The sequence below is a fragment of the Sorex fumeus genome, unplaced genomic scaffold, assembly GCF_029834395.1.
Source record: "Sorex fumeus unplaced genomic scaffold, SorFum_2.1 ptg000157l, whole genome shotgun sequence".
NCBI classification, from domain to species: domain Eukaryota; kingdom Metazoa; phylum Chordata; class Mammalia; order Eulipotyphla; family Soricidae; genus Sorex; species Sorex fumeus.
This window is the reverse complement of record NW_026606214.1, coordinates 3,571,129-3,643,217: the sequence shown is the minus strand read 5'-3', so window position 1 is coordinate 3,643,217 and position 72,089 is coordinate 3,571,129. Positions and strand designations below refer to the sequence as shown.

The window sequence follows — 72,089 nt, the reverse complement described above, 5'->3', positions numbered from 1 at the left end:
CTGTCCCTCACCTGCTCAGTCTCTGGATTCTCAATAACCAGCTATAGTGTGAGCTGTATCTGCCAGGCCCCTGGAAAGGAGCTGGATTGGATTGGTTATATATGGGGTGATGGAAGCACTAACTATAGCCCAAAGCTTAAGTCCCGAGTCAGCATCTCCAAGGACATTTCCAAGAACCAAGTTTACCTAAAACTGGGCAAGTCAGCTACCGAGGATACAGCTGTGTATCATTGTGCAGGAGACAAACTTTGAGCAAGTCCCTGTGATCCCAGAAACAAACCTGCTGAGGGAGACAGGGGAGGTACAGGATGCGTGTGACCACTAGGGGGCGCTCTGCTGCGGGGAATTCAGGATTGTGACCAGAGGCAGGGGTAGAGGCACTGTAAGGGGTTCGCTTTCTTTTCTCTCTTATTCACTTTAAAAAAATAAATAAACTTCTTTTCCCCCAGACTTTTGTGGATCATTTTCTTTTGCCATTAAGTAAGTAAAGTAAGTAAAGTAAAGGCCCTCCCATTGATTATAGATTTGCTCGAGCGGGCCCAGTAACGTCTCCATTGGAAACTTTGTTGTTACTGTGTTTGGCATATAGAATACGACACGGGGAGCTTGCCAGGCCCTGCCGTGCGGGCAAGTTACTCTCGGTAGCTTGCCGGGCTCTCCGAGAGGGGCGGAGGAATCGAACTCGGGTCGACCATGTTGGCTGCGTGAAGGCAAACGCCCTACCGCTGTGTTCCAGCCCCCCGCTCATGGGGGGCCCAAGTCTTTTGCCATTAGAATATGTAAATTGAATTCAGTAGACCAGGCCTATGTCTGAGCATTGAATGGGGGTGTGGGGATAAACTCAGCGCTGGAATTGGTGCTTATGATGATTCACGTTCTTCACAATTCCAATTCTGAGAATTCACTGACAATCTAGAAGTGTTTGCACCCAGTACAGAAGGTAAGTTTAGTTTTGTGAGTGTGGTCAGCATGGGACAAGCATTGTAGATGTCCAACAACACATACTCCAAGTCTAGAAAGACACATGATTCACTGATTGCTCTCGGCCCCAGGCCTGCATGCTGGTCCTCCTGACATGCATTTCCTACATGTAGACAGAAGCTTCAGGTCTGTAGGGAAAGTTCAACTAGTTACCTGTTTCCGACCCGAGGATGCCCGTCGGTTCCATTTCTCCTTTGATGAACGTGACCACTGATCTCTGACTCCTCTCCCTCCCGAGGGGGCCCACAGGCCCCCTCAGCACAGAACAGCAGTGGATCCTCTCGGGGTTCTGACGTGGTTGGTGCCAACACTCTTCCCAGGAGCACTGGCACCCGAGCTCAGGCTCTGCAGCTCTGGGGCAGAGTGGAGAGGAACAAGGTCAGCATCACCCTAGGGGCTTCTCTGCCTTCCATCTCACCTTAAAATACCAGGGGATATCACGCCAACTCTGTGGACCCCTGGGGACGGGGGGCAGGAGGAGGGTCGGCCCTGTCAAGCACATGCCCCCAAACAATTTCCCCTTCCCAACACCAGGGTCTCACACCCCCATCTGCTTGAGGTGACAGCAATCTGGAGAGACATTTGCAACAGACCTAACCCAGGAAGGCCCAACTGCCCCCGAGTCAAGATCTCTTGAACCTGGGCTGGAGATGGACAGTTCATGTCCCTGCCCTGCCCAAGGCCCAGAGCTTGGCCAACCTACATCTGTCTCTCATTATTGCCAGAAAATGGTTCGTCTTCAGAATTGATCTAAGAGAAGTTAGAGAATCACCTGCATTTGCGAGTACCAGCTCAAAGACTGAGGCCTTCTGCCACCTATGCAGCTGTGCAACAACCCCAAACTTCACAGGGTTGTCAGCCCAAGATCAACGTGGAAATTAGATGGGAACATTTAGTGGAAGCCCACTGGGCTCATGAGTGAAACTCTAACACAGAAGGCTTAAGCACATCTAATAGTTTAGAAAATACTCAGGTTGGGATTGTAGCAACACCATTAGGAGATAGATGTTGTAACAAAGTATTGCAAAGTCAATTAATTAGTGTCTGATGGAGCAATAGAACTGACCGTGGCACTGGTGGAGGTTGACAAGGATGGGAACAGCAGGACCCCAGAGCAGGGACATCCAAGCTATGATAGAGATGAAATATGCACAGACAGAAATAGAGTGACTTCAGTGGAAATATTTAGACATGGCAGTTGTAGATTTATTTTCAAAAGTTAGAAAAACTACAGGTTCCATGAAAAACTTAAAGGAAGCATATGGAACAGTTTAACATAGACTATAACAAATATCTGCCCCATGAGAATGCACAGCAGACCCCAACTCCAAAATGCAAAAATCAGAGAGCCAGAGTGATAGTACAATTCATAGGTTGCTCCCATTGCCTTCACCAAAGGCGGTCATCCCCAGGCTACCATATGGTTCCCCTGAGCACTGACAGGAGTGACTCTTTTTTAAAATTTTATTTTAATTTTATAAAATTGTTCACAATATTTGATTACATTTAATATTCGAACATCAATCTCACCACCATTATACATTCTTGCTACCATATTTCCATCCCGAATCCCAAACCCTGCCCCCAAAGCAGAACCAGAAAAATTTATTTTGTATTACTTGTTATGAGTAATCCACTAAAAATGACATAAAAAGATTCTTAGAGGAAAGTGTTTGAAGATCATTGTATTTTACCCACGGGCTATTAAAACCTTCTATAATACATTAGTAACATGTTGTCAACGGTTGAGCCTCCTTGTATGCTTATATATATACATTTATATAAATCTATTTCCCACTGAGATGGTTGCCTTCTAATTTAGACCTTATCAAATGTAGTGTGCTACTCTTGGTATATTGGTGGTGTAAATTGTGCAACGTCTGGGGATAGATTCACTCCTGGGTGAGGCCCATCCAAGCATGTGGAGAGTGGCCTTGTGCATGGGAGCTGTTGAATTCTAGAGGTTTTCAGCTGCTGTGGCTGGCTCCGTTGGGACCTCACCCGCCCCACTCTGGGTTGTCCTGAATGAAACAGCCTTTGCCAGGAGTAATTCTTGAGTGCAAAGCTAGGAGTTACCACCAAGCATCACTGAATGTGGCCCTAAAAGAAAAATACAAAAATAAAACTCAAACAGGAATTTTCGAATTAACTATGTACTTTATGTGCATTCAAGCCCAATACATCAGGATCCTCCGTGAGCTGTATTCCAGATTCACTACCAGGATATCACCATTCTACAAAGAAGTGATCGTTGACGTCAAGAGAGGGGTGTGGCAGGGTGATACCATTTCACCGAAACTCTTCAGTGCCACCCTCGAGAACATCATGAGACGACTGGAATGGGAAGGAATGGGAGTGAAGCTAGATGGTCGGCAACTACACCACCTCCGCTTTGCTGATGACATTGTTTTAATAACACCAAACATCAGCCAAGCGGCACAAAGGCTGGCCGACTTTGACCGTGAGTGTGGAAAGGTAGGACTACAGCTGAATCTTACGAAGACAATGTTTATGAGAAACAGCCTCGTTCCTGGTGCCCCATTCGCTCTCAACGGAACAACCATCTCCGAATGCAACAGCTATGTGTACCTAGGTTGAGAGGTCAACATGACAAATGACCTGGCACCTGAGCTGCGCAGGAGGAAGAGAGCGGCTTGGAACGCCTTCAAGAACGTCGAAGAAATAGCTAAGAGGACGAAGAACCTCCGGCTCCGGGCACATCTCTTTTATTCCACTGTTCTTCCTGCATTATCATATGCCTCAGAGACCTGGGCCCTACGCAAACAAGATGAGAACGCTATTCAGGTCTCCCAAAGAAGAATAGAAAGAGCTATGCTTGGAATATCACGTTTCACTCAAATGAGAGAAAGAATCCAGAGTTCTGACATCTGTCAACGATCAAGAATCAGGGACGCTGTCTCATTTGCCAAGGTGTCGAAAATCAGATGGGCTGGTCACGTAATGAGATTTAAAGACTACCGCTGGACTAGAGCTGTTACCGACTGGATTCCACGGAATGTCAAAAGACCGCGTGGTCGCCCACCTACCAGATGGTCAGACTTCTTCGTCAAGATCATTAATGATCGGTTTGAGGCCCTTCATGTTCCCAGAGCGAAGAGATGTCATTGGGCAACACTAGCACGCGACAGGGACAAATGGAGATGTTACTGGCGCCCGCTCGAGCAAATCGATGACTAACGGGAAGTTAACTGATTAAGTGATGTACTTTATAAACAGTTATCAAATGCAACCATATAATAATTTCTTTTTTTTATGTAGGAGTATTTTATTTATTCAGGCACTGTTTAGGCTGATTGAATTGGGCATGAACTCCACCTTACTTTTTTTATTCCTTTTTATAAATTTACTTATTGAATCACCGTGAGAGCAGTTACAAAGCTTTCGGTTTAAGTTTCGGTCATACAATGATGAAACACCCGTCCCTTCACCAGTGCCCATTTTCCACCAACAAAAACCCCAGTATACACCCAATCCCACACCCTCCCCCTACCTGTGGGTCAGATGATTTCCACATAACTCTCTCTGTACTTTGATCACATTCAATATTTTTACACCAGACCCACCATTATTATTTGCGATTTTACCCCAACACTCAGATCTGCCGAAAAAGCAACATTAGACAATTTGTTTTCTATTGCTGATTATGAAATATATATCACACAGCCACAGTAGTGGCTGTGCGATTTTAGAATTCTGAAATTTTAACAATTAAATCTGGAGGGGTTTATTCCAAAACCAGCTGGGTTCTGAGATTTTTTTCCTGAGTCTCTGGGAACAGGGACATTAAGCAACTCGACCAGGAGCCAGAGAGGCCGCTCGTGGGCAGCAAACTGGGATCTCATAGGTGCAGGGATAAAGGGCCGGTTCCACCCCTATCCTGTGAGGCTCCACGTCTTGTCACTGCGGGCCCAAACCTGACTGTACAATGGCCTCTGGAAGACGGTGGCCACTGAGACGCCAAGGGGGAACAAGCAGTGGGACAGCACCCTTTTCCACCGGGGGTGGCCTGGCACTGGTAACCTACTGCAGGAACTGGACACATCTCTGCTAACGGTCGCTGGGTTCTGAGATTTGTCTGTGAGTCTCTGGGATCATGGCTGTTAAGCAGTTTGATCAGGAACCAGAGAGTCTTTGCCTCTAATTATATAACTGAGCCAGAGGTGGTTTCTGGGTGTGTCTCACACATACCTAACTTTTGGCTGTTTACTTTCTTGGTAAACTTAGCCCAAGGTTGTTGAGGTCTGGCCAAAGGCACAGCAGAAATTTTGGGGTATCTGGAAGTCCGAAGGTGCCATCAGGCTGCTTATTCACTCGCCTTACACGTACAGATTGACCTACTTGTGGCACCATACCCCACTATATCATAATTTCTTTATGGAAAGTAATGAGTACTGGGAAGGGAAGGTTTTGTTTGGTATTATTTTATAGAGACAGATATGAAACACAGTTAGGTATGAATATGATTATAAATATTCTAAATGGTGGTTATATTAAAAAGATTTTTGAAACATAAATTCATTCATTTCATTCATTCATTCATCATCCTGTTAATCGTCGATTGCCTCGAGCAGGCCCCGGTAACGTCTCTTTCAACCTAGCCCAGAGATTATATTCAAGGCTTTTTAGGAGAATGAGACCCATCATTGTTACTGGTATTTGGCATATTTGGTGCTCCACGGGGAGTTTGCCAGACTCTGCCCTGTGGGCAGGCTATATTCGATAGCCTGCAAGTTTGTCCAGAGTAGGAATGAGATAATGAGATATCATAAAAAGATGTTCTGAAGAGATGTTGCGCGGCCGCGAATGCGGCCGCGCGGTTCCGGGAGCTACATTTTGTAGTCTCTGAGTCTTGGCCATTGATGGGATTACACGGCGCCAGGGGGCCAGGTGGTGGGTGTGACCCCCGCCTACTGGAATTTGGAGGATCTGGGTGGAGGACGCTCGACTCCAATTCGAGTAGGCTTGGAGATCTCGGCCCCGGAACCCGCGTGGCTTTGTCCCTCTGCCAGTACCTTCATGTGTGCGGAGAGTGGTCTCAGCATGGTGGTGGCTGGTCCTGGAGGTCTTCGGAAGCCGGAGCCCTGGTTGGGGTGGGGACGAAAGCTCAACCCGCTCCCCTCCAAGGGACCCCGGCGAGAAACAGCCAGGCGCAGGGGCAGGAGACTGGCTGCACTGGTCTCGTCCGGGAGCTGCATTTTGTAGTCTCTGACCAGTGCAGTCAGTCTCCTGCCCCTGCGCCTGGCTGTTCCTCGCCGGGGTCCCATGGAGGGGAGCGGGTTGAGCTTTCCTCCCCACCCCAACCAGGGCTCCGGCTGCCGAAGACTTCCAGGACCAGCCACCACCATGCTGAGCCCACTCTCCGCACACATGAAGGTACTGGCAGAGGGACAAAGCCACGCGGGTTTCGGGCCCGAGATCTCCAAGCATACTCGAATTGGAGTCGAGCATCCTCCACCCAGATCCTCCAAATTCCAGTAGGCGGGGGTCACACCCACCACCTGGCCCCCTGGCGCCGTGTAATCCCATCAGCGGCCAAGATTCAGAGACTACAAAATGCAGCTCCCGGACGAGACCAGTGCAGTCAGTCTCCTGCCCCTGCGCCTGGCTGTTCCTCGCCGGGGTCCCATTGAGGGGAGCGGGTTGAGCTTTCCTCCCCACCCCGACCAGGGCTCCGGCTGCCGAAGACCTCCAGGACCAGCCACCACCATGCTGAGACCACTCTCCGCACACATGAAGGTACTGGCAGAGGGACAGAGCCACACGGGTTCCGGGCCCGAGATCTCCAAGCCTACTCGAATTGGAGTCGAGCATCCTCCACTCAGATCCTCCAAATTCCAGTAGGCGGGGGTCACACCCACCACCTGGCCCCCTGGCGCCGTGTAATCCCATCAGCGGCCAAGACTCAGAGACTGAAACATAAATAATGCAAACAATTTTCTTTGGAACTTGAAATTGAAATAATTGTGATAATTTTAAGTCGTCTAAGACAGATTATTAAAATAAGTGAGGAACCTCCTATGACCTGTTTTAATGTGCTTCATTACCAACTCCTCAATCCACAAGACAGGTTGTGTGAATTCAGTGCCCCAATGGGACAAGGAGGTCCAAGGTAAGAAAGTTTTTCCTTGTAACAGGCTGGGTCATCTCATGCAAATCCCTCTCAGGCTCTGGGGTCAAATGCTCTCTGGGCTGTGGAGCTCACAGCTGTCTCCTCACTCAGGGCTGAGTCTCTGGGGAAGGCAGAGCCATGGTCAAGAAGAAGATGATTCTGTGGGGTCTTCTCTTCTGCCTGGTGACAGCCCCCCTGGGTGAGTCCCCCAGATGTGACAGGGTCTAGGGGAGGGAGTAACTGCAGGGACTGACAGTGACTGATTCCACTTGTCCCCAGGTGCTGTGTCTGCTCTGACCCTGCAGGAGTCAGGCCCGGACCTGGTGACCCCCTCCCAGACCCTCTCCCTTACCTGCTCTGTGTCCAGATTCTCCATCTCCTCTGGTGACTGCTGGAACTGGACCCACCAACCCCCAGGGAAGGGCCTGCTCTGGTTGGGGCGTATATGTTGGAATGGAGTCACCAACTATAGCCCATCCTTCAAGAGCTGTGTCTCCATCACCAGAGACATGAACAAGTACCAGTTCTCCCTGAAGCTGAGCTCTGTGACCCCTCAGGACACAGCCGTGTATCACTGTGCGAGCGGCACAGTGAGTGGAAGTCAGGGTGAGCCCAGACACAAACCTTCCTGCTGGGAGAGTGTGGACTGCAAGAGGCCATGAACAGCAGGGGGGCTCTATGGCCCATACCTAGAGGAAACATCTCAGAGGAGCAGGAGCTGATGGGTGCCTGGTTTCCTGACTCTCATTGAAGGTCTCTCCAGGGAACGTTCCTAGGTTCCTGACTCTGCATCTTCCACTGATGTCTCCAAATTTGATAAGGCACGTTTACTTGACATGACTGTATCAAAGAAAGCTTGTAATTTAGGGATCACAAGATAATTATGTTTGTTGAGTCACGATCACGATCATCCTGTTGTTCGTCGATTGCCTCAAACAGGCACCAGTAACATCTCCTCCGTCCTAGCCCTGAGGTTTTAAAAGAGCCATATTCAATGCTCTTTCAGGGCTAGGAGAATGAGACCTATCATTGTTACTGGTATTTGGCATATCGAGTATGACATGGGAAGTTGCCAGACTCTGCCATATGGGCAGGATACTTTCGACAGCCTTCCAGGTTCTCCAAAGTAAAAACGAGATAATAAGATGTTGTGCGGCCACATTTGCTTCTGGGATCTGGGTTTTATAGTTTCTGGGTCTTGGCCATTGATGGGACCACCTGGCACCAGCAGCATCTGGTGGGTGTAATGCCTACCTACTGGAAGATGGGGGATCTGGGTGGAGAAGGCACAGTCCTGATCTGAGCAGGTTTGGAGATCTCAGCCACTGGACCCGCATGCTTGGGTTCCTCTGCCGGTTCCTCCAGGAATGAGGCTTATCTGGACGTGTGGAGAGTGGTCTCAGCATGACTGTGGCTGGTTCTGGAGGTTTTTGGCTGCCGTGGCTCTGCTCGGGTTGGATAGGCAAACTCAAACCGCCCCCCTCCAAGGGGCCCCAGTGAAGACAGTCAAGCATGGGGGCAGGAGATTATGTTTGTTAAGTATCTTTTTTTATTCCTTGTTTTTTTGCTTCCCTGAATGGGTTCTCTCTATATCACATATGCTTACAAGTTTATCCCTTCATTGAGCCATAAGTCAGTCTCCTGGGATCCAGAGGACAAGATAGATTAAGACATGATGTCTGCAGGGTGCTCAGGGCACCTGTTCTTCATGCTGAGAAATGAAACTTATGATGGTCCAAGCATCAGGACATCTTTATCTACCTCCTTCTCTTCATCACTTCAGCACTGTGTACCCACCACAGGATTTCTCTGCAGCCTCTTTTTGTCTGCAATATTTTCTACCAGAAATCACAGAAGAGGTCACTTCTGTGGTTAGAGTCCACATCACAACAGTTGATGATCCCATGGTCCATCCTACAGATAGGCCAGGTGGGTGATGCCCAGTCATGGGATATGCATGGCAATAGTATCCAATGAATGCACAGTTTGTGAGAGAGACGTTCCATTAGAGTGTGGAACCAGTTATCAATCTTCAATGAAGATGGGTTTTCCCACTGACACTCTCTTCTGCACACAAGCTACCCACAGGGGCATCCTTGCACAGGGAGCAGTCTCTCCCTGAGGAAGAGTATCAAACCCAGTTAGGTCACAACTGGTCACAGGTAATAGTCCTTGTCCTGAATTTCAGATGAACATGGTTTATCCTTGATAAGGGGCCCCTGGAGTTCCTCAGCTCCCTCCTCAGTCCTGGGCCTGAGATTTCACATAAGAAAAGGGTCCCCAGATTCCCTGGGGAGCAGGACCTGAACTTGCTGTTTTTGGGTGGGGACCAGGCATTGCCCGCGCCAATGTTGATGGAGCGTTTCAGCTTCCTACTGTTGTGCTAGCGGACCCCAGATACATGCTGGGAATAGCAGCATCTCAATTCCTACATGTTTGTGTGTGAACATGTGTTCATGCAGGGAAATGAAGGATCACCATAAAAGTGCATACCTTCGCAGGCTTGAAGAAAGACCAGCATTAAACAGAAAATAACAGTACTAGGTAGCAAGTTAAAATATCCACCATTTGATGTGAATGGATAGCTAACGGGACTCCACGCCAGCCTGTTTTCACTCGGTGCTCCCCAGAGAGGGCCAGGGAGGACCTCCTCGCACCAGGGGACTCAGCCCTGGCAATCGACCTCCACTACCCAACCACTCTTCAAGCCGCTTTCCGGCTGCTTTTATAATACACTTCCTGCCCATTTTCCATAATTACTACACCATGTTTGATGGGGTTTAGACAGTAGGCCACTAATCATATATATATATATATATATATATATATATATATATATTCCCACCCACAGGGCAAAGCCTGGCAAGCTCCCCATGGCATATTCAATATGTCCAAACCAGTAACTATAGCAGGTCTTATTCCCCTGACCCTGAAAAAGACTGCAATAGTTGAGAAGGATGAGTAAGGAAGGCTGCCAAAATCTCAGGGCTGGGAAGAATAGAGATGTTACTGGTGCCCGCTTGAGTAAAGTGACAAACAACGGGATGACAGTGAAACAGTGAATAGCTCATATGTTAATAGAGTCATTCCCACAGTGACCACTAAACATAGCAGCAAGGTTCCCATGAACCACAATTTCTCACCTCATTTTCCTCTACTCCCATGACTCATTCTGAGATCTACTAATCCCCTGGTGTTCCACAGTCTCACGTCTAATACACATACACTCTCTGTCTTCATGTGTTACCTATTGACACACAGCAGAGGTCAACCCGTCTGTCTCACTCTCACCCCTCACCTATAATCAGCCAATCCCTCAGTGTGACTCTGCCTCTCTCCCTCCGTCTCTTTTTCAACTCCTCCATGGTCTCTGCTCTGTGTCTTCCAAACCCATATGTCATTAATATCACCAGCATGTCTTTGGCGTTCTTCAGAATTGCTGTCACTCACAAATCTCAATCCGTTCAGTTTCATCTCAGATTTCTCTACTTTAAACAGATCAGTCAACAAACACCCATCCTAGATATTAAAAAAAACTTCTAGGGATATAATAAAAATTGAAAATTCTATAAACTGAGAGCTATTATTAGTGTAGCAATATTGGTAAACAAGGCAGTGATCTAAGTTACACAGGGGAAAGGATATTATTAGTGAAATAATGATTTTCCTGATTGTGTTGGTGGGGAACACTCGGGATATACAGGCCACATTTGTGGCTTTGTGACACCTACCTCATACTCTACAGCACTGATGTACCAAGAGTAGCACACTACACTGGATGGAGTACAAAGAGAAGGTAGTCTTTCTTGTAAAGAAAAAGTATATACACATATACATAAGTACACAAGTCTCATTCTTAAACAACATGTTAGGAATCTCTTATATCTCTTCTATAAGGGCATAATGGCACAGGACAAAATACAACCATCTTTACACATGTTCTCTATGAAAACTTATTTGGATCACTTTCAGTGGACTATTCATAACAAGCAATACAAAATAAATGATTTAAGACCTGCTTTAGGGGCAGGTTTTGGGAGTCAGCATGGAAACATTCAAAATATGGTGGTAGGAAGGTGTAATGGTGGTGGGAATGGAGTTGGAATATTAAATGTAATAAATTATTATAAAAATATAAAAATTTAATTTAAAAATAAATACAAAAATAATTTAAAATATAATTAAAATTTTTTTGGTTGTGCAGGTTGGGGTCAGGAGGTTCCACCATTGTTTCTGAGTTAATCATGGGTGTTAACCAGGTTAATATTTTGGGCTACCCCAGGTCCAATTAATTATAAGGACAGTTGGGACCTATCAGGGAGCTGAACGCATAACAAAGAAATAGATCCAACACTTCTGAAATTCATATGGAACAATACACCCCCATGACTAATTACAGCAACTCTTGAGGAATGTGAGGCATCACCTTCCCCAGCTTCACACTGTAATACAAAATGGTAGGAATAAAAAGAGCATGATATTGAAAAAAGGCAAACCTCAGATCCATGATATAGATGAATATCAGAACAGAGACCCTGACATATGTGATCATTTAACCTTTGAGTAAGGAGTAAGAAATATGAACTGGAACAAGGAAAGTCACTTCAAGAAGTGGTGATGGGTAAACTGGGCATCTATATGTAAAAAGAAAAAAAGAACTCAGACCGTTTTCTAACATCGTGCACAAAAGTCAGGTCAAAGTGAATAAAAGACCTTAACTTCAGACTTGAATTCATAAGTCACATAGAAGAAAACATAGGCAAAATCCTTCATGACCTTGAAGCTAAAGGCACCTTCAAACATAAAACACCACAGACTAAGCAAGTGGAAGCAGAGATAAATAAATGGGACTTCATTAAACTAAGAAGTTTCCACACATGAAAAGAAATTATGCCCAAGATACAGACAGACCACAGAATTAGAAAAGTATTTAGGTTTTACCCATCTGAAAACGGGTTAATATCAAAGACATATAATGCACTGTGCTGGAGCAATAGCACAGCGAGTAGGGCATTTGCCTTGCACGTGGCTGACCCGGGTTCAATTCCTCCATCCCTCTCGGAGAGCCCAAGAAGCTACCGAGACTATCCCGCCTGCATAGCAGAGCCTGGCAAGCTCCCCGTGGCATATTCGATATGCCAAAAACAGTAACAACAAGTCTCACAATGGAGTCGTTACTGGTGCCTTCTCAAGCAAATCGATGAATGGGAAGACAGTGCTACAGTGCTACAGTAAATATATACTGTAGAGCACTGTAGAGCACCACAAGAAAAGACATCCAACCTGACTAAAAATGGGGAGGAAAAATATGAGCAGAAAACTGTCTCCAAGAAGAAACTCAAATGGCCAAATGGCACATGAAATAGCAGTCTACGCAACTAATCATCAGGGAGATGCAAATCAAGCAACAATGAGATATAATCTCAAACCACAGAGTCTGGCACACACCCAAAAGAACAAGAGCAACCAGTGATGGGTCATATGTGGGGAGAGGGGAGAAAAGGGTTCTCATTAAGGTTGAGTCTTTTTGGAAAACAATATGGACTTTCCTCAGAAAACTAGATTTGATCCAACAGTACCACCATGGGGTTCCAAAACACACAGCAGAAATGCCATCTACATTTCTATGCTCATTGAATCACTATTCAAATTAGCCAGAATCTGGAAACAACCCAAATGCCGAGAACAGATGACTGGTTCAGGAAACTATGGTACATTTACACAATGGAATACTATGCAGCCACTAGGAAAATTGACATGAGGAAATTTGCTCGTAAATGGATGGACATGGACAGTATCTTGCTGTGTGAAAGTTTCAGGAGAGGGACGGATATAGAATGACTGCATTTTTTGCAATACTAAAAAAATAATATAAGCTAATATCCAAGGCCCGAAAACCAGGAGCCAGAAGGACTGGTGGTGCATGGTTTGAAGCCAGCCAAAAGTGTGTGTGGGGCGAAGGGCAGTTAGGATAGAGAAGGGATCAGTAAGGACAGTAATACTTGGAATTGATCACCTCGGGCACGAACTGATTATCGAACGTAGGTAAAGGGATATACCTGATAACCTCTCAGTATCTTTCTTTCAAACCATAATTCCACAATGAGAAATACCCAGACACAAAGAGACACACACACACACACACAGAGAAAGAGAGAAAGAGAGAGAGAGACAGAGAGAGAGAGAGATGGGGGGGAGAGAAGAATAGTGCCTGCCATAGAGGCAGCTGGGGTGAGGAAGGGAAAGAGCGAAACTGGGCACATTGGTGGTGGTTAATGTACCCTGGTGAAGGGATAGGTGTTGGAACGTTATATGTTGGGAAATCAGTCATGAACAACTTTGTAACTGTGTATGTCACTGTGCTTCAATTCAAAATAAATAAGTTTAATTTTCTTCAAATGATGGATATCTAGTCATTATGTAAAAATGATATCCAAATATGGACAATCTATATTTTTCTTTGACGTGGGAACACACTTGAAGTATAATGTGTTTACTTCCTATCTGTGTCCTGGTTCCCCTGTAGTGCTCAGGTATCAATTAGTGGTCCTGAAAAATGATCTTGGGACATTTACATGGAGAGCATTTCATTGAACCTGTCCACATTGCTATTATGAACAAAATTAAAAGTTACCTCTTCCATCCAGGACTGTCTAACAATGAGAAAAAAACAAAATGATGATCTAGGCTTTCATTCATTTCTAATTGACTTCATACCAACTTTCTAATAAATTCCAAATGAAAAACAAGGATATGTTTAGTATACCTCTGCAAGAATGAAAAACCTATAAAATGTGATAAGAAGCATTGAAAATAAAAATGCATCTTATTTAATATGCTGAAAGTAAATTTTAAATATATTATAAAATCTACGGTCAAAGTTGGTTGACAAGGAATGTTCACGGAAGATGAGAGAGTGGAAATTAATTAACCATGGATTGGACTGAGCCGGGTCATAATTTCATGTGACAGTTACACTGCCCATTTGGTCCCAGGCTTTCCATGCGCAATGGGAGAATAGGAGCCACCACCAAGGGACATGAAGGGGCAGAGGCCTGTCTACAGGGTAGATGCCCTGGGGGACTGGGTTTGGTCATCAGGAACCTGAGACATGGGGACTCTCCTCCCCAGCTGCCATGTCTCACTGAGCAAATTCTGTTTCTTTTTTTTTTACTTTTATTAGTGAGCCACCATGAGGTACAGTTGTAGACTTACAAATTTTTGTGCTTGGGTTTCAATTATACAATGATCAAATACCCATCCCTTCACCAGTGCCCGTTTCCCACCACCACAAATCCCAGTATCCCTCCCACCCCCCAGTCCCCCACCCCATCCTGCTCTGTGGCAGGGCTAGCATAGCTGCCTTCCAAATTCTGTTTCTTGAGAGCTCCTCAGCACGTTTCCTGTGCTGGAGGAAGAGGCCCAGCTCTGACAGGGCCCCAGAGACAGGCCTGAGTGCTCTGAGCCACAGTCAGCACCTCCCCCAGGGATCCCACACACCAGCCTCCCCGGGGTCCCCTCCTTTCTCCACAGAGGTTCCCCCATGCAAATCTGCACTCAGGACCCAGGGTTAAAACCATGTTCACACTCACACCAAGTCGGGCTCCCTCTCCCCTGACACGGTGTCTGAGATCATGGACCTCGTGAGCAGGAATGTGCATCAGCGCTGGTTCCTCCTCTTTCTGGTGGCAGCTCCTGCATGTGAGTATCCGCTGTACAGAGGTCCAAGGTGGGCATGGGGCCTCTGAGCCCATGACTCACTGTGGTCTCTGTCCCCAGGTGTCCTGGCCCAGATACAGCTGCAGGAGTCGGGACCAAGCCTGGTGACGCCCTCGCAGACGCTGTCCCTCACCTGCTCGATCTCTGGATTCTCTATAACCAGCAATGGTGTACACTGGGTCCGCCAGGCCCCCAGAAAGGGTCTGGATTGGGTTGGTGCTATATGGTCTGGTGGAAGCACTGACTATAACCCAAATCTAAAGTCCCGACTCAGCATCACCAGGGACACCTCCAAGAACCAAGTTTACCTAAAACTGAGTAACTCAGTAATTGAGGACACAGCCGTGTATTATTGTGCAAAAAACACACAGTGAGGGCAAGTCCCTGTGAGCCCAGACAAAAACCTGCTGAGGGAGACAGGGGAGCTGCAGGGGTGCGTGTGACCACCAGAGGGCACTCTACTCAAAGTGATCCAGGGCTGTGTCAGGGGCAGGGGAAGAAGGGGCAGTAAGAAGTCACTTTCTTTTCTTCTTTTTTTCCAATTGTTTTCACATATTTTTCTTCTTCTGGGGGGTATCATTTTCCTCTTTATTATAATATTTATACCAACTTGATTCGTGGCTGTGAGACTTCTTGTTATCTAGTTCTTGCTGTGGGAAGCTACCTAACCCGACAAGCTACCGAGAGTATCCCGTCCACGTGGCAGAACCTGGCAAGCTCCCCGTGGTGTATTCCATATGCCAAACACAGTTAAAACAAGTCTCACAATGGAAACTTTACTGGTGCCCGCTCGAACAAATCAATGAACAACAGGATAACAGTGATACAGTATAGCAACTTAAAAAAAAAAAGTATATGCATTTTAGTTATTACTTCCTCTTTTAGTACAAATTAATGTTTTCCTCTTCCTGTCTCAGAGTCCACTAGAGACTGTCTGTCCTGCTAGGTCAGGTGAGGTTGATTTTTCTTCCAATAAGGATCACTCCTCTTCACAGAAAGGAGAGATTTCTCCTGTTACCTTTTTTATTGTCACTGAGGGAACACGATAACAGTAGTCTGAGTGTTGATTCTTGTGGGTCTCAAACTCCCTGCGCTTTTCCCAGTACAAAATCCCCACAGACCCCCACACTATTCTGTGGCCCCTGTGCTTGGCCTCTTCTTCCCAGTGATCCCGACTCTTTTCGGGAACCCCAGAGTGTGGTTAGGATACAGGGGCCGTTATCATTGGATCCTGTTCATCCTGGTGCTGTTCTCTGTGTATCACTGATGGATGAGATTGTCTGAATTTGTCCTCCTCCCTCTGACAAACTTCACTTAATCTGATATTCTCTAGTTCCATTCCATGGCGCAGAGAGCACTAGTATTTTGTCTTTTCTTATAACTGCACAGTATCCAATTGTGTATACACACCAAAATTTCTTGCCCGTGAAACTGTCTTTAAGCATTAGGATCATTTCCATTTCCTAGCCAGTATATCAAATGCTTCAGTGTATGTTTTCTTAAAACTTCTCAATTTGATATTTTTCCATTCAGGTGAAGGTATCTAGCTTAAATCAGTTTGTTAGATGGAAACTTTATTTTCACTTTTTGGAGAAATCTCCTACTGTTTTTCATTGACATTAAATCAGACAATATTCCAAGCTAATGATAAAACAGATTTACTTTCGACAACATCCCAACTCTTGTTGTTTTGAGTCCTTTACTGATATAGGTCTGATATAGGTCTTTCTCATGATATCTCTGATTGCCCCTCTGATTTATATTTCCTTTACATCCCTACAATATTTCTGTACTTCAGGAAGCCCTGTCAGTCATGCACATGCCCCGAAGCTGCTACCAATTAAAGACTTAACTTCAGCTATATTAGCATTGTACCACTCCACTGTCCTCTCGTTGTTCATCATTTTGCTCCAGTGGGCACCAGTAACGTCTCCATTGTGAGACTTGTTGTTACTGTTTTTGGCATATCGAAAATGTCAGGGGTAGCTTGCCAGGTTTTGCTGTGTCAGCTATATTTCATTTCATTTCATTTACATTTCATCATCCTGTTATTCGTCGATTGCCTCGAGCAGGCCCCAGTAACGTCTCTTTCATCCTAGCCCTGAGATTATATTCAAGGCTCTTTAGGAGAATGAGACCCATCATTGCTACTGGTATTTGGCATATTTGGTACGCCACAGGGAGTTTGCCAGACTCTGCCCTGTGGGCAGGCTACATACGATAGCCTGCAAGTTTGTCCAAAGTAGGAATGAGACAATAATGTCATAAAAAAAGTTCTGATAAGATGTCGCGCGGCCGCATTTGCGGCCGTGCGAATCCGGGATCTGGATTTTATAGTCTCTGAGTCTTGGCCGCTGATGGAATTACACGGCGCCAGGGGGCCAGGTGGTGGGTGTGACCCCAGCCTACTGGAATTTGGAGGATCTGGGTGGAAGATGCTCGACTCCAATCCGAGTAGGCTTGGAGGTCTCGGCCCCAAAACCCACGTGGCTTTGTCCCTCTGCCAGTACCTTCATGTGTGCAGAGAGTGGTCTCAGCATGGTGGTGGCTGGTCCTGCAGGTCTTCGGCTGCCGGAGCCCTGGTCGGGGCAGGGAGGAAAGCTCAACCCACTCCCCTTCAAGGGGCCCCGGGAAGAAACACCCAGGCGCGGGGGCAGAAGACTGCACTGTTCTCGTCCGGGATTTGGATTTTATAGTCTCTGAGTCTTGGCCACTGATGGGATTACACGGCGCCAGGGGGCCAGGTGGTGGGTGTGACCCCCGCCTACTGGAATTTGGAGGATCTGGGTGGAAGATGCTCGACTCCAATCTGAGTAGGCTTGGAGGTCTCAGCCCCGGAACCAGCGTGGCTTTTTCCCTCTGCCAGTACCTTCATGTGTGCGGAGAGTGGTCTCAGCATGGTGGTGGCTAGTCCTGGAGGTCTTCGGCTGCCGGAGCCCTGGTCGGGTCAGGGAGGAAAGCTCAACCCGCTCCCCTCCAAGGGGCCTCGGGAAGGAACACCCAGGCGCGGGGGCAGAAGACTGTATTAACTATATATCAGCTATATTAACCAGTTAAAAATTCTGGATTTTGTCGAGCGATATCTCAGACACTACAACTCAATCAAACAGGAGTAGCACAGCAGATTGGATATTGGATGGGATATAATGGGGAAGGCGTCCGATCTCAATTAACAAGGTATAATCACTAAAGCCTTAACCTGGAGATATGGAGAAAGAAAGAGAGAGAAAGAGAGAGAGACTGTCTCCAACAGCCATACAGGTCCATGGCTGCTTGATGACGCTTGAGTGCTAGTGACAGAATCACTTCTGCAAGTCCCATCGTGGCTTTATGATTCCTCAAGAACTTTTGCCAAGGCCCACAACCTACATACATACATACACACACACATACATACATACACATACTCACATACAAACCCATATACCCAAGCACACATTGTCACAAACAATTAGACACACACGAGTACACACACACAAACACACACACACTCTAATGCACACACACAGATACACCTCCATTTCTGCTTCAGAGGGGCCAGATATCAGCTTTCATCCCTCCCAGATCTCCTGAAAATCACAAACCAGTCACCACCGAACCTCATATCTTGAATTCTCAGAGCCAGTTGCAGTTACGACTCTTACTATATTTGTCTGTGGATCAAACTCACTCTCCAGTCTCCCCTCCTGAGACACTGAAATTAGGGGATTAGAGTCTGAATATCTCCCTCCCAGCATATGGTGACCCCACTGATGTAGCACTCCTTTTTGGGTGACCTTCCCAACCACATATTAAACATGGGAAATCACCACGTTGTCTTCACTTAGGAAACTGAAAGACTTTAAAAGTTCAATATCAACAAAACACAAAGATCAAAACGTGTTTCTTATTAGAAATCAAAAATCAACCAAGAGAGCAAATGAATAAATTAGGATTAAATGGATGAATATCACTAAGGCTACTTTTTTGTAGCATTTTCAGTGGTTTTTCACAACAAACAATACAAAATATATTACCTCAGTTCTGCTTTGGGGCAGGAATTTGGGCTTAGGATGGAAACATCTGAAATATGGTGGTGGGAACGTGTAATGATGGTGGCACTGTTGTTTGAATATTGAATGTAATAAAATATTGTGAACTACTTTATAAAATTCAAAAAATTAAAATGTGGATGGATATCTAATCTTTATTTTAAAATGGCATTATCCAAATATGGACGATATGTGGTTTTCTTTGACTTGGGGAACACAGCTGGAAGTAATCTGTCCACTTCCTGTTGGTGTCCTGGTTCACTTGTAGTGCTCAGGTATCAATTACTGGTCCTGCAAAATAGACTTGGGACACTCACATACAAAGCATTGCATTGAGCCTGAAGAAATGGCTATTAAGGACAAATTAAAAATTTTTATGGTCTTAAATTAATTTTTTTAAGTTGTTCACAATAATTTATTCATTATCTGTTCCAGCACCAATTCCATCATCATTTACACCTTTCCATCACCATTATTTTGAATTTTTCCACCAGCACCCAAACCTGCAACCAAAGCAGGTCCTAAATAATTTATTTTATATTGCTTCCTATGAAATAATTCGAAAAACAAAAAGATCCCCAAATGTTCCCTAAGAGAAAAGTGTGAAGATTGTTGTATCTCAACATGGAGCCTTTGAGTGTTTGTATAAGCGATTGCCAACATGTTGATACAGGTTGGGCTGAGAGATAGCACAGCAGTAGGGCGTTTGCATTGCACACGGTCAGCCAGGCAGAGCTGAATTGGATTCCTCTGCCCCTCTCGGAGAGCCCAGCAACCTACTAAGAGTATCTCGCCCGCACGGCAAAATCTGGTAAACTATCCATGCATTTTTTGATATGCCAAAAACAGTCACAATTGTCACAATAGAGAGGTTACTGGGCCCACTCGAGCAAATTGATGCACAACGGGAGGACAGTGACAGTGACAGTGATATGACTGGAGTTAAATTTTTAACTGATGGTGACTTTGGGGTCCAGATGTATCTCTGCAGTTTGTTGCTGCTCTCCAAGATTTATTTGTAATCTCCGAATCATGATCATTAATGAGTTTTCATGACACAGAGGCAGTTCCTGGGTGTGAATGCCAGGTTCCTGGGAGAACAGGGAGATGGTGCCAGGAGTGTGTCACAATGAGAAAACACAAAATGAATGATTGAGGCTTTCAATTAATCTCTAATTGGTTTCTTTCATCGTTTCTAATAAACAAGTAGTGATAAGCCAGGATATTTTATTAGTCAACATCTGTATGAATGAAACAGCCACAAATGAGTCAAGAACAATTTAACAAAGAAATCCATCTTATTTAATAGCCTTAAAACAATTTTTAAGTGTATAAAATTAACAATTAAAGTTGGTGGTTGGAAACCACTTTTCATATATTTAAGAAGATTTAAGAAACTACCCTTTGCTCTGTTGAAGTAGCATTAGGAAACAGTCCCATCATTGTGCAACTCCCCATCCATCCAAATATATCTGAGGTACAGGGATCGTTACCATGAAAACTGCTACCAGTGTTGGAGCTCACAGAGACAGTGCAGGTGGGTCAGAACTCGGAGGATTCACCGTTCTGGACCTGCAGCTTAGGCACAGGACACCTGGGCACAGAGAGCCATAGTGACTCACATGCTTTACATAAGAGAAGGTTTATTAATTCTATGAATTGGGATTAATACAGTCTCCTGGGCAGTCTCCTGCCCCCGCGCCTGGCTGTTCCTCCCCGGGGCGCCTTGGAGGGGAGCGGGTTGCGCTTTCCTCCCCGCCCCGACCAGGGCTCCGGCAGCCGAAGACCTCCAGGACCAGCCACCACCATGCTGAGACCACTCTCCGCACACATGAAGGTACTGGCAGAGGGACAAATCCACGTGGGTTCCAGGGCCGAAATCTCCAAGCCTACACGGATTGGAGTTGAGCATCCTCCACCCAGATCCTCCACATTCCAGTAGGCGGGGGTCACACACACAACCTGGCCCCCTGGCGCCGTGTAATCCCATCAATGGCCAAGACTCAGAGACTATAAAATCCAGCTCCCAGAACCGCACAGCTGCATTTGCGGCTGCGCGACATCTTATCAGGACATATTTTTATGACATCTTATTATCTCATTCCTACTTTGGACAAACTTGCAGGCTATCGAATGTAGCCTGTCCACAGGGCAGAGTCTGGAAAACTCCCCGTGGTGTACAAAATATGCCAAATACCAGTAACAATGATGGGTCTCATTCTTCTAAAGAGCCTTGAATATAATCTCAGGGCTAGGATGAAAGAGACGTTACTGGGGCCTGCTCGAGGAAATCAACAAATAACAGGATGATGAATGAATGAATTAATTAATCCTATTAGAGTTATCTGTATGTGAGGTGCAGTATTGATCCGTTCAATCCTCATCTTGTCTGAGATCTTTGTATATCTTTCTGTGTTTATTTTATAGAATTGTGTTGAACATGCTAATTGTTTCAATTACTTTGACCCTTCACTTAATCACTTAACTTCCAGTTAGTCGTCGATTTGCTCGAGCGGGCGCCAGTAACGTCTCCATTTGTCCCTGTCGCGTGCCAGTGTTGCCCAATGGCATCTGTTCGCTCCGGGAACATGAAGGTCCTCAAACCGATCGTTAATGATCTTGACGAAGAAGTCTGACCATCTGGTAGGTGGGCGGTCACGCGGTCTTTTGACATCCCATGGAATCCAGTCAGTAACAGCTCTAGTCCAGCGGTCCTCTTTAAATCTCATTACGTGACCAGCCCATCTGATTTTCGACACCTTGGCAAATGAGACAGCGTCCCTGATTCTTGATCGTTGATGGATGTCAGAATTCCGGATTCTTCTCTCATTTGAATGAAACGTGATATTCCAAGCATAGCTCTTTCTATTCTTCTTTGGGAGACCAGAATAGCGTTCTCATCTTGTTTGCGTAGGGCCCAGGTCTCTGAGGCATATGTTAATGCAGGAAGAACAGTGGAATCAAAGAGATGTGCCCGGAGCCGGAGGTTCTTCGTCCTCTTAGCTATTTCTTCGACGTTCTTGAAGGCATTCCAAGCCTCTCTTTCTCCTGCGCAGCTCAGGTGCCAGGTCATTTGTCTTGTTGACCTCTCAACCTAGGTACACATAGCTGTTGTATTCGGAGATGGTCGTTCCATTGAGAGCGAATGGGGTGTCAGGAACGAGGTCGTTTCTCATAAACATTGTCTTCGTAAGATTCAGCTGTAGTCCTACCTTTCCACACTCACGGTCAAAGTCGGCCAGCATTTGTGCCGCTTGGCTGATGTTTGGTGTTATTAAAACAATGTCATCAGCAAAGCGGAGGTGGTGTAGTTGCCAACCATCTACCTTCACTCCCATTCCTTCCCATTCCAGTCGTCGCATGACGTTCTCCAGGGTGGCACTGAAGAGTTTCGGTGAAATGGTATCACCCTGCCGAACCCCACTCTTGACATCAACGATCACTTCTTTGTAGAATGGTGAGATCCTGGTAGTGAATCCGCAATATAGCTCAGGGAGAATCCTGATGTATTGGGCTTGAATGCCCTGATTGGCTAGGGCTTCAATGACTGCTTCCGTCTCAACAGAATCAAAGGCCTTCTTTAAATCAATGAACGTTAAACAGAGTGGCATCTTGAACTCCCGAGAGACCTCAGTGAGCTTGGTTATCGTGTGGATATGGTCGATGGTGCTGAATCCTTTGCGGAACCCGACTTGCTCGCATGGTTGTCCTTCATCTAGTGTTCTGCTAATCCTATTTAGGATGACTCGAGTGAACAACTTGTAGATGACAGACAATAGGCAGATCGGGCGATAGTTGCCAATGTCGTGGATGTCTCCCTTCTTGAACAGTAGTACGGTCCTGCTGGTTTTCCATTGGGACGGAACCTTGCATTCAGTCAGGTAGCGAGTGAAGAGCTGAGCCAGTGTATTGATGAGTACTGACGGCAGGTTCTTCAGGTGTTCAGGTCTGACCTTGTCTGGGCCGGGTGCTGTTTGTTTCTTTACCGACAAAATGGCGTGTCGGATTTCGGAAGGGAGAACATTGGGAACCACATATCCATCCTGTGGAATTTGGTATGTCGGCAAGTGGACATGGCTGTCGAAGAGATTTAAGTAGAAGTCATGGATAATCTTCTCCATTGCCGTTCTGGAGGATGTGATGGATCCATCAGGATGTCGGAGGGAAGTTATCTTGGTCTTGTAGTTGGCGAAGGACAGGCAAGCATTACGAATACTTTTCCCGGCTTCTGCAGCATCTACCAGTACTTCTGCTCCTCTCTCTTTGAGGTCTTCCTTGATCGCAACTCTGCACTGCTTTGCGAGCTCAGACGTTAGCTTGCGATTACCTGAGGCATGCGCCAAACCACGCTGGCGAATTAGCTCAAGAGTTTTCGAAGACAGGCGTTTTTTTCGTGGCTATTTCTCTCTTGGCTTTCCTCGCACATTCATGGAGGTGCTGAACCAGTCAATCGTATTTCTCGTCAATGTTGTCGACAATGGCATCTTCCCATGTTGTTGCAATAGTACCAAAGAGTTCCCAGTTGGTGGTCATTCTGGGTGTTCTCTTTTTGAACTTTGCAGCCCTTTCTCCCCGCTCTGTGAAGTAGAATTTTGCACGAAGTAGATGGTGGTCCGATCCCGTTCGAAATTTTGGGACAACAGCGACATCGGTCAGGCAAAACCGTCGATTGAATATGATGTGGTCTATTTCGTTGTGGAATCGTCCACCGGGAGACTCCCATGCCCATCGTTTAGATTCTGCCTTCTGGAACTGTGAGTTACAATGAATGGTCTTGGTCAACATGATGAACTCAGACAGAAGAGCCTGGCAAGCCAACCGCTGCCAGGAAGAGCCTGGCAAGCTATCCGTTGTGTATTCGATATGCCAAAACCAGTAACTACAACGGGTCTCATTCACCTGACCCTGAAGGATTCACCGACATGGCAGCACTGAGAAGGATGAGAAAGGAGAGGCCGAAAAAATCTCAAGGCCGACCTAGGATTCCACAAAGAAGGAAGACAAAAATGATTGGCTGTACTATCAATGCATGTACGCTAGCATAAAATGTATACATCGAGGACCTGATGGTATAAGCGCGAATGATCAAGTACGACATCATTGGTCTGACCGAGACAAGAAGGCACGAATCTCACCATGCTGTATTCAACACTGGAGAAGAATTGTTCCTCGGAACATGCAATAAAAGAGGTGTCGGAGGCGTCGGTGTCCTTGTCAACAGAAACTTGGCCATGAGCATTGATTCATTCGAATGCCTAACAACCCGAATCAGACGTTTACATTTGAATAGATGTGGCTCACTGCCTGCAGTTTCTATCTTCGTTGTCTACACACCAACATCTCATTATGATGAAAGAGAAATCGAGAAGTTCTACATGGAACTAGAGAAGTTCTATAAAGAAGACCACACCTTCTACAAGATCATTGTGGGTGATTTCAATGCCAAGATAGGACCGAGAAGATCAGCTGAAGAACTTTACATCGGGACCCATGGCCTAGAATGGAAAGAACAGGGTGAGAGACTGTCTGAGTTCATCATGTTGACCAAGTCCATTCATGGTAACTTACAGTTCCAGAAGGCAGAATCTAAACGATGGACATGGGAGTCTCCCGGTGGACGATTCCACAACGAAATAGACCACATCATATTCAATCGACGGTTTTGCCTGACCAATGTCGCTGTTGTCCCAAAATTTCGAACGGGATCGGAACATCGTCTCCTTCGTGCAAAATTCTACTTCACAGAGCGGGGAGAAAGGGCTGCAAAGTTCAAAAAGAGAACTCCCAGAATGACCATCAACTGGGAACTCGTTGGTACTATTGCGACAACATGGGAAGATGCCATTGTTGACAACACTGACTAGGAATACGATCGACTGGTTCAGCACCTCCATGAATGTGCGAGCAACGCCAAGAGAGAGATAGCCACAAAAAAATCGCCTATCTTCGAAAACTCTTGAGCTAATTCGCCAGCGTGGTTTGGCGCATGCCTCAGGCAACCGCAAGCTAACATCCGAGCTCGCAAAGCAGTGCAGAGATGCGATCAAGTAAGACCTCAAAGAGAGAAGAGCAGAAGTACTGGTAGATGCTGCAGAAGCCGGGAAAAGTATTCGTAATGCCCGCCTCTCCTTTGCCAACTACAAGACTAAGATAACTTCCCTCCGACATACTGATGAATTCATCACATCCTCCAGAACGGCAATGGAGAAGATTATCCATGACTTCTACTGAAATCTCTTCGACAGCCATGTCCACTTGCCGACATACCAAATTCCACAGGATGGATATGTGGTTCCCAATGTTCTCCCTTCCGAAATCCGACACGCCATTTCGTCGGTAAAGAAATAAACCGCACGCAGCCCAGACAAGGTCAGACCTGAACACCCGAAGAACCTGCCGTCAGTACTCATCAATACACTGGTTCGGCTCTTCACTCGCTACCTATCTGAATGCAAGGTTCCGTCCCAATGGAAAACCAGCAGAACCGTACTACTGTTCAAGAAGGGAGACATCCATGACACTGGCAACTATCGCCTGATCTGCCTATTGTCTGTCATCTACAAGTTGTTCACTTAAGTCATCCTAAATAGGATTGGCAGAACACTAGATGAAGGACAACCATGCGAGCAAGCCGGGTTCCGCAAAGGATTCAGCACCATCGACCATATCCACACGATAACCAAGCTCATTGAGGTTTCTCGGGAGTTCAAGATGCCCTCTGTTTAACGTTCATAACTTGTTAATTTGATATTTTCACCTTCGGGTGAAGGTATCTAGCTCAAATCAGTGCGTTATATGGAAACTCTATTTCCACCTTTTAGAGAAATCTGCTGTTTTTCATAGACATTAAATCAAACAATGGTCCAAGCTAATGAGGAAACAGATTTGCTTTTGACAACATCACAACTCTTGTTCTTTTGAGTCTCTTTCTGATATAGGTCTTTCTCATGACATCTCTCATTGTCTCTCTGATATTTCCTTTACATTCCCGCCATCTTTCTGTAGTTCTGGAAGCCCAGGAAGTCACGCACATGCCCAACAGCCTCCCCCAGTTAAAGATTTAACTTCAGCTATTTTACCTCTTTAAAAACTCTGGATTTCCTGGAGCGACACCTCAAACACTACAAGTCGATCAAACAGGAGTAGCACAGCAGATTGGAGATAGGGTGGAACATAATATGGAGTTCCAGCTCCAATCTCAATTAGCAAGATATAATCACTGAAGGCTTAACATGGGAGGGGGGGAGGGAGAGAGAGACAGAAACATAGACAGAGACGGAGTCTCTCCTGTGCAGATTCTGGTCAGGAGCTCCTGGATGACCAGGTCACCAGGCCCTGGGAACGGGCAAGCCTGTGTTAGAACAATCAACCCCTGACTCTCTGGGAGGGTTTGATGCACCATCTCCAGAGACCAAGTAGCCTTGTGACCACCTACAGGGGAGCAGCCTGAGAGCAGGTGAACCGGGGGTGTGACTGTGCAGGGGACTGTGGGTCAGTCAAAGGAGCCCAGACACCAAGTCCTGAGGGGACACGGAGCTGCTGCAGGGGCGCTGCCCACCACTAGAGGGCAATAGGGAGCCACCTGGGAAAAGGCCTCAGATCCACCAGGGGACAAAGAGGATCACCATGTGCTAGAAGCCCACAGGGGCCAATATTCTGTCACAACACATAGATGCTCACCCCCCTCACCCCCATCCACTCTCATCCATGCCCAGTTCCAGCAACTTTCCTAGGACCCTTCCCTGTCGCTCCCAGAGCAGCTCCACTCTCAGTGACACCCTCACACTCCCAACCCCCTCCCTGAAATCTGTCCTCCCTGTCCCCCACACTCACCCCACCAGGCCCCCAGGAATCCAACGCCTAGCAGGGTAAATATTAATCGGTACTGGAGCGATAGCACAGCGGTAGGGCGTTCGCCTTACAAGCGGCCAACATGGCCGACCCGAGTTCGATTCCTCCGCCCCTCTCGGAGAGCCCGGCAAGCTACCGAGAGTATTCGATATGCCAGACACAGTAACAACAAAGTCTCCAATGGAGACGTTACTGGGCCCGCTCGAGCAAATCGACGATCAACGGGAGGGCCTTTACCTTTACCTTACTTTTCCATTTGTTATTATTTTTATAGCTTTCTCTGTGATATCCATGTAATATGTAGAACAGCTTTTCCTCATTTTTATCCCTCCTTCTAGAAAGCTCATGTGACCTATTTTAAAGATCCAGGACTGAGTGTTATCCAAGATGCCTTTGGCCTGAGTAACAACCCATAATATATCCCGAGAGTGGAAAGCTATTGAGAGTGAATCTCCTTCATCACACCCTTCATACACTCACAGAAACAGGAAGCACTGTAAAGAGCATGAGGGAGGGGTGAGGCGTGGGGGGAGGAATACCATGGGTCAAGGGGAAATGCTGGGGTGAGGGGTTCATCCACTGTTTTGAATGTGATTTTCACTGCACAGGTTTGCCTATATACGTCAGTGCTCTGAAACATCAATGTCGTATAAGTCAGTATTCTGCGTAGGGCGCAGACTCAAATGCTTACAGGGGAAGAAGGAGAAATAGAGCCAAAATTGATGTGAAGAGTCACACTCCATGCACCTCGGTGCATCCCGGTTCCAACATACTCAAGGTGAAAACAAATTTAGAATAAGAACAATTTTTTTCTCAATACACAGAAAAAGTTCTTGAGAGTTCTATAGTCTATATTTTGTTTTTATTGTTGTTTTTGTTTTTCTCTTCATTTGGTTTTGGTTTTAGGGTTAGACTCGGTGATGCTCAGGATTCTTCCTGGATCTGTATTCAAGAACTACTCTTGAACGTGCTTGGGGGACCACATGGAATATAGGGGATTGAACCTGGGTCAGCCGTGTGCAAGGCAAGTGCCCTACCACCACACTATGTCTAAGTCCTTGTTGGTTTAGTTTTATTATTTGTGCCACTTTGGGTATACTCCAGGCTCTGTACTCAGGGGCTCACCTGCTAGACACATAGGAAGCTACATGAAATGCAGGGAATGAACCTGATTAACCACATGCAGGGGAGGAAGCTTATCCCTCTACTGCCTCTGCATCTCTAGTTACTGGGGACCGATCCTAGTGAACAGAGACCAACCCTGGGATGCTGTGAGTATCAATAGACAGACTGAAGAGAGAAAGGGTGTTCCTCAGGGGACTAACTCCGTAGAGAACTGAGAGCTCCAAATGCCCAAAACATTGAGAATTATTGCTTAGAGCCAGGAATCATCAGAAGAATGACACTCTTAGGTCAATTTTTGAGCTTAGTCTGTCTGGGCTTAGCTCTTACACATCTGAGGGTCATAAGTAATTGGGACAAATATCTTTAATCCCAGAAGTGTTTCCTCTGAGATAAAGTAAAAAAACAGCCAACACACGGGCTTGCTTCAGTGGAATTCAAGACATGAGGCCCCTGTTATCTGGCCATTCTGCCTTACTCCTTATTCTGTCTTAACACTTGGTTCCCAAAACATTGACAACTGTGAGTGACTCAGTGGATTCCTTTTGTCTAAATAGTGGGACCAACTCTTAAAATGTATTTTGAGTAGTAGTAGCACTGTCCTCTCATTGTTCATTGATTTTGCTCGAGTGGGCAGCAGTAACGTCTCCATTGTGAGACTTGCTGTTACTGTTTTTTTGGCATATCGAATACGCCACAGGTAGCTTGCCAGGCTCTGCCGTGAGGGCAGGGTACTCTTGATAGCTTGCCAGGCTCTCTGAGCGGGCTGAAGGAATCAAACTTAGGTCGGCCTCGTGCAAGGCAAAATCCCTACCTGCTGTGCTATTGCTCCAGCCCCAGTATAATGTCGCCCGCCAGGGAGTTGAGTATTTTAAATACATGGTAAAAACCATTTAAACTTTTATGTGTTATATTATATCATTAAACAGAAGTAATACTGTACACATCATAGGATTTGTAATAAAAATAAATATTAAAGAATATCAGTTAAATTGGTTGTCATGTAATAATTTCCTTTTGGAATAGTAGAGTTTCTGAATCTTTTCCTGGTCACAGGCACCCCCAGAACTCCTCACCTGCTCTGGAGTGTTCCTTCCCTCTACTAGTTCAAAGATGACTTTTTATAGAGATGGAGGACATGCAAATGAGGCTCTGTCCACAGTGATGAAAACAGCCCAGCCCAGCCTCAGCTCCAGGAGAGGCATCAGTTCAGGGGTTCCGAGGGGCCCCATCCTGACTCACACAGAACCAACATGGCATGTGGGCTAAGCTTGCTTCTCCTCGTGGCTGTGTTAGGAGGTAACTCATGGGCGACAGAGACACGGAGCATGGGAGAGATGGGAGAGGCAGATCCTCTGTGTGAGGATAGTTTTCTGACCAGGATGTCTTTGTGTTTGCAGGGGTTCAGTGTGAGGTGCAGCTGGTGGAGTCTGGGGGAAACTTGGTGCAGCCTGGAGGGTCCCTGAAACTCTCCTGTACAGCCTCTGGATTCGATTTTGGAAGCTATTATATGAGCTGGGTCCGCCAGGCTCCAGGGAAGGGCCTAGAGTGGGTCTCACACATCAGTAATGGTGGTGTTAGTACATGGTATGCTGAGTCTGTGAAGGGCCGATTCACTATCTCCAGAGACAACAGCAAGAACACGCTCTCTCTGCAAATGAGCCACCTGACGGAGGAGGACACGGCCCTGTACAACTCTGCGAGACACACAGTGAGGGGAAAGCCCTGTGGGCCCAGACACAAACCACCTGCAGGAGGAAGCAGGGTGAGCTTTAGGGCCACAGGCCTCCAGTAGGTTCTGAGGACTTGCCCCTAAGGAAACATTGCTCATGAGCAGATGAATCATATTTCTGTGGAGACCAGTCCTTACCTGCCCCTCAGCTCTCAGAAGACCCCATGGGCACCTTGTACTGTGGGTTGTGGCTCTGACTCCTCCATCCCCACTGGGCGGGAAGGAGTTTGTCTCACTTTTCTCATGTTGTAAGTTTTCATTAGTGGAACCATGAGTTCCCTGGGGCCTGAGGGGCACATTATTCTCTTGTAGAAATTAAAATGGCCCTGTAGGTATTATTATGGTCTCGTGGTAAGGGTCACTTCATCAGAAAGAGAAATCCTGGTGTCCACTCAGCTGTGTGCTGGCTCCTTCCTTCAGACACACACTTTGTGCCCACTGACCTCTACCCTCTGACCTACACCAGGTAGCCTCTATCTGGTCACCTCACACCTGGGAGTCCTGCTCTCTGGGAAGGGTTGACCTCTCATCCCCCATCCAGTCACTAAATGGGCCTTCAGATTTTCCCATTCCCTCTCCAGCCCTCAGCCCTTGCAGAGGAGAGACCAGATCCTGTGACATGGGCAGCACTGATCCCTTCAGAGTGAGACAAGATGCAAGGACCCAGAGCATCTCCTGCGACCCCACTTTCCCAACATCCCCAGATATGCCACACCCCAGAGCCCAAGGACTCTTCTTACACTGAGGCTCATACGGAGACCATTTAAGGTGTGAGTTTTAATGAATTTCTCATTGTGGATCAACCTCAACCTCCGTTCACCCTCCTGAGAGAGACACTGGAACTTGGGGATTAGAATCTACATTCCTCGCTCCCCGCACATGGTGACACCACTGAGGCAGCTCTCCTGTTTTGCTAACCTTCCAAAGTCACCTGTTCAACATCACAAATGTGCAATTAAATCCTCTTCACTTTGAAAATAGAAACAGGTTTATAGATTCAATGTGAATAATAAAGTTAAACTGTGAAGGTATATTTCTTATTAGAATCACATTATCAGCTTAGATACAACACGACTAAATTGGGATAAAATGAATGGGTATCTAATCATTATGAAAACGAGTTCTTATCCAAATTCAGACAATATGTGTTTTCTTCAGTTTTGGGGCCACACCTGGCATTCTCCACGTTTACTTCCTGTCTGTGTCCTGGTTCTCCCTGTAGTGCTCAGGGTATCAGCTAGTGGTAATGGATAAATACTTGAGACACTCATGTGCATATTCCATTGTAGCACTGCACTGTCCTCTCATTGTTCATCGATTGCTCCAGGAACATCTCACAACAAATTGTGAGACTTCTTGTTACTGTTTTTGGCATATTGAATACATCATGGGTAGCTTGCCAGGCTTTGCCGTGCCAGCGAGATACTCTCATTAGCCTGCCGGGCTCTCCGAGAGATGAGGAGGAATCGAACCCGGGTCGGATGTGTGCAAGGCAAACGCCCTTCCTGCTGTGCTATCGCTCCAGCCCCGTCTTTCAAAGTACAGACTTTAAATATATATATTTATTGTGATGAAATTCAGCATACCTGTGATTCCTCTTCTGGGTACGTTTTTTTGAAGGGGGATTTTGTCCATGAAGTCTTTATCGAACTCAAGGTTGCAAATAATTCGCCCTATGAGTTTTAGAAGTTTATAGGGTTTTTTTGTTTTGTTTTGTTTTTCTTTGCTTTGCTTTTGGATTTGGTTTTGATTTGGGGTCACATCGAGCAATGCTCAGGACTCACTCCTGGCTCTGCTCTCAGGAATTACTCCTGGTGGTGCTCGAGGAACCATATGGGATGCCAGATATCTAACCTGGGTTAGATATTCCATTGTACCTGCCCAAATTGCTGAATTGCTGTAAAGAACAAAATCATGAAAGCATTTCTGTCATTCTGGGACTGTCTAATAATGAGAAATGCAAAATTATTTATGGTTTTACTAATTTCTTTCATTTTTTAGTAAATTACTAATTATGACCCAGGATCACTTACTTTACATGTGTAAGGAATAAAAAGCACATAAAATGAGTATAGGTGGACTGATAAAAGAGATATATCTTTATTAATGTACTGAATATAGAGTTTCTATTAGCACTGTCCTATTAGCACTGTCCTCCCATTGTTCATCGATTTGCTCAAGCGGGCCCAGTAACGTCTCCATTGTGAGACTTGTTGTTACTGTGTTTGGCATATGGAATACGTCACAGGCTTTGCCGTGCAGGCGAGATTTTCTCGGTAGCTTGCCAGGCTCTCCGAGAGGGGCAGAGGAATCGAACCCTGCTTGAATGGGCTGGCTGTGCACAAGGCAAATGCCCTACCGCTGTGCTATCGCTCCAGCAGGAATATAGAGTAAAAGTAAAAGTAAAGTGAAGGCCCTCCCATTGTTCGTCGATTTGCTCGAGCGGGCCTAGTAAAGTCTCCATTGGAGACTTCGTTGTTACTGTGTCTGGCATATCAAATACGTCACGGGGAGCTTGCCAGGCTCTGCCCTGCGGGTGAGATACTCTCAGTAACTTGCTGGGCTCTCCAAGAGGGGTGGAGGAATCGAACTCAGGTCGGCCATGTTGGCTGCATGCAAGGCAAACGCCGTGCTGCTGTGCTATCGCTCCAGCCCGAATATAGAGTACAGAGTAAAGCATGTTAATAAAATCTTTAGCTAAAGTGAGTTTTCATCAGTTTAAGAACATTTTCATCTCCTTCCCCCCACCACAATGGGACTCTGAGGTGATGCCCACATACAGCCACCATCTACTTAAAGTTCCTCATGGCCATGATCCAGACACATACACATGAATCTCGGACCCGAGCTACTTGCTGCAGAGATGGCTCTACTTTGCAATAGGCCACTTTCACTGGGGCTACTCCAGACGGGGGCAGGTGTTGTCCCTCCACCTGTCCCCTTGGAATCCGGGCAGGCATCATCTTCTAGAACTCATCAAAAAGCTCCAGGTACTGGATAGCAGGAGCGGAAAATGCCAGACCTCACAAGGCAGGGGAGAAGTTGGCCCTTCTCCTTCCCCTTGCCCCGATGGGACTCCGAGATGATATGGCCACATATGGCCACCGTCTACTTGCACTCCCACACGGCCATGATCCAGAGACATACAAATGAATCTCAGACTCCATTAATGTTGCAGTGATCTCTCCAGACCCTAATTATTAAAAATTTAAAATTCCTAGAGCACACGAAGCAATACAAAACATTGTCTAGCATGGCCTTTTCGGGAGGTATGAGTGGTGGTGGGACTGGTCTGAAATATTAAAGGTAACCAGAGTGCAGAAAGAGAGTACTGTGCAAATTGTCTGCCACACAGCCAGGGGGAGGTGTGGGATTGTGGTGGTAGTGGGGGGGGGGGGGGGGATGGATACTGGGGATTTTAGTGGTGGAAACCATGCACTGGTGAACAGATTGGTGTTTGATGATTGTGTGATTGAAGCTCAAACATGAAAACTTTGCTATTATACCTCATTGTGAATTAATAATAAAGTGGGGGAATTAATGTTACCAGTGGGTTTTGGCGAAGTGATTTAGGAAATGTTCCTATCACTGTGTATCTACCGTTCACTTCAGGTCCTTCCTGAGCTCTGGGGTCCAGCCTCCCTGGAAACTGCTGGTTTGGGTGGAGCATGGGGAGACAGCACAGGTGAGGGCAGGGATGTGAGGATTCTGGGTCCTGGGCCTGCAGCATAGCTGGAACAGGACACCTGGGACAGAGCTATAGCGAGTTCTGTGCTGTGTACAATTGTCTCAGTGTTACACCCCGTTTTGAGGAGACTGCAATGATATTGAATTGACAAAGAGAACTTAAGCCACATACTGGGCACTGTTGGGCCAAACAAAGATGAAAAGTTTGTCCCCAAGGTTCAAGAGCCCCACATGTGCCCACTCTATCTAGGTTTGTCTCTAATTCTTTATTAGACACTGGACTTCTCAAGAAACCACCTGGACGATCTTCCTGATAAGATCTGAGGAAGTTACCCTCCCCCTGAGCTGTGTATAAGAAATAGTTTTCTCCGATTTGATCACATGAGAGTAAACATATCTTGGACCCCACACATCTGGTCAGGATGTGAGACAATTTTTTCTTTTTTTAACACGCAAGAGTTCATCTTGTCTGCTATTAAATGTATGCTGGGATGTAGTTTTGAGGTATGAATCTGACAGGAGTCTTTGGGTCTTTGGTGGAGGTTAGAGACCCTGCCCCACAGTGCAGTGATGGGAAGACAAGTACCGGTTCTTGTCCGTCTTTCCTATTGGCTCCGAGGGCTCTCACTGAGCAGTGGAGAACTCAGGTTCCAGATTAGAGATACCATAGACGTGAGGGGGAGACTCACCCACCCCCAGTCCTCACACCGTCTGACATTTTTGTGCATCTGTGTATATTTCGGTTTAAATTTGTTGAATTTGTGGGATATATTTATTACTTTTGACTATTAATGTTGAATTATTTTTTATTTTTATTTTTTTTCACAGTACAGAAAAGATTGGGTGTACTTTATTAACAATTACATCCTGTTTCCTGCAGACTGGCAGAAGGAACAATTTCAACATGTGATGGGAGTCTCCAACAGCAAGCAGATACTTTCACACATCACCAGGGAACTTACTGTCATTTCACAGGGATGTGACACCCCCATTCTCCACCCCCATTCTCCACATGTAAGAACTGTGTCATTAAAAAGGCACGCAAAAACTGATTTCAAATATTTTGAAATATTAAAATCCAGGCTACTTTCTCAGATACAGTGTTTAGTACACGTGTATAGCAGAACAATTTTTAAACATTTTCCAAAACTTGAATACACAACTTAGAAACAATGGATCTATACCAAATTAAAAAAATAATAAATTACATTTAAAAAAGAACCATGAAATAAGTGAAGCTAACCTGTATTTAGAGATTTGGAAAAAAAGATGTTTCTAAGCAACCTGTATTTTTAGGTAAATGAAGCAAAATTTTATTTTTTTTTATGTAGGAGTACTTCTATTTATTCAGCCACTGATCAGCTGATTGAATTGTGCATGAACTCTACCTTTTTTTCATTTTTTATAATTTTGTTTATTGAATCACCGTGAGAGCAGTTACAAAGCTTTCGGGTCTAAGTCTCTGTCATACAATGAAACACCTGTACCTTCACCAGTGCCCATTCTCCACCCCCAGAAACCCCAGAATAACCCCATCTCACACCCTCCCCGTACCTGTGGGGCAGATGATTTCCACATTATTTTCTCTCTACTTTGATCACATTCAACATTTTGACACCAGACCCACCATTATTATTTGAGATTTTACCCCAACACTCAAATCTGCTGAAAAGGCCACAGTAGACAATTTGTTTTCTATTGCTCATTATGAATAATATATGATGTCGTGTGGCTGCAGTAGTGGCCATGCGATTTTGAAATTCTGAAATTTTAACACTTAAATCTGGAGGGATTTCTGCCAAAACATGCTGGGTTCCGAGATTTGCTCCTGAGTCTCTGGGATCATGGCCATTAAGCAGCTTGATCAGGAGCCAGAAAGGCCGTTTGTGGGCAATGACTTGGGGTCTCGTTGGGGTGGGGAGTTCAGGACCGGCTCCACCACCATCCCGTGAGGCACAAAATGTCTTATCACTGTGGGCCCAAACCTAACTGTCCAATGGCCTCTGGAGGATGATGGCCACCAAGCCACCAGGGGGAAGCAGGCAGAGGGACAACAACCTTTCCCACCTGGGTTGGCCTGGCGACACTAACCTACTGCTCCATCCAAATGCATTTCTGCCAAAAGCCGCTGGGTTTTGAGAATTGTTTCTGAGTCTCTGGGATCATGGCCATTAAGCAGCTTGATCAGGAGCCAGAGAGGCCATGCCTCCAATTATATAGCTGAGCCTGAGCTGATTTGTGGGTGTGTTTCCCACATACCTAACTTTTGGCCGGTTACTTTCTTTGTAAACTTTTCCCCAAGGTTTTGGGATCTGGCCAAAGGCACTGCAGCAATTTTGGGGTATCTGGAAGTCTGAAGGAACCATCAGGCTGCTGATACACTCACCTCACAGGTACAGATTGACCTACTGGCAGCACCATACCACCTGAATTATTTTTTAAATCAAATTTTAGAGCATATTTTCTGGCATCTTGAATTTATATCAACCCCTGCTCTGCATAAAAATAGGACATAGAATTATGTGACACAGCCTGTGTCTACTTTATATTCATCTGAGGCTGGGGGTGGACCACATCTGGCAGTATTCAGGGTTTGTGTACTTGTACCCTTGTCGAATGTGAGTCTGAACACTAAGGCCAGGACCCATGCCCAATAGATTTTGTGTTGAGGATCCTCCATGACCTATTTCTATGCTCCTGACAGTGTCAGGATTCCTCAGTGATGACTCCAGTACAGGGTCCTGTGGTTCATGCGGGTCTGTGGACACTGAGTTTTATAGACAGGACAAAGCAGGATCAGGTGCTGTTACCAGGCCAACCACACCAGGCAGGTCACCTGGCAGAGGCTCTTCCTTGTTCGTATATAAACTCATGATCAGTGAAAATGATCCTTCTAACAACTACCTTGAATCTGCATCAGGCAAGGGAATTTTCATCCAAGATAAGTGTATGAAGAAACTACTGTAAAATTTAATTGACTTTGGGTTGAACTCAGCTCTGTCACAATTCACGGTAACAATAAATCTGGCTGTTTGAAATCAAATTTTGCACAGACACTGGGAAAACAGAAACGAACACAGAGGAACTCGGAAGGGCAGGGGCCTGTCTACAGGGTAGAGGCCCTGGGGGGGCTGGGTTTGGTCCTCAGGGACCTGAGTCACAGGGACTCTCCTCCCCAGCTGCCGTTTCCCCCTCAGCAATTCCTGTTTCCTGAGAGCTCCTCAGCACATTTTCTGTGCTGGAGGAAGAGGACCGGCTCCCACAGGGCCCCAGAGACAAGCCTGAGTGCTCTGATCCACAGTCAGCACTTCCTCCAGAGAGCCCACACACCAGCCTCCCCAGGATCCCGTCCTTTCTCAAGAGAGGCTCCCCCATGCAAATATGCACTGAGAACCAGGGTTAAAACCGCGTTCACACTCACCCCAACTCGGGCTCCCTCTCCCCTGACACGGTGTCTGAGATCATGGACCTCGTTGGCAGGAACGTGCATCAGTGCTGGTTCCTCCTCTTTCTGGTGGCAGCTCTCAAATGTGAGTATCCCCTGGATATAGGCCCCAATGTGGGCATGGGACCTCTGAGCCCGTGACTCTCTGTGGGTGTCTGTCCCCAGGTGTCCTGTCCGATGTACAGCTGCAGGATTCTGGCCCAAGCCTGGTGACACCCTCTCAAACGCTGTCCCTCACCTGCTCGGTCTCTGAATTCTTTATAATCAGCAATGGTGTACACTGGGTCCTCCAGGCCCCTGGAAAGGGGCTGGATTGGGTTGGAGGTCTATGGGCTGGTGGAAGCACAGACTATAACCCAAGTCTTAAGTCCCAACTCAGCTTCTCCAGGGACACCTCCAAGAGCCAAGTTTACCTAAAACTAAGCAACTCAGTAATTGAGGACACAGCCATGTATTATTGTGCAAGAGACACAGCGAGGGTAAGTTCCTGTGAGCCCAGACACAAACCTGCTGAGGGAGACAGGGGAGCTGAGAGGGTACATGTGACCACCAGGTGGCGCTCTGCTCTTGAAGTTCTGGTAGGCGGAGAGGGATTTAAGGTATTACTTTTACCTCTTTTGTTGAAATGTATTTAAAAAATTACATTATCCGCATATATAAGTTTTAGTCATTACTTTCTCTTCTAGTTCAAAATTGTTTATTCTCTGTCTCATTGTCTACTGGAGACTCGTGTGTTTTTATGTAAGGTATGTTTGATTTTCCTTCTTAAATAAATACCTTTAAACAAATGAGTGTTTTCACCCTTTCATATTTGTTATTTTAACTAAGGAAATACTCTGAGTATTGATGCTGGTGGGTCACAAACTCTGTGCACTACTCCCACCACAAAATCCCCATAGACACCCACACCCTGCTGTAGCCCCTGTGCTCAGCCTCTTCTTCCCAGTGATCTAGGCCCCCACCTGACTCCTCTCGGGAACCCCAGCATGTGGTTAGGATTCAGGGGTTGTTATCATTGGATCTTGTCCATCCTGATGCTCTGTTCTCTGTACCACAGTTGAATGAGATTCTCGGAATTTATCCTTCTCCCTCTGACAAACTTCACTTAATCTGTTATTGTCTAGTTCCATTCATGGTTTAGAAAACACTGGTATTTTGTGGTTTCTTATAACTGCACAGTATCCCATTGTGTATGTACATGACAACTTCTTATCTATGAAACTCATTAAGCATTAGATTGTTTCCTTGCCCTGGTAACTATTCTAAATTCTACAACTGACATACGTTTGCCTGTATTTTCTCTAATGACTGTTTTCAGACGTGGGTGAATTTACCAAATATAGAATCACTTGTAACTTGGAAATTCTATTTTCACTCTTTAGATCAATCTTTTAGTGTTTTCTGAAGATATGTTTCCACAAACATAGGAACATTGTTCCCTTTGGCAACCTTCCAATACTGATTGTTTTCAGTATTTGATAATAAATGCTTTTTTCACTGGGGAGATATGGTCTTCGTTGTACTTTATATTAACATATCTTCAATAGTAAGTGTTGATAAACACCTTTTCATATGCCTACAGCCCTTAAGAATGTTGTTTTAGGAAAGAATCTGTTTATTTCCCACACCATTTTATGATGGGTGATTGGTGAGTGCTATGAATATCTTAGATATTAGGTTGGATCTGATGTTTGGTGGGTACACATTTTCTTTCATTCAGTAATGAATTTAAATTTTAATGTCATTTACATTGCCAGTAACAACAAAGTCTCCAATGGAGACGTTACTGGGCCCGCTCGAGGAAATCGATGAACAACGGGAGGGCCTTTACCTTTACCTTACATTGCCAGTAAAATCCTTTAATTTATATAGTGCAATTGATTGATTTTAGTTTGCCAACTCTTTGCCAATGGAGTGAAAATATAGACGTGTATTCTAAGATAATGTCACAGAGACAGGCCGAGGTTTTTCTTTGTGTATGTTAAAGATTATGCTGTCAAAGCTGCATAAGGATTGAACTCTATCTTCTATTGTTTTTGTATGTGGTGTTGTTTTCCCTGCGGGGGTCACACCCACCAACTGGCCCCCTGGGGCCGTGTAATCCCATCAATGGCCAAGACTCAGAGACTATAAAAACCAGCTCCTGGAAGAGAACAGTGCAGTCTTCTGCCCCCGCGCCTGGCTGTCCTTGCTGGGGCCCCTTGGAGGGGAGTGGGTTGAGCTTTCCTCCCCGCCCTGACCAAGGCTCCGGCAGCCGAAGACCTCCAGAACCAGCCATCACCATGCTGAGACCACTCTCCGCACACATGAAGGTACTGGCAGAGGGACAAAGCCACGCCGGTTCCGGGGCCGAGATTTCCAAGCCTACTCGGATTGGGGCCTAGCATCCTCCACCCAGATCCTCCAAATTCCAGCAGGTGGGGGTCACACCCACCAACTGGCCCCCTGGCGCCGTGTAATCCCATCAAAGGCCAAGACCCAGAGACGAAAAAACCAGCTCCTGGAACCGCGCGGTCGCAAATGACATCTTATTATGACATCTTATTATCTCATTCCTACTTTGGACCAACTGGCAGGCTACTGAATGTAGCCTGCCCACACGGCAGAGTCTGGCAAACTCCCTGTGGCGTACCCAATATGCCAAATACCAGTAACAATGATGGGTCTCATTCTCCTAAAGAGCCTTGAATATAATCTCAAGGTTAGGATGAAGGAGACGTTACTGGGGCCTGCTCGAGGCAATCGACGAATAACAGGATGGTCGTGATTCATGATTCGTTGTTTTCCCAACACCATTTGTGGAAGAGATTTTCCTTGCTTCACTCCATAGGATGGAATCCTTTCTCAAATATTCACGTTAATGATCTAAGAATTTATTCTGGGCTCTCAATTCTGTACAATTGGACTGAGTTTATATTCCTGAAACTCACTGCATAAATTCTATAGCTTCATTATATTATTGAAAGCCTGTTCCCCAGGGGCTGTCACAGGTCTCAGTGAGGCTTGTCAGCACCAGAACCCACAGTTATTCCTGCCAACCGACCTCTGTCCTTCCCAGTCCCATAGAGAAAACACCATAGGCTTTGTGATTGCCAGAAGTTACTAGAGTCACAGCCCTAGATGAATAGATTGAGCCATGTCCAGACCGCCGGGCACTTACACGCTCACCTTCTACAGAGTACTAGGAACAATGAAAACATAATTCAATTGTTTAATGAATATGGACTGAATCCAGGTAAGAACATCAGAATATCCGATGCTCTGTGGGTGTGTGGACAGCAACAATCCTCTCAGTGCTCTCTGACCTGAGGAAAACACTGACAGGGAGACTCAGGAATCTCAGGGACAGAAGGAAGGAAACAATGATCACTGTCCCTGAAACAGAACTGAAGGAGAGAAAGAACAGACTCCACAGCTGAAGGACGAAACACAGACAGAATTGAGCGCTGCATTGTGTGTTGTGTGTGCATCTTGGTTACTGTACTTGGTGATGCCATGAACACGACTATGATCTTCTCCACCAGTTAATGCTTTTGGTTTTCCAGGAGACACATAAAGTACCCGAGGCTCATTTTTGTCTGAAAGGGAAGTGGTGAGCCCTGGTGACTCTCTGAGAAGGCATTGGGGAGTGAGTCCAGAGCTGATTTTGTTTTGCCTTGTGCTTGTGAAAGGAGGAACCACATCCTAGCACTTCACTATGTGCACAGAGGCTGAGTGGGGCGCTGTGCTGTGAAGACACATGAGGTGTGTCCCGACACTGGACCTGCAGTGATTCACCCACATTGATCATAATTCCACCTGAGGATTCACCCACTCTCTCAGCTGTTTGTGCACCCGACATTGAAGGTGACTTTATGTTTGTGATTATGGTCAGCCCATGACAAGCATTTTGTGTTGCCAACAAACACATGGTCTCTGTGTTCTTGTTTTAATTTTTCTCACGTAAATAATTTTAAAATCAATGTGGAGCCAAAGTTTTCACTCATTTCATACTTTTTGTGTTCTCGGTCTCTTTTTATTTATTTATTTATTTTTATTTGTGGCGGAGCGATAGCACAGTGGTAGGACGTTTGCCTTGCACACAGCCAACATGGCCGACCCGAGTTCGATTCGTCCACCCCTCTCGGAGAGCCCGGCAAGCTACCGAGAGTATCTCGCCCGCACGGCAGAGCCTGGCAAGCTCCCCGTGACGTATTTGATATGCCAAACACAGTAACAACAAAGTCTCCAATGGAGACGTTACTGAGCCCTCTCGAGCAAATCGACGAACAACGGGAGGGCCTTTACCTTACCTTTACCTTAGTGAAACACCATGAGGTACAGTTGTAGATTACAAATTTCTGTGCTTCGGTTTCAGTTATACAATGATTGAGTACCCATCCTTCCATCAGTGCCCATTCTCCATCACCACTCATCCCAGTCTCCCTCCCACTCCCTATCCCCCATCCTACCCTGCCTCAGTCTCTCTTTTTTAAATGGCCCAATCAATGTAAATGAAATGATGATCAGAATCAAAAAACAACACAAACCTGGGGGAAAATATCTGCCCACGCCTCATCTGATATAAGATTACTAAAACATATATAAAGCACTTATAGAGCTTATCAAGAAAAAATCAACCCCATCTAAAATGGGAGTTTTGAACAGATAACATACTTAAGTAGACTTTGAGGCAGATAATTGAATGAACAAATTCTCCAAAGCTCTTATCAGAGAAATGCAAATTAAAGAATAATGAGATATAACCTCATACCAGGGATAAGGGCATACATCACAAAGAACCAAAACATTCTGTGATGACCTAGATGTGGAAGAAATGCAATACTTATTCTGGTTGGAATTTATCAACAGGATAAACCTCTTTAGAAAAGTCTTGGATACTTCCCAATATATGTATAATTGACCTTCCATGTGACCCAGAAATTCCATTGTTTGTATCTACCCCAAAGGATCCAAAACACTAATTTGGAAATATATTTGCACGTCTATGTTTACTCCATCACAATATTACATTCATAATAGCCAACTATGAAAAAACCTGAGTGTCTGAGAAGAGACAACTGGATGAAATACATTACATCTACATAATGGAATACTATTTGGCCACCAGGGAAAATAAAATCATGAAATTTGCTTATAAATGGATGGACATGGAGATTTCACGCTGAGTGAAATGTGTCAGAAAGAAAGAGATAGATACTGAATAATTGCACTCTTCCATGGGATTTATACTTTTCTAAGAGATCAATATTCAGTGTCAGGAAACCTAGGGGCCTTAATGACAAGTCAAGGTTTGAAAACTTGCTTCATGTGTGTGGGGGGTGAAGGAAGGAGGAGGAGCATTATGAAAGGATTAGGTAGATATGATCTCTCTGGACAAGAACTGAGTATTGAAAGTAGGAAAATGAATATACATAATAACCTTTCAGTGTGTCTTTTGCAATCCATAGACCAGAGAGAGTGAGTGAGAAAGAGAGAGAGAGAGAGAGAGAGAGAGAGAGAGAGAGAGAGAAGTAGAAAGAAACAGAGAGAGATCTCATGCAGGGTCCTAGAGATCAATAAAGGAGAATGATGGCTCACATGATGATGACCAGATTCTGTGTTTGGACCGTCCTTCCTGTCACAACCTTGTGTAGCCAGATGGCGTATTGGAGTATTTCAGGGTCAGGGCAATGAGGACCATACACTAGCATGCGACAGGGATGAATGGATATGGCGTACACTCGAGCAAATAGATGAACAACGTGATGACAGTGATACAGTTATACATATATATAAATTATTGGCAAATCAAGTATATATGTGTATATATATTCGAGGATACATTTGCCTCTTGATGGATGCGATAGCAAAGCGGTAGGGCGTTTGCCTTGCACGCAGCTAACATGGCCAACCCGAGTTTGATTCCTCTGCCCCTCTCGGAGAGCCCAGCAAGTTACCGAGAGTATCTCACCCTCACAGCAGAGCCTGGCAAGATCCGCGTGACGTATTCGATATGCCAAACACAGTAACAACAACAAAAAAAGTCTCCAATGGAGACGTTACTGGGCCCACTCGAGCAAATCAATGATCAATGGGAGGGCCTTTACCTTTACCTTTTACATTTACCTCAGTGATACCTGAGTGCACGCCAGGAGTCAGTCCTCGGAACGCCGGATGTGGCTCAATACCAAACCAAAAGTGCCATAAAAGAATATGATTCAAGATCAACGCTTCTGAAGTGAACAGCCAGGATTCAGTCCTGTGTTAGAGACATGACAAGTTAACACACCTGTGAGCCAGAGTCTCTCCTTGCATGGGGCAACTAGGCTACAGGGCGCACCAAGTCCCTAGAGCGAGCCCCCAGTTGCAGGCTTGAAGGGGTGTAGAAAGGGAAGAAATGGTTGCAGATACACAGAAATCTCTTAGAAACGGGATTTCCTTCTTCAATAAAACTAAATTTTGTTTTCTCAGGAAAATAGAAATTAAAATCAGTATAGGACACAGAAGGTAAAATTGTGCATATTTATCTTGAGGACAGAACACATAACCTATTTATAAGGCAGTAAAACCTGTATGCAGGTGATGTCTCTGGACTTCTTAATACCTCCAATGGAAACCACAGGAGCATTGAGATGGCTTTGTAGTCTCAATGTAGTATCCACTGGGCAGTTACAGGATCCCAGAAATAACCTCAAAGCTCAGGTGTGTCCAAATGTGTTCAGACCACACAGATGTGGGGGGCCCGGAGGGGAAGGTCCTGAAAGGGCTTGACCCCTCCCAAGAGGGAGCTCTGTTTGCACAGAGTCCTGGGACAGGGCAGGGTCTCGTCTCCTCAAACAAGGATCAGAACGTGGACCACTTTATTCCCCTTGAGGATGTACTTGGTGGCTTCCACTAGCCCCTACTCAGCTTGGGTCAGGCCTTCAGCTATAAATTCTAACTCCTCATGAATATGCAAATGACATGAGGGACACTGAGTCAATACAGATGTGTCTGTGTCCTGACACCATCATACAGCAGGCACATCCAGACCTTCTCAAGCCCAAGTGCACGGTCCCCACCATGGACTGGACCTGGAAAATTCTTTTCCTGGTGTCAGTGGCTGCAGGTAAGCGTCCCATGCCTTGGGCTGAGGAACGGGGCCAATCAAGTGGAGTCCACCCACTCCTATCTACTGTCCACAGGTGTGAACTCCCAGGTGCAGCTGGTGCAGTCGGGGGCTGAGGTGGGAAAACCTGGGACATCAGTGAAGATCTCCTGCAAGGCGTCCGGATACACCTTCACGGCCTACTTGATGAGCTGGGTGCGGCAGGCCCCGGGACAAGGGCTCGAGTGGATGGGAGACCTATACCCTTACAATGATGCTACAAGCTACGCACAAAAGTTCCAGGGCAGACTCACAATCACTGTAGAAAAGTCCACGACCACAGCCTTCATGGAACTGAGCAGGCTGAGCACAGAGGACTTGGCTGTGTATTACTGTGCAAGACACACAGTGTGACAACCACATCCTGAGTGTGTCAGAAACCTGAGAGGGAGGCAGCTGTGCGGGTGAGGAGATGACAGGGACGCTGATCCTCCTGACTTCCTTCCTCCCCAGAGAGTCAGGGTCTGAGTCAAAGAATGGAGCTCACAGGGCCAGGCTTTATCTGAGGGAAAGGCTCAGGATCTCTCTCTGTCCTTCAGCAACAGCCAAGAGGAGGATGGCTTCTCTCTAGAACACCTAGTGTTATTCACATTTTCTTCCAGGATTGTCTAGTAAAGTGCCCCAGATGGTACTGGGAGAACCATGTGGTCTTTGGGCTGGGGTCATTGCAGGTTCCTGAACCATGGCAGACTCCAAATGTTACACATTTTCTTTGAAATTCTGTCTCTACAAGAAATCCTTTTCTCTGAGAAGAAATCCTGGTGTTGTCTAGACTCCCTTCATGAGTTTCTGTGGAGACTTACCCCTTTGCACATCTTCATATCTCTCTATTTCTGAGCTGGAATCCTGCTATTGAACAAGAGACAGTGGAGGAGATGACCCTACATGAAAGGGACCATGGTCATATTTCTCCTATCACTTGGTGGTAAGGAAATGGTCGGAGTCAGTTGTCCGTGAAAAACTGATGTTGGGGGCATCTCAGCCCAACTCAGGGTAAGGTCGTAATCCAAGCAGAGACACATGTCTGGGATGTGCCCAGGAGGGCTGGCAGTAGCCCAGACCAGCAGACAGGATCTAGAGGGAGGCCTCGGTTGCAGCTTTCTCTGCCCCAGGACTCATGCACCTGAGCTGAGTTTACTTCCGGTCTGATCTCACCAATTGACCGATAATCCTGGGAAATATATTGCATGGAGTGGGACATTAATTTTGTGCAGTTATTCAACATAGGAATGACACGATCATGATCATCCTATTGTTCGTCGATTGCCTCGAGCAGACCCCAGTAATGTCTCCTTCGTCCTATGCCTGAGCTTTTAAAAAGTGCCATATTCAAGGCTTTTTCAGGGTTAAGAGAATGAGACCCATCATTGTTACTGGTATTTGGCATATTGGGTATGCCACGGGGAGTTTGCCAGACTCTGCCATGTGGGCAGGTAACATTCTGTAACCTGCCAGGTTGTCCAAAGTAAGAATGAGATAATAAGATATCTGGGTTTTATAGTCTCTGGGTCTTGGCCATTGGTGGGATTACACGGCGCTGGGGGTCAGATGGTGGGTGTGACCACTGCTACTGGAAGTTGGAGGATCTGGATGGACGATGCTTGTGGAGAGTGTCTCACCATGGTGGTGGCTGGTCCTGGCGGTCTTCGGCTGCCGGAGCCCTGGTCGGGGCGGGGAGGAAAGCTCAACCCGCTCCCCTCCAAGGGGCTCGGGGAAGGAACACCCAGGCGCGGGGCAGAAGACTGCACTGTTCTCGTCAGGGATCAGGATTTTATCGACTCTGAGTCTTGGCTGCTGATGGGATTACACGGCGCCAGGGGGCCAGGTGGTGGGTGTGACCCCCGCCTACTGGAATTTGGAGGATCTGGGTGGAAGATGCTCGACTCCAATTCGAGTAGGCTTGGAGGTCTTGGCCCTGGAACCCGCGTGGCTTTGTCCCTCTGCCAGTACCTTCATGTGTGCGGAGAGTGGTCTCAGCATGGTGGTGGCTGGTCCTGGAGTTCTTCGGCGGCCAGAGCCCTGGTCGGGGCGGGGAGGAAAGCTCAACCCGCTCCCCTCCAAGGGGCTCCAGGAAGGAACACCCAGGCGCGGGGGCAGAAGACTGCACTGTTCTCGTCCGGGATCTGGATTTTATAGTCTCTGAGTCTTGGCCGCTGATGGGATTACACGGCGCCAGGGGGCCAGGTGGTGGGTGTGACCCCCGCCTACTGGAATTTGGAGGATCTGGGTGGAAGATGCTCGACTCCAATTCGAGTAGGCTTGGAGGTCTCGGCCCCGGAACCCGCGTGGCTTTGTCCCTCTGCCAGTACCTTCAAGTGTGCGGAGAGTGGTCTCAGCATGGTGGTGGCTGGTCCTGGAGGTCTTCGGCTGCCAGAGCCCTGGTCGGGGTGGGGAGGAAAGCTCAACCCGCTCCCCTCCAAGGGGCTCCGGGAAGGAACACCCAGGCGCGGGGCAGAAGACTGCACTGTTCTCGTCCGGGATCAGGATTTTATCGACTCTGAGTCATGGCCGCTGATGGGATTACACGGCGCCAGGGGGCCAGGTGGTGGGTGTGACCCCCGCCTACTGGAATTTGGAGGATTTGGGTGGAAGATGCTCGACTCCAATTTGAGTAGGCTTGGAGGTCTCGGCCCCGGAACCCACGTGGCTTTGTCCCTCTGCCAGTACCTTCAAGTGTGCGGAGAGTGGTCTCAGCATGGTGGTGGCTGGTCCTGGAGGTCTTCGGCGGCCGGAGCCCTGGTCGGGGCGGGGAGGAAAGCTCAACCCGCTCCCCTCCAAGGGGCTCCGGGAAGGAACAGTATCTGCACTGTATCTATCTGAGAACAGTGCAGATACTGCACAGTATGCTAAAAATTTAGCTTCTATGTGACCCGGAAATTCCACTCTTGTCATCTACCCAAAGAACCGAAAACAGTAATTGGAAATATATTTCCAAATTGTCTAAATGGACATGTCTCTGTTTATTGCATCACAAGATAATATTCACAAAAGCTTATTCTGAAACAACCCAAGTATCTGAGAACAGATGACTGGATGAAATACAACACATCTACACAATGGAATGCTAAACAGTCACCGGGAAAAATGAAATCCTGAAATTCGCTTAAAAAAGGAGGGAAATGGATGACTGTAGCAATAGCACAGCGGGTAGGGCATTTGTCTTGCACGCGGCCGACCTGGGTTTGATTTCCAGCATCCCATATGGTCTCCCTAGCACCACCAGGAGTAATTTCTGAGTGCATGAGGCAGGGGTAACCCCTGTGAATTTCTGGGTGTGACCCAAAAAAAGAAGGGAAATGGAGAGTATCAGTCTGAGTGAAATGAGTCAGAAGGAAAGGGACAGATATAGAATAAATGCACTCTTCTGTGGAATATAAACTTTGGTATGAGATTAATATTCAATGTCAGGTATCAGGGTACAGTGGGACGGATCAATGGTTGGAAGCTTGCTACAAGTGTGTGGTTTGTGAAGGACAGAGAAGGATCAATATGACAGGAATAGTTAGATATGTTCACTGGATAAGAACTAAATGTAGAACAGCTGGAAAAGGGATATACACAATAACATTTCAGTGTCTGTATTGAAATCAATATACCTAAGTAGGAGACAGACAGAGAGACAAAGAGAGACACAGAGAACCCATACAGGCTCCTAGGGATCAATAAAGGAGAAGGATGGCTCACGTGATAATGATCAGATTCTGTAGTTGGGCTGTCTTTGTCCTTCTTGCCATAATCCCGTGCCTCCCCTCCCCTCTCTCTTTCCTTGCATATCTCTAAGTAAATTTCTTTAGATAATACTAACTTACTTCTCTGTTCATCCCCCCTTTCTTACTATTCACAGAGAAACTGAAAGTAGTTAGTCTCTGAGTTACACTTGGTCAGGTTTTCCCTCCTGCTGGGTGGAAAGATGTTTTCCAGACTTCTAACATGTATGACCAGAAATCAGAACTCAAGGATTTTTCCATTTGGAGAAGCCCATGTGCTCTCTTGAACACAGATCTCTTTCTCTCCACTTTCATTTCTCTAAGAAAATTTCTTTAAATAATGCTATTCTGCATCACTGAAAAAGTTAGAGTTCAAGCCATATGTTCCATAAAACGTCATTAATTTGATCATATTCATTACTTATTTACTTATAGTTGCCCTACTAACACAGTTATAGAATATACTTGTTAGCAGCTGTTAGACTCACGCCTGGTTTTTGAAAAACTCTTTATTAATTTAACAAATTTAATTTTTCTGTTTGTCGGCCATGTTGACCGCTTGTAAGGCGAATTCCCTACCGCTGTGCTATCGCTCCAGACCCGAGTTCGATTCCTCCGCCCCTCTCAGAGAGCCCGGCAAGCCACCGAGAGTATTCGATATGCCAGAAACAGTAACAACAAAGTCTCCAATGGAGACGTTACTGGGCCCGCTCGAGCAAATCGACGATCAACGGGAGGGCCTTTACCTTTACCTTTATCTCTCTCCTGGCGTTCCTCGCACATTCATGAAGGTGCTGAACCAATCGATCGTATTCCTCGTCAATGTTGTCAACAATGGCATCTTCCCATGTTGCCGCAATAGTACCAAAGAGTTCCCAGTTGATGGTCATTCTGGGAGTTCTCTTTTTGAACTTTGCAGCCCTTTCTCCCCGCTCTGTGAAGTAGAATTTTGCACGATGGAGACAGTGGTCCGATCCCGTTCGAAATTTTGGGACAAGAGCGACCTCGGTCTGGCAAAACCGTCGATTGAATATGATGTGGTCTATTTCGTTGTGGAATCGTCCACCGGGAGACTCCCATGTCCATCGTTTAGATTCTGCCTTCTGGGACTGTGAGTTACCATGAATGGTCTTGGTCGACATGATGAACGCAGACAGAGAAGTTCTTTAGAGAAAACCACACCTTCTACAATATCATTGTCAGTGATTTTAATGCCAAGATAGGACCGAGAAGATCAGCTGAAGTACTTCACATCGGGACCATGGCCTAGAATGGAACGAACAGGGTGAGAGACTTAAAAACTTAAATCCTCTTTTAGTTTGAAGGTTTTTACTATTTTTATTTCAGCGAATTAATTATTTATTGTATCACTTCTGCGTAATCTCAGCAAAGAATACTCAGCATCACCTTTTAATTTTTATACTTATAACTACTTGATTTGCCAATATTTTCCTGGGAAGCATCTACGTGAGCAATTCCTGAACACAGAGCCAGGAATAAGACCTCAGAATTGCTCCGTGTGGCTCAGAACTAAACCAAAAAGTCCATAAAATAATATGACTCATGAACCTGGTTTCTGAAGTGAAGTCCCAGGTTTCAACCCTGCGTTAGAGATGTCAAGAGGTTGAAGCCCCTGAGAGCCCAGAGGCTCTCCCTGCAGGGTGGGGACGGGGCTGCAGGGGGGCGCCAAGTCCCAAGAAAGAAAGGGTGCAGAAATAGGGGAAATAGGTGCAGAGAGGCAGAAATCTCCTCAGCATGGATTTCCTTCTTCACTAAAACTAAACTTTTTTCTCAAGAAAACGAAAATTAAAATAGATGTATGACAGAGAAGATTAAATTGTGTCCATGTATCATTTTTGAAGAACAATTATCATATTGACAAGGCAGTAAAACCTTTATGCAGGGGGTGTTTCTGGACTTCTTAATATCTCCAGTGAAAATCACTGGGGCATTAGGATGATTTTGTAATCTCATTGTGGCATCCCTTGGGGAGTAACAGAATCCCAGAAACAACTTCAAAGCCCAGGTGTGTCCAGATGTGTCCAGGCCATACAGATGTGGGGGGCCCTGAAGGAAAGGTCCTGAAAGGGCTTGGCCCTCCGTAGGGGGAGCTATGTGTGCACAGAGTCCTGGGACAGGGCAGAGTCTCATCTCCTCAAACAAGGATCAGAACGTGGACCTCTTCACTCCCCTTGAGAAAGGACATGGTGGCTTCCAACAGCCCCTTTTAAGGTTGGACCGGATTTTCATCTATGAATTCTCCATACTCATGAATACGCAAATTACACGAGGGACACTGAGTTAAATACAGATGTGTCTGTGTCCTGACAACATCACACAACAGACACAGCCACACCTTCAGAAGCCGCTGAGTGCGTAGTCCTCACCATTGACTGGACCTGGAGAATTCTCTTTCTGGTGGCAGTGGCTTCAGGTAAGCATCCCCATGCCGTAGGCTGAGAATACAGGGCCAGTCAAGTGGAGTCCACCCACTCCTGTCTGCTGTCCACAGGTGTGAACTCCCAAGTACAGCTTGTGCAGTCGGGAGCTGAGGTGGAAAAACCTGGGACATCAGTGAAGATCTCCTGCAAGGTGTCCGGATCCACCTTCACAAGCTATACGATGAGCTGGGTGAGGCAGGTCCCAGAACAAGGTCTTGAGTGGATGGGAAGGATACGAACTGACAATGGTGAAACAAGATATGCACCGAAGTTCCAGGGAAGACTCACACTCACTATGGACACGTCCAAGGACACAGCCTACATGGAACTGAGCAGGCTGAGCACTGCGGACAGGGCGGTGTATTACTGTGCGAGATACACAGTGTGACAACCACATCCTAAATATATCAGAAAACTGAGGGGGAGGCAGCTGTGCCGGGTGAGAAGACAACAGGGACGCTGATCCTCCTGACTTCCTCCTCAGAGAGTCAGGGTCTGAGACACAGAATGGGGCTCACAGTGCCAGGCTTTATCTGAGGGAAAGGCTCAGGATCTTTCTCTGTTCTTCAGCAACAGCCAAGAGGAAGATGGCTTCTCTCTAGAATACCTGCAGTTACTCATATATTCTTGTTGGACTGTACACTGGTGCTTCCAAGATGCTAGTGGAAGAATCACTTTTAAGTATGTGCTAGGGGCTTAGCAGGTTCTTGGACTGTTTCCTCAAGCACAGTCCTTCATTCCTGTATCATGTGTGGCTGAACTCCTTGAGTTTCACACTTGTCACAGGAGCTGACACATGTCAGTGTATGCTGGGACCATTGTAGATTTGGGACCATAGCTCCAGCTCCAGGAAAATCTTTGATTATTCTACATTTTAGGGCAAAATAAAGTTGTTCTTTGGAAAATTTAAGTAGACAGAATTCTGTGCTGAATTTCATTTCCTTTTCTCATCATCACACAGGTGGCACTTGGCAGGATATGGGACACAGGACACCAGCTGTGGGGAGGAGTGACCCAGGTGCATCAGAGTCAGTTCCTGACCTCCTTTCTGTGGTTTGTGCCCGAAAAGACAGGGACATTCCTGGGACTAATGTGTAAAATAGAAATAATCTGAGCATCTAAATATGCACATATTCATCTGCTATGGGCCAGCAGAAAATCCTTTTCTCTAAGATGGAATCCAGGTATTGGGAGATCCTTTCTGAGAAGCTGTGGGTGAGGCCCCGCGTGCGTATTTGCATCTCTGTATCCCTGAGCTGGAATCTCGCCACTGGACACTGGGAGTGGAGAAGGTGACACTAGGATAGTGGCCACGGTCAGAAGTCGAGGGCCACATGGTTTTGTGTAATGAGAGCTTGTCTGTGTTCTTTCCCAACCTTGCTGTGACTTTCCTCTGTGACCATGATGCAGTAGCGTGAAACCTGCATGCCTCTCCATCTGTCCTTGTGACCTCTGACCTTGGAAGCGTCGTGTCTGTGCTGAGGAGAAGCTTCACTCGGAGAGTGCAGAGACACCAGGGGGATGTGTGCAGAGGGACTGATCCCCCAGGGACAGCAGCAGCGGTTCCTGAGCAAGGTTAAGGGGACCCTGTTGGCAATGCCAGAACTCAGCGCTTCCATCTAAGGGGAGGTGGCACCTTAATTCACCTGCCATAAAATTCTTAGGAAATAAATGCCATTTATTGAGCCAGAATTTGAAGTATTTTGAGATGAAAACTGAATAACCAAATAATTCCACTTGGTATCTGTTGGCAGAGAGGACAAATTGAGGGAGAAATGCCTGGACATTTAACATTAAAAATGAGCCTGGTTTTAAGAACCTAGAGAAAAGTGACAAAATCCAGAAATAAAAACTAGAGAATAGGGGGGTGGAGTGATAGCACAGAGGGTAGGGCATTTGCCTCCCACACGGCCGACCCAGGTTCAATTTTCAATATCCCATATGGTCCCCCAAGCACCACCAGGAGTAATTCCTGAGTGTATGCGCCAGGAGTAACCCCTGTGTATAGCCGGCTGTGACCCAAAAAGCAAAAACAAACAAACAAACAAACAAACAAAAAACTCCTAGAGAATTGGTACTTGGAGAGTCCATAGAGACTCCATGCAGATATGATAGAGGCCACGGGACGGGCTGCCACATTTGTGTTTGCCCACAGTCTTCCTGGACATCTGGGGGAATCAGAAGATGTAATATTAGTTTTACTTATTATGCTGTCCCAACATCTCAATATTTCCCTTTGAAATATCCCCAAATTACATTAGTAGTGGTGAATTAACAATTAATGAATCAGGGACAGAGCTCAGAGCCCCTACAATGACACCCTTTGTTCCCTCCCCAAGGGGAACATTGCCCACCCTCAGCCCTACTGATTCTTAGACAATCCTGTTAGAATTTTTTCCAAATATGGGGCACAAATACGCTCCAACAGAGGACAAGGACGATCAAGAAAACAAAGGCCTAACTGAGGGCCAACTTCGAGAACATGTGTGCCAACACAAATCTATGACACGCAGAGGAACTTTCACAGGAGGTCAAGTCCAGAAATGAAGCTTCTGTGACGGTTCCTAGTGCACTTTTCCTGTCTGTGCCCCCAAACAGACACCTATGTGGGTCCCTGAATATTAAGCTGCTGCTTACTATGGTGCAGTATCTCAGTCTACCCTCATTTCTTTCTCTGTACATGGAGCCAATCTCAGATGTCACCCGGAATTTCCCAAGTTCTCAAGGCAACAATCACTGTCCTCATCATCTTAAAGTTCTTACTTATTCCTAATCATGGAATACATTTCCCTGGGAGACACTATGTCAATAACACAGTGCTGCACTGGAGCAACTAGATGACGGCGTGGAAATTTCCATAATGACACAGTGGAAACCCACCTCAGTAAGGGCAGGAGAGAGTAAAGACCCCCCAGCCGTTGGCAGAGAGGAATTCAAGGACTGACTACTGTGAAGGGGATCTCTTTCATACTAATGGAATCAGCTAAAAGAGGCCTCTGCAAAGTTGGGAAAAGATCTTGGAATTATTATTCTCCTGGTATACTGGTTTCATGTTGCTAACAACGGACTATCCCACCTTAATTACTCAAATGACAATGTTGATAATGGTAATCAAATTCATGGATCAAAGTTAAATTCTCCTCTGCATAATATATCAAAGAAACTTACTTGTGTGTAATCAGCTAATGTATCTGCTGGATACCTACATTCAGAATTTTTACAGGTTCAAAATCATATGGGAGATGACTGAGAAAATTGTACCGTTCCAGTAGAAACATCAAAAAACACATAAAATTCTTTCATAGATCGATTATTTGGTTTTACTTTTTACATTGCTGAGCGTCTGGGGTCTCTGAACTGGTCAGGGGGACCCCCACATGCGGGACACCTGGGTGAGGAGTGACAGTGATCGCCGGACGCCCCTGAGGACAGTCCTGTCGGTTTGGAGGGACGAGGGATTGGGCTGACCATTAGGGAGACAGACTCAGAGCGTTGGGGCCCCGAGAGCCCCTTGGGGATGAGCCTGATCCAGATGCGGGTCCGGGTCCAGCTAGGCCAGGCGGGGAAGGCCACAGGCAGTGCTGCCCACGCGGCTCCACGGGCCTGTGGCCCCACGTGGACAAAGGGAGCCCCGGGAGAGGCCCGAGCGGACACCAGCTCCCGCTGACCCGTCCAGCGGTCGCACCAGACTCACGCTGTCAGGGGTCCTGGGCCCAGAGAGAGTTAGTCAGAAGGGGAGGGAGGAGCAGGGGCGGGGCTTCCCGACCTTTGCCCCTGACCCAGAAACAGCTTCTGAGGGCCTGCAGCAGGAGTGGAGGTTCCAGAACTTTCCAGGGCTCCTGTGCCAGGTACCAGCTGCTCCCTCCTTCTACCCTCCTCCCTACATCTCTCCCTCTCTCTCCCTCTCCCTCTCTCTCCCTCTCTCTCCCTCTCTCTCCCTCTCCCTCTCTCTCCCTCTCTCTCTCCCTCTCTCTCTCCCTTTTCCTCTCTCTCCCTCTCTCTTTCTCTCTCTCCCCTCTCCCTCTCTCCCTCTCTTCATCTCTCCCTCTCTCTCCCTCTCTCTCTCCCTTTCTCTCTCCCTCTCTCTCTCCCTCTTACTCCCTCCCCCTCACATCCTCCCTCTCTCCCCCTCTTCCTCACTCTCTCCCTCTGTCCCCTTTCTCTTCCTCACTCCTCCTCTCTCTCTCCATCTTTCTCCCTCTCTATCTACCTCTCTCCCTCCATCTCTCTTTCCCTCTCTCCCTCCCCCTCCCTCTCTCTCTCTCTCTCTCTCACCATTAGTCCTTGTGTCTTTACCTCCCTCCTCTCCCTTGCCCGTGGAACTTCACTGAGGGACCAAGGTGTGGGTGCTGGGCACTGGGGCTCAGCTGAGGCACTGTCTGCCCTTGTGCTTTCCTCCTTTCACCTGCCCTGCAGGAGACCACTGTGTATTCTCTCTGCACCCCACTGCCTGCATGGGAAGTTCTGTTCTGCTGTGGCTTTCTGGAAGGCACCAGAGCAGGGCCTGGGCCAGCACCTCTTGCGACTGGCCAGTCTCGGAGGCAGGACCTGTTTGCACTGGCCGCCCTCCTGGAACATAACCCATGATCCCAAAACAAGGAGGAAGTTACGTGGTCCCTGTATTTGTCTCCCTGTCCCGATTTCTATGGTCCTTGCTCTGTTGCCCTCTCCCCAGATGGGTGGATTGAGCAGAATGGGTGCTCCCACTTCAGACAGCAAGAGAGATGTTGGGCACAGGGACATGAATTCTGTGCAGCCACTTCGTGCTCTGGCATGTCCAGACTCATCCTGCTGCTCCTCTACTGGTTCCCCATTGTAGGGGGCTTGGAGTGTGCAGTTGAGTGGGGTACAGACCCATGGTCTCATCAGACCCTTTCTTTCTGTCCCTGCACATGCGGGGCTCCATCCTCCCCCAAACTGGTACCCCATTGGTCTCAGAGATTGGGGTCATTCTGTGGATTATCTCCATGGTAGTGAGTGGATCATCTCTGTGGCACCTGGCAGGGACCAGGAGGCTTGGCTGCTGCTTCTGAGTTAACACAAGAATATAAACATTCTGAGGTACTCCAGGGTTGGTCAATTTTGGGGAGAGTCTGGGCCCTAGCAGGGTGCTGAGCCCTTGGGCAGCATCAGAGAAGGAGAGTGTGGGTCAGGATGCAAGGTCAGAGCTCCTTTACAGCAGGCCCCTCAGCTTCCCTCATTCCATCTCTGTCACAAGTTCCCAGAAATATCCAGAGCTCTCGCTCTTCTTCTGCCTGTCACACTTGCTTCTGAAAAAAGAAAGGTTTGTGTAACACCAATACTTAAGGAAGACATACATTGTGTGGGCTCTTTAACCAATGGTTTTAGATCACTTACTTATATCTCAATCTGGACTGATAAGTAAAAACAAATATATCTACACTCTGGGAAACTGGACTGACATGAGAAACAGAAATGTCATTAGCAAAAATTTCAGTAAATGAAATGAAAAAATCGTGTACTTTAATATTAGAGTAACAACGAAAAATAGAATCAATAATCTTGAGCATAAGATGCAGAAAACCTCCAGGCAACAACGGAAGTTGGGAAAATGGAAAAACACCGCAAAAAACTCAACGACAAAACAGACATTGATTCAAGAGGAGCAGTGTAAGAACCCTCAGAGTCACAGAAGGATAAGGAAGTAAGCACAATGAGGTAATAACAGTTAAGGACATCATTGCTGAAAACTTCCCAGAGCTGGAAAACATTGACATTCACATCCAAAATGTACCAGCTAAAATAGACCCTAATCAAAAGACTCCAAGACATATCCTAATCAGAAGGACCAACACCATAAACAGAGAACAGTACTGAAAGCAGCAAGATCAAAGAAGGAAATTACATACAAAGGAGTGTCATTAAATTTACAGCAGACCTATCAAATTGATGTAGGCAAGCAGATAGGGAAGGCCCCTTCCCAAGGCAATGGCAGTAAATCCCCTGGGAAGTAATAACCGTGACCTCATGGAGAACAGGTGCCTGTCTATAACAGACCCTGAGGAGGCTGAACCAACCCCCTCCAACAGTAACATCTACAGAAACAAAAGTCAGGAAAGGAATTTCAAAAAAGACTATCACCAATCCCAACCCCCTTGTAACCTCTATAGCAGCGGACTTTTACATAGGTAGAGCCAGGTTAGAGAAACCCTATGAAGGCCACCTTGAAAAAAGAAAGCACGCACAAATGCTGCCCGAGCTCATGTGCTGCTTGCTCCAATGTGGCCGAGCACATGAGGTGCCTGAGCACAGGTGTCATCCGCATCTCGCCTCTTGAGATGTGTACTTTCATGTTTTCATGTACCTAATGCTGGGATGTGTGTAGGGGCTCTCTCTTGAGCAGGATACTCTCCACTCTCTCCCACTTTCTCTCTCTCCTTCCATTCAAAACCTCCAAATAAAAACTGTCATTTCACCGCTCATCTACTCTTGAAATTCCTTTATTTGAGGTGAGACAAGAAACCAGTAATCATGGGTCCCAGGTAGCAGAGGCAGATGGGGAGAGTGAGATCATCTTTCTCCTGCACGTTTCACATAAGTCACCTGTGGGGCCCACCGACATCAAAATGAATCCTCTGGGTCCAAGAAATATGGTAGTATCACTTAATCACATAACTTCCCGTTAGTCGATTTGCTTGAGCGGGCGCCAGTAACTTCTCCATTTGTCCCTGTCGCGTGCTAGTGTAGCCCAATGGCATCTGTTCGCTCCGGGAACATGAAGGGCCTCAAACCGATCGTTCATGATCTTGACGAAGAAGTCTGACCATCTGGAAGGTGGGCGGCCACACGGTCTTTTGACATCCCGTGGAATCCAGTCGGTAATTTTTTTTCCCTTTATTTTATTTTATTTTTTTTAAAGTTGTAGATTTACAATTTTTTGTGCTTTGATTTCAATTATACAATGATCAGATACCCATCCCTCCACCAGTGCCCATTTTCCACCACCATGGATAATATCCCTCCCACCCCCATCCCCCCACCCCCTCTGTGGCAGGGCAATCCCCTGTGTTCTCTCTCTCCCAGTCGGTAATTTTTAAATATTTTATAAAATATACAGTCAAAGTTGGTGGTTGGAAACAAGTTTTTATAGATTCAAGAATGTTCTCTACAGGGGATTGCCCTGCCACAGAGTCAGGGGGGGATGGGGGGATGGGGGTGGGGGGGATATTATCCATGGTGGTGGAAAATGGGCACTGGTGGAGGGATGGGTATCTGATCATTGTATAATCAAACCCAAGCACAAAAAATTGTAAATCTACAACTGTACCTCATGGTGTTTCACTAATAAAAAAAATTTTTTTTTTAAAAAAAGAATGTTCTCTGTTGATGAGAGATGCATGCTGAAAGTAGAATATAGACCGAACATGATTGCCACTCAATGCCTCTTTTGCAAACCACAACACACAAAAGGAGAGAGAGAACAAAAGGGAATGCCCTGACATAGAGGCAGGGTGGGATGGGGGGATGCGGGTGGGACGGATATTATCCATGGTGGTGGAAAATGGGCACTGGTGGAGGGATCGGTACTCGATCATTGTATAACTGAATCTGAGCACAAAACTTTGTAAGTCTACAACTGTACCTCATGATGTTTCACTAATAAAATTTTTAAAAAATAAACTAATTAATTTTAAAAAAGAATGTTCCTGGCCACAGAGATGAAAGGCCGCATGGTGGGGCTCCACAGCTCCCAGAGAAGACACCAGGTCCCAAAAAGAGCCGAGATCACTGGGAAGTCCCAGATGGGGTAGGTGCCGCATCCCGCCTCCTCCTGATGGAACCCCGGTGACCAGAAGCCCCCACAAGCATAGCTCGAGTATGCGGGAACTAGGACTTTTCCTCCAAACCGCGCAGCCATGAGGCCATGCGGCCATGCGACATCTCTGTTTATACAAAGTGATCAATGGAAAGTAAATCATCCAACGTTTCTCCCTGAAAATCAGGCTTAACTCTTACGCAAACCACAACACCCAATAGGAGAGAGAGAATAAAAGGGAATGCCCTGCCACAGAGACAGGGTGGGTTGGGGAGGGTGGGGGGTGGGAAGGATACTGGGATATGCGGTGGTGGAAAATGGTCGCTGGTGGAGGGATGGGTATTCAAAATAAATAAATAAATTATAAAAAATAAATAAAAGAATGTTCCCTATTGAATGCCGACTGGATCAACCTTTCTGAAAAACAATATGGATAGTCCTTCAAAATCTAGAAATGGAGCTTCAATATGACTCTGCAATACCACTTCTAGGAATACATCCCAAAGATGAAAAAAGCACAGTAGAAATTACATCTGTACCTATATGTTCATTGCAAAGCTGTTCACAGTAGCCAAAATCTGGAAACAAACCAGGTACACTAGAAAAGATGACTGGTTAAAGAAACTTTGGTGCCTCTACACAATGCAATACTATGCAACTGTTAGGAGAGATGAAATCATGAAATTTGCTTATGATTGGATAGACATGGAGATTATCATGCTAAGTGAAATGAGTCAAAAAGTGAGGGACAGACTGCACTCATTTTGGAGTATAGAATAACATAACATGAGACTTACACCCAAGGACAGTAGATACAAGGACCAGGAGGATTGCTCCATAGCTGGAAACCCACCTCATGAGCGGAGTGGAGAAGGCAGATGGAATAGAGAAGAGATCACTAAGAAAATGGTGGCTTGAGGAATCAGTCGGGATGGGAGATTTGTGCTGAAAGTAGATAATGGACCAAACATGATAACCTCTTAGTACCTGTATTGCAAACCATAATGTCCAAAACTAGAGAGAGAAAGTGTGGGGAATATCGTCTGCCATGGAGGCAAGGGGAGGGCAGGGAAGGGGGAGTATACTGGAGAGATAGGTGGTGAGGAATGTGTACTGGTGGAGGGGTGTTTGATCATTGTGTGATTGTAACCCAAACCTAAAAACTTGTATCTCACGGTGATTCAATAAAATTTAAAAAATAAAGATTCTAAAAATTTTTTTTCTATTGTCTAGTGTTGCATCTTTAGGAAACAGTCCCATCTTTGTGCATCTCCTCATCCTCTCTAGACTACATCTGAGGTCTTGAGTCCAGCTCCCCTGAAAACTGCTGCCAGTGGTGGAACTTGCAGAAACAGTGCAGGTGGGGTCGGATCTGTGAGGGTTCACTGTCCTGCGCTTGCAGGTGCTCTAAGACAGTGTCACGGCGAGTCATGTACTTTATATAAGAGAATGTTTATTAATTCTGTTAGAGCCATCATGTACATGAGGTTTAATACTCATCCTTCTCAATCATCATGTTCCCTGAGTTGCTGTTTGTCTATCTCTGTGTTTATTTTTGGTAGAATCTTGTTTAATTTGATGGGTGTTTTGACAACTTTTGATATTTAATGCTAATTTTTTTGCACTTAGGGTCACACCTGGCAAAAAACCGGGGTTATTCCTGGCTCATGCACTCAGGAATTAATCCTGGTGCTGCTTGGGAAACCATATGGGCTGCTGGGAATTGAACCCAGGTGAGCTGAGTGCAAGACAAATGCCCTACCTGCTGTTCTATTGCTCCAGCCCCAAATGCTGACTTTTTAAAACATCAAATTATAAAGCACAGTTTCTGGTTCCTTAGATTTAATTTGACACTCTGAAGATCCATGGAATTAGGAGTACACTTATGTGACACAGAGTGTGTCTCGGTTACATTCATTTGGGTTGGGCCTCATGTGTCACTGCTCAGGGCTTGCACACTGTATATTTGTAACATGTGTGAGTCTTTACACAAAGACCAAACCTCTGGCCCAATAGATTGTGTGCTGAGGACCCTTTACTGGGTCTTTCTAAGCATCAAACATTGGTTGAGATTCTTCAGTGATGAACCCCGAGAATAGGGTCCTGAAATTCATGATCATCTTTTGGACACTGAGTTGTACACAGGACTGGCCAGGTTTAGGTGCTGTTGTCCAGTCCAACCACACCAGGAATGTAACCAAGGCAGAAGCATCTTCCTTGTCCCAGTGCAAAACCATTAACAGTGAAAATTAAAAAAAAATCTACCCTAATAACAAACTTGAAATTAGTAAATGATGCTGCTTCAGGGGAAGGAATGTTCATGAAAGATAAGAGAGTAAATAGTTAAAATTGACTACCATAGATTGACCGAAGCTAAGTCAGAATTTCCTGTGCCAGTTACACTGCCTTTTTTGGTCCCAGGTTTTCCATTTACAGTAGGAGAACATGAGGCACCACCAAGGGACACTGTCTACAGAGTAGAGGCCCTGGGGGTCTGAGTTTAGTCATCAGGGACCTGAGAAACGGGGACTCTCCTATCAAGATGCCATATCCCCCTGAGAAATTCCTGTTTTCTGAGAGCTCCTCTGCATGTTTCCTGTGCTGGAGGAAGAGGCCCAGCTCTGACAGGGCCCCAGGGACAGGCCTGAGTGCTCTGAGCCACAGTCAGCACTTCCTCCACGGAGCTCACACATCAGCCTCCCCCGGGCCCTCTCCTTTCTGTACAGAGGCTCCCCCATGCAAATCTGCACTCGGGACCCAGGATTAAAACCACGTTCATACTCATCCCAACTTGGACTCCCTCGCCCCTGACACAGTGTCTGAGATCATGAATCTCATGGGCAGGAACAATCTTCAGCGCTGTTTCCTCCTCTTTCTGGTAGCAGCTCCCAGATGTGAGTATCCCATGGACAGAGGCTCCAAGGTGGGCATGGGACCTCTGAGCCCGTGACTCACTGTGGGTCTCTGTCCCCAGGTGTCCTGTTCCAGGTACAGCTGCTGTTCTGTTCCAGGTACAGCTGCAGGAGTTGGGACCAAGCCTGGTGACGCCCTCGCAGACGCTGCCCCTCACCTGCTAGGTCTGTCTCTGGATTCTCTCTAACCGACTATGAGTCGCCAGACCCCTGGAAAGGTTCTGGATTGGGTTGGTGCTAGGGTATGATGGAAGAACATACTATAAGCCAAGTCATCAGTCCTGACTCAGCAGCTCTAGGAACACCTCCAAGAACCAGGTTTATCTAATACTGAGCAAGTCAGTAACTGAGGACACAGCCGTGTATTATTGTGCCAGAAAACACACAGTGAGGGCAAGCTCTGTGAGCCCAGACACAAACCTGTTGAGGGAGACGGGGGAGCTGCAGGGGTGAAAGTGGCCACCAGGGGGCGCTCTGCTCCAGGTGATCCAGGGCTGTGCCAGGGGCAGGGGGAGAAGGGCCAGTAAGAAGTCACTTTTTTTTTCTTTTTCATTTGTTTTTACATATATTTCTTCTTTTGGAGGAATCATTTTCCTCTTTATTATATTTTTACAAACTTAAAAAAATTATATACATTTTAGCTCTTTCTCTTCTAATACAGATTAGTGTTTTCTTCTTCCTGTCTCAGAGTCCACTAGAGACTGTCTGTCCTGCTAGGTCAGGTGAGGTTGATTTTTCTTCCAATAAAGATCATTCCTGTATATAGAAAGAAGAGACTTCTCCCACTCTATTCTTTATTGTCACTGAGGAAACACGATGACAATAGTCCAGGTGTTGATGCTTGTGGGTCACAAGCTCCCTGCACTATTCGTAGCACCAAATTCCCACAGACCCCCACATTCTGCTGTGGCCCCTGTGCTCAGCCTCTTCTTCCCAGTGATCTAAGCCCCCACTATACTCCTCTAAGGAACCCCAGACTGTGGTTAGGGTTCAGGGGCCATTAACATTGCATACTGTCCATGCTGATGCTCTGTTCTCTGTGTATCACAGTTGAATGATATTTTTGAATTTGTCCTTCTCCCTCTGACAAAATTTACTTAATGTAATATTCTCTAGTTCCATTCATGGTGCAGAAAATGCTGCTATTTTGTCTTTTATTTTTTTATCTACTGCTTAGTATCCCTTTTTGTATATACTCCACAAATTCTTACCCATGAACCTGACATTAAACATTAGGATCATTTCCGTGTCCTAGCCAGTATATCAAATGCTACAGTTTATGTTTTCTTATAACTTCTTAATTTGCTATTTTCACCTTTAGGTGAAGATATCTAGTTTGAATCAGTTTGTTATATAAAAATTCTATTTTCACTTTGTAGAGAAATTTCCTACTGTTTTTCATAGACATCAAATCAGACAACATTCCAAGCTAATGAGGAAACAGATTTGCTTTTGACAACATCCCAACTCTTGTTCTTTTGAGTCTTTTCCTGATACAGGTCTTTCGCCATGATATCTCTCATTGTCCCTCTGATTTATATTTACGTTACATTTCCGCCATCTTTCTGTACTTCTGGAAGCCCAGGCACTCACGCACATCCCCAAAGCTGCCACCAGTTAAAGATTTAACTTCAGCTATATTTCCCCGTTAAAAACTGTGGATTTCCTGGAGCGATTATCAAAAACTCTACAACTCAATCAAACAGGATTAGCACAGAAAATTGGACATTGGGTGGGAAGTAATGTGGAAGGCTCCGATCTCAATTAAGAAGGTATAATCACTGAAGGCCTAATCTGGAGAGAGAGAGAGAAGAGAGAGAGAGAGAGAAAGAGAGAGGAAGGAGAGAGAGAGAGGCAGAAACAAAGTCAGAGACAGAGACGAAGTCTTTCCAATGCAGACTCTAGTCAGCAGCTCCTGGATGACCTGATCACCAGACCCTGGGAAAGGGCAAGACTGTGGCAGGACAATCAACCCTTGACTCTCTGCGGGGGGCTGATTCACCATCTCCAGAGACCCAGGAACCGGGTGATCTGCCTGCAGGGGAGCAGCCTGAGAGCAGGTGAACCTGGAGGTGTGAACCTGTAGGGAACTGTGGGTATGTCAGGGGAGCCCAGACACCAACTCCTGCAGGGGACACGGGAGCAGCTGCAGAGGTGCTGCGCAGCACCAGAGGGCACTCAGGAGCCACCTGGGAAAGGCCTCTGCCCCACCAGGGGCAGAGGGTCACCATGTGCTAGAAACCCACATGGGCCAATATTCTGTCAAAATACAGAGACACTCAGCCTCCATAACTTCCACCACTCCTATCCATGCCCAGTTCCAGCGTCTTTCCTGGGACCCCTCCCCATCGCTCCCAGAGCAGCTCCACTCTCAGTAAAACCCTCACTCTCCCAACTCACACTCACCCCACCAAGCCCCCACGACTCCAACGCCTGACAGGGTGAGTATTAATCGGTACTTTCCTGTTTGTTATTATTTGTATAGCTTTCTCTTTGATATTCATGTAAGATGTAGAACAGCTTTTTCTCATTTTTCTTTCTCCTTTTTGAAAGCTCATGTGACCTATTTAAAGGGCCACTATTGAAAGCAATCCACGACGCCTTGATAGTGAGTAAAATCTCATAATAGATCACAAGAGTGGAAGACTATTGAGAGTAAATCTCCATCATCACACCCTACATACACTTACACAAAGAGGAAGCCCTGCGAAGAGCATGAGGAAGGGGTGAGGCATGGGGGGAGGAATAACATGGGTCGGGGGAAACACTGGATGAGGGATTCATCCACTGTTTTCGGTGTCATGATCACTGCACAGGTGTCCATATATACCAGAGCTCATGAAACATTAATGATCTATAATCAGTATTCTGTGTAGGGCTTGGCCTCCTGTGGTTTTTACTGTTAATCAAATATTGACATGGTAAGAAGGAGATCTCATTATCTCATTATCATAACATCTCATGATAAAAGAGAAATCGAGAAGTTCTACATGGAGCTGGAGAAGTTCTATAAATAAGACCACACTTTCTACAAGATCATTGTGGGTGATTTTAATGCCAAGATAGGACCGAGAGGATCAGCTGAAGAACTTCACATCGGACCCATGAACTAGAATGGAACAAAAAAGGTGAGAGACTATCTGAGTTCATCATTTCGACCAAGACCATCCATGGTAACTCACAGTTTCAAAAGGCAAAATCCAAACGTTGGACATGGGAGTCTCCCGGTGGATGATTCCACAACGAAATAAAACACATCATATTCAATCGACGGTTTTGCCTGACAGATGTCGCTGTTGTCCCAAAATTCCGAACTGGATCGGACCACCGTCTCCTTCGTGCAAAATTCTACTTCACAGATCGGGGAGAAAGGGCTGCAAAGTTTAAAAAGAGAACTCCCAGAACGACCACCAACTGGGACCTCTTTGGCACTATTGTGGCAACATGGGAAGATGCCAGTGTTGACAACATTGACGAGGAATATGATCGACTGGTTCAGCACCTCCATGATTGTGCGAGGAATGCCGACAGAGAGATAGCCACAAAAAAAAAAAAAAAAAAAAAAAAAAAAGCCTGTCTTCGAGAACTCTTGAGATAATTCGCCAGCGTGGTTTGGCGCATGCCTCAGGCAACCACAAGCTAATGTCTGAGCTTGCAAAGCAGTGCAGAGATGCGATCAAGGAAGACCTCAAAGAGAGAAGAGCAGAAGTGCTGGTAGATGCGGCAGAAACCGGAAAAAGTATTCATAATGCCGGCCTGTCCTTAGCTAACTACAAGACCAAGATGACTGCCCTCCGACGTCCTGATGGATCCATCACATCCTCCAGAAGAGCAACAGAGAAGATTATCCATGACTTCTACTCAAATCTCTTCGATAGCCATTTCCACTTGCTGACATACCAAATTCCACAGGATTGATATGTCGTTCCCAACGTTCTCCCTTCCGAAGTCCGACACGCCATTTCGTCAGTAAATAAACGAACAGCACCCGGCCCAGACAAGGTCAGACCTGAACACCTGAAGAACCTGCTGTCAGTACAAATCAATACACTGGCTCGGCTCTTCACTCACTACCTGTCTGAATGCAAGGTTCCGTCCCAATGTAAAACAAGCAGGATTGTACTACTATTCAAGAAGGGAGACATCCATACATTGGCAACTATCGCCCGATCTGCCTATTGTCTGTCATCTACAAGTTGTTCACTCGAGTCATCCTCGTTCCTGACGCCCCATTCACTCTCAAATGAACAACCATCTCCGAATGCAAAAGCTATGTGTACCTAGGTCGAGAAGTCAACATGACAAATGACCTGGCACCCAAGCTACGTAGGAGGAAGAGAGCAGCTTGGAACGCCTCAAGATCGTCAAAGAAATAGCTAAGAGAATGAAGAACCTCTGGTTCCAGGCACATCTCTTTGATTCCACTATTCTTCCTGCATTAACATATGCCTCAGAGACCTGGGCCCTATGCAAACAGGATGAGAACTCCATTCAGGTCTCCCAAAGAAGAATTGAAAGAGCTATGCTTGGAATATCACGTTTCACTCAAATGAGAGAAAGAATCCAGAGTTCTGACATCCGTCGACGATCAAGAATCAGGGACGCTGTCTCGTTTGCTAAGGTGTCAAAAATCAAATGGGCTGGTCACGTAATGAGATTTAAAGACGACCGCTGGACTAGAGCTGCTACCAACTGGATTCCACGGGATGTCAAAAAACCGCATGGCCGCCCACCTACCAGATGGTCAGACTTCTTCATCAAGATCATGAACTATCAGTTTGAGGCTCTTCATCTTCCCAGAGCGAACAGATGCCATTTGGCTACACTAGAATGTGACAGGGACAAATGGAGACGTTACTGGCCCCCCCTCTAGCAAATCAACGCCTAACGGGAAGTTAAGTGATTAAGTGATTAAGAAGGACATGTGGGGTCGGGGTGATATCAAGAGTCACACCCCATGCACCTCCATGCACACTAGTCTCCAACATCCTTCAGGTAAAGACGAAATTTTGAATAGCTACAACTTGTTCTCATTACAGGAAGAAGTTTTTGACAGCAGTAGCCCATATTTGGAGTTATACTCTGTTTTTGGGATTATACCTGGCGTTCCTCGGGATTACTTAGGACTCTACACTCAGCAATTACTCTTAAAATTGCAGGGAGAAGCATATGGGAAACTAGAGTTCAAACCTGGGTCATCCGTGTGCAAGGCAAGTGCCCCACCACTGTGCAATCATTCAGTCTCTGTTGATTTGGATTTGTTTTTGTGTCACTTTGGTTATACTGAAGTATGACTGTAGATATTACATGATAGTCATCAAAAATAAGGACAAAATATCTCAAATTAAATTGTTGCCATATAATAATTGCATGACAGAAACTTTCCAGGTCACAAGTTACCCCCCAGAACATGACACTTACTCTGGAGTCCTTCTCTTATTCTTTAGGTTCAAACAGAATATTTTATGTAGGATGAGGATATGCAAATGAGCCTCTCCTTGCTATGATGAAAACAGTCCAGCCCAGCCTCAGCTCCAGGAGAGGAGTCATTTCAGGGGTTCCCAAGGGCCCCATCCTGACTCACAAAGAACCAACATGGTGTGTGGATTGAGATGGCTTCTCCTGGTGGCTGTGTTAGGAGGTAACTCATGGGTGACAGAGACATGGAGCATGGGAGAGATGTGAATGGCAGATCCTCTGTGTGAGGAGAGTTTCTTGACCAGGATACCTTTGTGTTTGCAGGGGTCCAGAGTGAGATGCAGCTGGTGGAGTCTGGGGGAGACTTGGTGCAGCCCGGGGGGTCCTTGACACTCTCCTCTGCAGTCTCTGGATTCAATGTTGGCAGCTATTATATGAGCTGGGTCTGCCAGGCTCCAGGGAAGGGCCTAGAGTGGGTCTCACGCATTACTATTGGTGATAGTACATACTATGCGGACTCTGTGAAGGGCCGATTCACCATCTCCAGAGACAACAGCAAGAACACACTCTCTCTGCAAATGAGCTGCCTGAGGGAGGAGGACACGGCCCTGTACTACTGTGCAACAGACACAGTGAGGGGAAGGCCATGGGGGCCGAGACACAAACCACCTGCAGGAGGAAGCATGGTGAGCTTCAGGGCTGCAGTCCCCCAGGAGGCTCTGAGCACTCTCCCTTGAGGAAACGTTACTCATGACCAGATGAATCATGTTTCTGTGGAGATCAGGTCTAACCTGCCACTCAGCTCTCAGATGACTCCAAGGGCACCTTGTTCTGTGGGTTTTGGCTCTGAGTTCTCCATCCCCTCTGTGGGTGGGAAGAAGTTTGCCTCACTCTTTCTCATCTAAGTTTTCACTAGTGGAACCAGGACTTCTCTGGGTCTTGCGGGGCACATGATTCTCTTTTCAAAATTAACCTCTGACCCTACAGAGATCATCGTGGTCTCATGTAAGGGTCAGAAAGTGAAATCCTGGTGTCAACTCAGCTGTGTTCTGGCAACTTTCTTCTGCTCTCACACACACACTCTGTGCCCTCTGACCTGCACCCAGGTAGTCTCTACTTTGTCACCCATCTGGGATGGGCTGGCCTCCCATGCCTCATCCACTCAAATGGAAATTCAGGTTTTTCCATTCCCTCTCCACCCCTCGGCCCTTGTAGAGGAGAGACCAGGTGCTGTGACACGAGCAGCTCTGACCCCTTCAGAGTGAGACAAGAGGCAGGACCCAGAGCATTGATGCTCTCCCTGAGCCCCCACTCACTCAGCACCCCCAGATATACCACACCCCAGATCCCAGGGACCCTCCTTACGCTGAGGACCCATGTGGAGACCATTGCAGATGTGACTCTTACTGAATTTCTCATTGTGCATCAACCTCAGTTTGTGGTCTGTCCTCCCCAGACAGAGAAACTAGGGGATTAGAATCTACTTTCCTCTCTCCCCTCGCATGCTGAACCCCCTGAAGCAACATTCTTGTTCTGGGAAACTTACAAAGTCACTTCTTTAAAATCACAAATGCACCAATAATTCTTCACTTAGGGAACTGAGTTTTAAAGGTTCAATATCAATAATAAAGAGTAATGTTGAAGGTATATTTCTGATTAGAAATAACAATATCAGTCATGATTACAAATGGCTAGTTTAGAATAAAACTAATGGATACATAATCATTATGAAAAACTGTACTATTCAAATATGGGCAATCTGTGTTTTCTTTAATTTTGGGCTCATACCTGGGAGTCCTCTGTGTTGACTTCCTCTCTGTGTCCTGGTCTCCCCTGTAGTGCTCAGGTATCAAGCTAGTGGAGCAGGAAAACTAACGTGTGCAAAAACGCTCCAATTCATTTTATCCTCCCCAAATTTCTGTGAAAAACAAAATTTTAAATTTTCTGTCACGTGAGGCTTGTCTAACAATGATAAAATAAAAATGAATGTTCCTGGTTTCTTTCCTTTCTACTTTATTTCTTTCACTGTTTCTAATACATTACCAATTATGCAACTAGAATAATTTATTTATTCTACATCTGAAGGAGTGAAACAGAAACAACATGAGTCAAGAAGGTTAAGGAAATGAATTATGTCTAATATAATATGATGAAAATTAAACAAAACTTGTTAATCTACAGTTCATATTAGTTTGTGAAAATAAGCTTTCCTATGTTTAAGTAAGTGTCCGATTGGTCTTGTTGCAGCAGCCTCAGAAAATATTCCCAACATTCCCCAGGCAGTCAGGTGTCCTCTCTGAGGTCTGGGGGTTCAGATCCCCTGGAAACTGCTGACTGTGGAGAGTGCAGAGACAGTGTATGTGGGTCAGGTCTCTAAGTATTCACTGTTCCGGCCCTGCAGTAACTCTAGGACAGGACACCTGGGGACAGACTCAGAGAGTCACGTGCTTATATACGAGAGTGTGTGTGAATCCTATAGTCACCTGGTCCCTGAGGTATGACATCATCCATCTCAATCCTCATGTTGCCTGAGTTGGTGTTTGTGTGTCTCTGTGTCTATCTTAGCAGAATTTTGTAGAACCTGCTGATTATGTAGATTATTTTTGATCCTTAATGCTGACTTTTTAACATCAAATTTCTGGCCCCGTAGATCAAACTCAATCCTCTGGTGCTCCATGGAATTAAGGGGTACATGTATGTGACACAGCCTGTGTCTAGGGTCCAAGCATTTGGGAGGGGGTGAAGAGCCATGCCTGGCATAGTTCAGGGCTAGCACACTAGTACCCTTGTAAAATGTGTGAGTCTGAGCACTAAGAGCAGGTTCGAGGCCCAATAGTTTGTGTGCTGAGGACTCTAAACAAGCTGTTTTCAGGCAACTGATGGGGCTGGAATTCCGCAATGATGATTCCCAATAACAGGGTCCTAAGGTTCACGGTCATCTTCTGGGTGCTGAGTTATATACAGGATAGAGTGGTTTGAGATGCTCCTGACCAGGCTAGCCACACCAGCAAGGTCACTAGGTGAGGGGTATCTTCCATGTCCTTAAATAGATCAGTGGGAAAGAATAAATCCATCCTAATAGTGCCTTGAATATTTCAGAGTGAACCTGCTCAAGGAAAAGGGATTTTTATTCAAGATAAATGAACGAAAAAACACTGTGAAATTTGATTGACATGGATTGGACGGAGCCAAGTCAGAATTCACAGGGACAATGACACCATCTGTTAGGCCCCAGGATTTGCACTGACAGTGGGAGAACAGTAGTGACTACACAGGGACACGGAGGGGCAGGGGGCTGTCTACAAGATAGAGGCCCTGTTAGGACTGGTTTGTCCATTAGGAACCTGAGACACAGGGACTCTCCTCCCTAGCTGCTTTTCCCACTGAGCAATTTCTATTTCCTGAGAACTCCTCAGCACGTTTTCTGTGATAGAGGAAGAGGCCCAGCTCTGACAGGGCCTCAGGGACAGGCTTGAGTGCTCTGAGCCAGAGTCAGCACCTTCTCCCAGGTACCCCACACACCGGCCTCCCCTAGGTCCCCTCCTTCCTCTACAGAGGCTCCCCCATGCAAATCTTCACTCGGGCCCAGGATTAAAACCATGTTCACAATCACCCCAACTCATGCTTCCTCTCCCTGATATGGTGTCTGAGATCATGGACCTCATGGGCAGGAACGTGCATCAGCGATGGTTCCTCCTCTTTCTGGTGACAGTTCCTGGATGTGAGTATCCCCTGGATAGAGACTCCAAGGTGGGCATGGGTCCTCTGAGCCCGTGACTCACTGTGGGTCTCTGTCCCCAGGTGTCCTGTCCCAAGTACAGCTGCAGGAGTCGGGACCAAGACTGGTGACGCCTTTGCAGATGCTGTCCCTCACCTGCTCGGTCTCTGGATTCTCTGTAACCAACTATGGTGTACACTGGGTCCGGCAGGCCCCTGGAAAGGGGCTGAATTGGATTGGTGGTATAAATAATATTGGAAGCCCATACTATAACCCAAGTCTTCAGTCTCGAGTCAGAATTACCAGGGACACCATCAAGAACCAAGTTTATTTAAAATTGAGCAACTCACTAACTGAGGACACAGCCGTGTATTATTGTGCAAGTTACACAGTGGGGGCAAGTGCCTGTGAGCCCAGACACAAACCAGCTGAGGGTGTCAGGGGAGCTGCAGGGTTTTCATCCGACCACCAGGGGCCACTCTTCTCCCAGGACTCCAGGGCTGTGCCCTGGGGCAGGTGGGCACGGGCACGAGCTTTGAATGGGGTCCCAACTTTACTGATTTATTGAAATATATGAAAAAATTAATATTTCATGTTTATACATTTTAGTCGTTACTTTCTCTCCTATTAAATATTTGCTCATTCCTCTTCCTCTCTCAGAGTCCAATAGAGACTATGATGTCCTGCTAGGTCAGGAGGTCGATTTTTCCTCAATCAAGATCATTTCTTTTCACAGAAAGGAGAGATTTCTCCCGTTACTTTCTTTATTGTCACTGAGGGAACACGATGACGATAGTCTGAGTGTTGTTGCTTGTGGGTCACAAACTCCCTGTGCTTCTCCCAGCACCAAATCCCCACAGACACCCACACTCTGCTGTGACCCCTGTATTCGGCCTCTTCTTCCCAGTGGTCTGAGCCCCCACCCGACTCCTCTCAGGAACCCCAGATTGTGGTTAGGATGCAGCGGCCGTTATCATTGGATTCGTCAATGCTGATACTTTGTTCTCTGTGTACCGGATGAATGAGATTGTTTGAATTTGACCTTCTTCCTCTACAAACTTTTCTTAATCTGTTATTTCATAGTTCCATCCATGGTACAGAAAACGTTGGTATTTTGTCTTTTCTTTTAACTGACTAATATCCCATTGTGTATAACCCCACGACTTCTTATTCATGGAACTGTCATCAAGCATTAGTTTTTTGTGTGTGTGCTGGCCAGTATATTATATCTAATGCTTCACTGTATGTTTTTAATAACTTCTTAATTTGATATTTTTACTTTTGGGTGAAGGTATCTAGATTGAATCCATGGGTTATATTATAACTCTATTTTCACCTCTTAGAGAAATCTCCTAGAGATTTCAGACATTCAATCAGACAATATAACATATTAATGATGAAACAGTTTTTCTTCTGACAACATTCAAGTCTTTTTGTTTTGAGTCTGTTTTTGATATAGGTCTTTTTCATTGACATCTCTCATTCTCCTGATTTATATTTCCCTTACATTTCTGTCATCTTCCTGTAGTTTTGGAAGCCCATTCAGTCATGCACAGACCCCAAAGTCTCCACCAGTGAAAAATTTAACTTCAGCTATATTACCCCTTTAAAAATTCTGGATTTCCTGGTGTGACATCTCAAACAGTTCAACTCTGATAAAACAGGAGTAGCTCACAGGTTGGAGATTGGATAGGATGTCATGTGGAAGGCGTCTGATCTCAATTAACAAGATCACTGAAGGCTTAATCTGGAGAGAGAGACAGAGAGAGAGACAGAGAGAGAGACATGGAGTTAGAAAGGGTGGAAGGAGGAAGGGCAGAAGGAGGAAGGGAGAGAGGGATAAATGGAGAGAGAGAGAGAGAGGAAGAGAGGCAGGAGGGAGAGAAAGATAGAGAGAGAGTCTCTTCTGTGCAGACTCTGGTCAGCAACTCCTGGATGACCTGGTCACCAGGTCCCGGGAAAGGGCATGATTGTGGCAGGACAATTAATACCTGAACTCTCTGGGAGCGGCTGATTCACCATCTCCAGAGACCCAGGAACCCTGTGACCTGCCTGCAGAGGAGCAGCCTGAGAGCAGGTGACCTCGGGAGTGTGACTGTGCAGGGGACTCTGGGTCAGTCAGGGGAGCCCAGACACCCACCCTGCAACCGCTCCCCAGACACACGGGAGCGGTTGCAGGGTGATGCCAACCACCAGAGGGCACTCGGGAGCCACCTGGGAAAAGGCCTCAGCGTCACCAGGGGCAAAGGGTGTCACCATGTGCTAGAATTCCACAGGGTCCAATATTTT

The 72,089-nt window shown here is 46.2% G+C and overlaps 2 gene segments (V, D, J or C); both read left to right on the top strand.

Moving 5' to 3' along the window:
* The first annotated feature begins 43,742 nt into the window (after window positions 1–43,742).
* On the top strand, window positions 43,743–44,181 carry LOC130016580 (immunoglobulin heavy variable 1-69-like). The segment is given in 2 exon segments: window positions 43,743–43,788; window positions 43,865–44,181. Coding segments are annotated over 2 exon segments (363 nt in total).
* A 543-nt stretch (window positions 44,182–44,724) lies between these two features.
* Window positions 44,725–50,363, top strand: LOC130016579 (immunoglobulin heavy variable 1-3-like). The segment is given in 3 exon segments: window positions 44,725–44,752; window positions 49,879–49,968; window positions 50,047–50,363. Coding segments are annotated over 3 exon segments (435 nt in total).
* Window positions 50,364–72,089: the final 21,726 nt, after the last annotated feature.